At 48.7% G+C, this 71237-nt stretch overlaps 3 protein-coding genes and 1 long non-coding RNA gene across 12 annotated transcripts in view; 3 read left to right on the forward strand and 1 right to left on the reverse strand.

Annotated features, from left to right (window-relative positions):
- Positions 1 to 4065: 4065 nt before the first annotated feature.
- LOC118889066 lies at positions 4066 to 8994 on the reverse strand. Its single transcript, XR_005018410.1, has 2 exons — positions 8878 to 8994; positions 4066 to 4363 (listed from the first exon to the last, which is right to left on the reverse strand). It is a non-coding gene; the product is annotated as an uncharacterized LOC118889066 (long non-coding RNA).
- A 17226-nt stretch (positions 8995 to 26220) lies between these two features.
- On the forward strand, positions 26221 to 35623 carry GLOD5 (glyoxalase domain containing 5). The gene is given in 5 exon segments (XM_036840804.1): positions 26221 to 26283; positions 30444 to 30581; positions 33885 to 34003; positions 34005 to 34035; positions 35324 to 35623. Coding segments are annotated over 5 exon segments (480 nt in total). The 3' UTR covers positions 35453 to 35623.
- Positions 35624 to 41216: 5593 nt separating this feature from the next.
- GATA1 (GATA binding protein 1) lies at positions 41217 to 48021 on the forward strand. Its single transcript, XM_036840320.1, has 6 exons — positions 41217 to 41280; positions 45036 to 45274; positions 45784 to 46161; positions 46271 to 46416; positions 46956 to 47081; positions 47503 to 48021. The coding sequence occupies exons 2-6, from the start codon at positions 45055 to 45057 to the stop codon at positions 47872 to 47874; spliced, it is 1242 nt and encodes a 413-aa protein (XP_036696215.1). The 5' UTR covers positions 41217 to 41280; positions 45036 to 45054; the 3' UTR covers positions 47875 to 48021.
- A 7560-nt stretch (positions 48022 to 55581) lies between these two features.
- Positions 55582 to 71237, forward strand: part of HDAC6 (histone deacetylase 6) — an 18717-nt gene continuing 3061 nt past the window's right edge. For 2 of the 9 annotated variants that reach the window (XM_036840343.1, XM_036840347.1), the window contains exons 1-23: positions 55588 to 55694; positions 56734 to 56874; positions 56963 to 57091; positions 57227 to 57315; positions 59249 to 59333; positions 59422 to 59462; positions 60194 to 60290; positions 60437 to 60534; positions 61526 to 61630; positions 61755 to 61823; positions 65757 to 65883; positions 65980 to 66045; positions 66138 to 66197; positions 66276 to 66365; positions 66666 to 66772; positions 66862 to 66929; positions 67175 to 67346; positions 67440 to 67568; positions 67740 to 67908; positions 68219 to 68352; positions 68886 to 68954; positions 69064 to 69256; positions 70754 to 70903. In XM_036840343.1, coding sequence (XP_036696238.1) covers positions 56764 to 56874; positions 56963 to 57091; positions 57227 to 57315; positions 59249 to 59333; positions 59422 to 59462; positions 60194 to 60290; positions 60437 to 60534; positions 61526 to 61630; positions 61755 to 61823; positions 65757 to 65883; positions 65980 to 66045; positions 66138 to 66197; positions 66276 to 66365; positions 66666 to 66772; positions 66862 to 66929; positions 67175 to 67346; positions 67440 to 67568; positions 67740 to 67908; positions 68219 to 68352; positions 68886 to 68954; positions 69064 to 69256; positions 70754 to 70903 — 2358 coding nt within the window. In that variant the 5' untranslated portion in view covers positions 55588 to 55694; positions 56734 to 56763. The other 7 variants (XM_036840345.1, XM_036840344.1, XM_036840346.1 and 4 more) reach the window with 7 other exon arrangements.

Consider the following 71237-nt stretch of genomic DNA (forward strand, 5'->3'; position numbering starts at 1 on the left):
GAGAAAGCCCATGTGCAGCAACGAAGACCCAACGCAGCAAAAAATAAAAAAAAAAAATCACAGACCTCAAATCCTGCAACATAAGCCTACAAACAGTTCAGAGACCTCACGTGCGGGGTAGTACACCCAGAAATAGATTAGCATTCTCACACCAGCACATATACTGACAAACATGTGAGAGTCCTCAAAGCCTGGTACATACACTCATAAAGAGTTCAGATATATCACTTGCTGGAATTCACTTCTAAACAGATCAGAAACCTCACAATATATACCCACAAACCCGTCACGACCCTCCCTCCCTGGGACATACACACACAAAGAGCTCAGACACCTCACTCTGGGACATTTACCACCAAGCAGATGAGAGACTTCAAGTCCTGGAATATAAAACAAACAGATCAGAGCACCTACATCCCCGACAAAATTCGTGAGCAGACATCACATACTGAAACATAGGAATGAACAGAGAAGGGACTTCATACCATGAAACACAACCACAGAGAGGTCACAAACCTTACACTCTCTGGACGTACACACCCTAAGAGATCTAAGACTTCATATTCTATGGTATGTACCCAAAAACAAATCAGAAATCTCAAATCTTGGGAAATAATCCTCCTAGCAGATCAGAGAACTCACAGCGTGGGATGTACACCCATTAAAAAGTAGAGAAACACACAAATGATCAGAGACCTTAAATCCTGGGAATTAGGCCCACAACGAGATCTGAGACCTTACATCCTGGGATATGTACCCTAAAACAGATTAGAAATCTCACCCCTGGACAAACATACACAAACAGATCAGAGACTTCACATCCTGGGACAAATGCCTACAAACAGCTGGGGTTCTTACATCCTGGGACATAAATGCACAATCAGATCAGGCCTTACACCCTTGACAAACACACACAAACAGATCAGAGACCCCCATTCTGTGATGTACACCCACAAAGAGATTAGGAACCTCACAACCTGAGACATACATACATAATATATCAGAGAACTCAAATCCTGCAGTATCCACCAAAAACAGATTAGAGACCCCACATACTGGGAAAAACATTCAGAAAAGAAGCAGAGTCCTCTCAAATTGGAATATATCACTCAAAAGGGAGGAGAGAGCTCATATCCTGGGAGTACACCTACAAATAAATTAGGGGCCTCACATCACAGGACATACACCCTTACACAGGTGAGAGACCTTACCTCTCTCATTGGGGAAATACATTGAGGAATAGATGAGAACCTCACATCAAGGGATATACACCCCCAAAAAGATAAGAGACATCACATCATGGGACATATACTTGCGAACAAGTTGGCAATGTCAACTCTAGGAATTAAATCCATAAATCAGAAACCTTACACCCAAGGACTCACAACCACAAACAGGTCAAAGACGACATTTTTTTACACACACCCATGTAAGAGACCTCACATATAGGAACATACAATGACAAACAGTCACAGACCTCACATCCTGGAACATACAATGACAAAAAAGGTCATAACCCTCAAAAGGTCATAAACCAGTAAATAATCCCCCAAACCGATCAGAGACCTCACACCATGGGACCTATACCCAAAAAGACCTCATAAGCCTCACACACTGAGACATAACCCACAAACAGAAAGAAACCTTACAACCAGGTTCATTCAACCCACAAACATATCAGAGGACTTACATTTTTGACATACACCCATGAACGATACCTCACATACTGGTAATTACAGTGACAAGAAGATCACAGATCTCAGATCCTGGGACCAATATGCACAAACAAATCAGTGACCTCTCACTCTGGGACAGACACCCACAAACATATCAGAGCTCTCCCATTCTGGTGAATATACCCACAAATAGATCAGGACCTCACAACTGAGACCTATACACACAAAGAGATTGGAGACCTCACATCCTGGGATATTGCAGAAACAATCCAGATACCTAAAATTCCAAGACATAAAGCCACAAACACAACACAGACATCACACCTGGGAATTATAACCATAAGAGATGAAAGACTTCAAACTCTTGATACGGCTATGAAAAGATCAGAGACCTTACATACAGAGACTTATATGGACAAACAAATCAGGAACTTCTTACTGTGGGACACACACCCAGAAACAGATCAGAGTCCTCATGCTCTGGGAAATACACCCACCAACAGACCTTGACATACACAAAGGAAGACAGACCTACATACTAGTGTACAGCAACAAAACAGATCAGAGACCTTACATTCTAGGAAATATACCACCCAACAGACCAGAGACCTCACACCTTGGGATATATACCAACAAAGAGCTCAGAGACTTTTCACCATGGGATACACATGCCCAAAGAGGTCAGACACCTACATCATAGGTCATACAGCCACAAACATACTTGAGAACTCACATTATGCAAAACCCCCCAAAAAAACACAGGTCAGAGACCTCATTCCCTGGGACATATGAACACAAAAGTATCAGAGAGCTCATATCCTTGACATATACCCATGAAGAGAGACGTCACATACTGAGACATATACAGGGACAGAGAGATCTGAGACCTCATTCTGGGACACATACCCAGAAATAGATGACAGATTTCACATTGTGGGACATACACCCACAAAGAGTTCAAGGAACTTACATATGGGGAACTATACCCACAAACATTTTAGAGATCTCACACCCACACCCACAAACACAGCAGAGACCTCACACTCTGGGACATACACCCTCAGATAGAATAGTCCTCACATCCTGCAACACACACTTAACAAACAGATCAGAGTACTTATACCCCCAGAAAACCACAACCAAAAAAGCTCAGAAATATAACAACCAGGGAAATATATCCACAAAGAGCTCAGAGACCTCATATCTTGGGACATATACCACAAAGAGATCAGAGAGCTCACACACAGGCACATACACCCACAAAGAGATCAGAGCTCTAACATCCAAGGGCATAAACCCCAAAAACAGATCAGAGACTTTATACATTTGACATACACCCAAGAAGAGAGATCTCACATCCTGTGACATACAATGACAAACAGATCAGAGACCTCATACCCTGAGATATATACCCACAAGCAGATCAGAAACCTTATACCATTGGACATATACCCACAACAGAGCAAAAACCTCACGCCCTGGACATATACACCCAAATAGATCAGAGAACTCACACCCTGGAATATACACCCACAACCAAATCAGAAATCTCTCATCCTGGGAAACAAACACCCAAACAGATCAGAGAGACATCATAACCTGAGACACACACTCAAAGAGCTCAGATACCTCACACCCTGGTATATATACCCATGAACAGAGACGTCATATACTGCAACATTCAGTCACAGTCATGTCCGGGATCCCACACATTTGGGACATACATCCACAAACAGCACAGGAACCTTACAACACAGATAAATCGTTTAGAGAGCTGAAGCCCTAGGACACAGATTCCCCCTGCCCTCAAAATCAGTAATATCAATATCTGGACACAGACCCTCAAACACCACAGAAACTTCATATCCAGGAACTCAGTGGCCCAAACAGCTCTGACACCCAGTGCCCTGGAAGCAGACTCTAGTCACCTTGGTGATATCTCTTTCTAGGACATAAAAATCCATATACCTCAAAGAAGAAACAAAACCTGTACACAGTCCTTCAAAGAGTTCAAGGCTGTGAAACCTGAGACACAGACTCCCAAACACCTCAATGCCCTCATATCCAGAACAGACTGCTAGAGGGCTCAGAGACTTCAAATCCTGGACCCAAGTACAAAGTATTTTAGAGACGTCATACCCTGGGATTAAGGATCCCAAATAGTTATGATCACATTCTAGACATGAACAGAAAAACAGCCCAGAACTCCCTTAATTTTGGACCTAGATCCTCAAATAGTTCAGAGATCTAAAACACAGAGAGAGAACCCAAAGAGATCAGAGACCTAAAAATGTGAAACACTGAATGCTTAAAACATGCAGATATGGATACAGGTTACAAAAAACTCAGGAAACTGGAACCCTGAACAGAGACTCTCAAAGAGCTCGGAAACACCACAAATTACCCCAAAATTTAGCAGCTTAAAACAATGGTAAACATTAATTATCTCACACAGTTTTGGGGAGTCAGGAACTCAGAGCAGCTTAGCTGCATCATTCTGGCTTTGGTCTCTTAGGCTGCAGTCATCTGAAGGCTGGAGTGGGGACAGAGGCTCCACTTCCATTTTGGATCACTCACATGGCTGGTGGGTTAGTGCTGGCTTTTGGCTGAGGTGCCTCAGTTCTGTGGTACAGGTGTCTCCCCAAGGGGCTGCTTGAGTGTCCTCACAACATGGTGGCTGGCTTCCACTAGAGCAAGAGATCTAAGAAAGAGCAAGGCAGAAGCCAAAATGCCTTTTAAACTTCCCTCTAAGTAAACAATGCTTTGCTGCACCCACAAATTGGTAAGTTTTATTATCATTTTCATTTCATGCAAACTATTTTTAAAATTTCTCTTCAGGCTTCTTTGACTCACTGAGCCTCTGCACCCTCCCCCTCAGACCCTGCCTCTTGCATAAATGCACAAACCTGTCTCTCTTATAACCAGACTTACAGTTTTCACAAAAGGAACATTTTTTCCTCACTGTGTACCCTTGCCTCATGGTATACAGCCTATTATGTCTGTTCTCAAGAGAACAGCTGAAGTAAAATTGTGGATTTCGTAGAGATGGAGACACAATTCTGGAGAGTGTCTACTCTTTCTTGAACCCAACATATATTTTCAGTAAATGATATGTGCACGTTACTCCTACATTCCAACTGAGACAATCTCAGACCCACACTGGCCCCTGGCCAGAGATGGCACTTACCTGGATTGCATCCTTCCCCTGACCCCTGAATTCTGCTTTCAGAAGTCAGGGGATTGTAGGTGCGTGGATTGTACGTTGTCCTATTGACTCAGAGAAGTCTTGTAAAACCTCAGCAAATTAAGGTTTAGAAAGATGATCCAAAAAATTAGACTCTCCTACCATCCAACCAGGACTTGGGGGTTCCAGACTCTGAAATAGGGTCTACCAGGCTCCAAAACCCATGTGTACTGGGTGTGAACTGGTAGTACTAGGTGTGAACAAGGCCTGAGGGGAGATGGACCCCAACATCCATATGAGCAATGTCCATCCTGAGAGACAGGGGTCTCCACTCTGGAGCTGGTGTCAGGAGACACAACAAATACCTCCCTATAATACGATCTCCACAAAGCGTGTCAAAGGAGACCCTGTGACCTCCAGAACAAAGGGCAAGACAGGTTCTGAAGGAATCCGACCACCTATACTTCATGATCCAGACGAGGAAGCTGGGCTTGCTATGAATCCATGTGAAGGAGTTCACAACCAATCACGTGACCCCCACCTCTCACTGCCTTTCTGAAATGGCCAGGGATGGTGGGGGTGCCACAAACACCTCATGTCTGGATTTTGGTACATGATGAGGTCACTCATTCCTGACACAGCACCCTAGAAAGCTCAGAGCTTTCAAACATTGGGGCAGAGACCCGGAGACAGACCAGAGACTTCCCATTCTGAGACACAGATCCAAACATCTCTCAGAGAACACAAACCTCAGAAAAAGACCCCTAACTGCTCAAACACGTCACACCCTAGCCCCCAGGGAATATGTAGCAATATCTAGGGACAGTTTTGGTTGTCAAGGCTGGGAGGGCAGAGGTGCTATTGGCATCTAGTGAGTGGAGATCAGGGGTGATGCTTGTCAGTGCTCTTTAGCCAAAGACCCCCACCCCCAGGAACATACCTGTAGTTAAACAAGTTGGGCTTATTACTCATCGCAGTGAAGAAGAACGTGGGGAACCATGGGACATCTTGGTAAGAGGGTGTTCGAAAGAACGGATCACAGAATCTGGGCTTCAGTTGAGTGGTTTGGGGGAGGGTCTAAGGAAGTGGTGGCTCACTCTAGATTGGAGGCTGTCAGAAAGTGAGGGAAACTTTGATTGGGTATCTCAGTAAACCTTTAAATCTATGGGGAGGGCAGACTAGAGTAAGGATAAAGCTGAAATTGACAGGGGAGCAGCAGTCACTCATTTTAACCAAAAGAGGGGAATATTTGGTATCTTGTGGGTGGCACAGCGAACTTGTTTTTGTCTGTGCTTAGATAACATTATAAAGTGGCTTTGCTTTGTCTCATTTTAGCATGGTCTCAGAATAATCTTGTCTGAGGTTAGTATTCTGTGAGATTGTTTATGTCTAATAAGAGAATAACATAGCCTAGCTGTGAGTGCCAGGATAGCTTCTGAATGTTGGGGGCTGCTCCCTCCCTCTCTCCCTCCTTTCCTTTCTTTCTCATGCTAAACATCTGTTATGGGTTGAATTGTGTCCCCTCAAAATTCACATGTCGAAGTCCTAATCCCTAGGACCTCAGAATGTGACCTTATTTGGAAATAGGGTCATTGCAGATGTAAGACGAGGTCATACCGGAGTGGGGTGAGCCCCTAATGCAGTATGACTGGTGTCTTTATAAAAAGGGAAATTTGGGCACAGAGACACACACAGGGAGAACGTCATGTGAAGATTAAGGCAGAGATCAGGGTGATGCAGCAAAAGCCAAGGAACATCAGACTGCCAGCAAACCACCAGAAGCTAGGAGAAAGGCATGGAACAGATTCTCAGCCCTCAGAAGGAACCAACGTGACTGACACCTTGATCTCGGACTTCCAGCCTTCAGAACTGTGAGAAAATAAATTTCTGTTGTTTGAGATACCTAGTTTGCGGTACTATTTTTTACAGCAGCCCTAGCAAATGAATACAACATCCTACAATGCCCCCCGTAAAGAATTTTCCAATCCAAAATGTCAGTAGTGCGTGGTGATCATTTTGTAATGTATAGAAATATCAAATCGTTATGCTGTACACCTGGAACTAACATAGTGTTGTAGGTCAATTATACTTCAATTTAAAAATGTATTATTTATCCACTTATTCTTTTTTTTCAGTGTATTCGTCTTTTTTTTTTTAAGTTTAACGATTGTTTTAATTCTGCTATGAATAACAGAAATCTATCCACACTGGCTTAAAACACAGAGGGTTTTTCTTATTCTTTCACACATTTTATTTCGTTTTTTAATTTAATTTTTTATTTTATATTGGAGTACAGTTGATTTACAATGTTGTGTTTGTTTCAGGTGTACAGCAAAGTGATTCAGTTATACATATACATATATCCATTCTTTTTCCGATTCTTTTCCCATATAGGTTATTACAGAATACTGAGAAGAGTTCCCTGTGCTATACATATCCACTTATTCTTGATTTGGGGAAAATTCATCTAGAATACCATAATCCAAACATTCATGGTCTGAGTTTTCACTTACATAATAAATTTCAGCAATATCCAAAAAAAAACCCAAAAACTGTCAATAGTGCGGAGGTTGAGGAACCCTGCCTTAGATACAGAACCCGAAAGTACTTACTAACCTCAGAATCTCTGATAAAGACCAATAAAAAGTAACTGAGAGTACACACAGCTTTGGACATAGACCCCCAAAGTGCTCAAAGACCTCACACCCTGAATACAGAAGCCTAAACAGCTCAGAGAAGACATGCCCTCAAGAGACCCCTAACAAGTCAAAGACAACATTCTCTGGGGCAGAAACCACCAAGAAGATGAAAAACCTAGCATCTAGAAACAGACACCAAATGCTCAGAGATATCATAGCATGGGACGCAGACCCCAAGAGAGCTCTGGGTCTCAAGAGCTCAGATATTTCACACCTTGGACACACACCAAATAGGTGAACAACACCTCATGAACAATAGTATCATTAATTTCCTGCTTTTAAAATTGTATTATGGTTATGTGAGTTCTTTACATTAGGGGAAGCTGAGCAAAGGGTATACAAGAACTCTGCACTATTTTTGCAATTTTTCTCTAAGTCTAAAATGATTTTAAAATAAATTTTTAAAGGAAAAAAAGATCAAAGAACACAAATGGGAATTTATAAAACTTAAATACATCATTCCACAAGCTCAGAAAACAATATTAAGCCCTTTCAGTAGTCAGAGAAATGCCAAAAAACAAAAATGAAATTCAACTTTAAGGGAAAAAAAAAACCCCGGCATACCCAAGGACAAAGACCCTCAAAGAGCTTAGAGACTTCACACCCTGGCACAGAGATCCACAAACGTCTGGAAGACCTAAACCCCTGTGACGCAGACCCCCAAAGCAGCTGAGAGAAATTTCACAGTCTGCTCATAGATGTCATGCCCTGAACTGAGATTCCAAAAAATGAGATTTCACATTCTGGACACAGTCCTTCAAACTGCACACAGCATATAATAACCACCTTATGAGCTGACTGACTTGAGAACCACTCTCCTCCTACTCACACTCAGCCAAACACCTCCCCTGCCTGATGCTTAAAATCCCATCATTAAAAAGTTTACTCCTTTGACTTAAGACTTGCTTCCCTTCAAAATTCTCCTTTAATTGCCACACACCCCTCTATCCTAGAGCATGAAATCACGCATTGCTCTCTAGTCATTTATGGCCCAACCCCTCACCCTACTCCTACACACACACCACCACCACACACCCCCAGTCAGGCCTGGTCCAGAGTGGGCAGGAAACCTCCAAGTCATCCTCTCCGCGGGGAGGAGGGGATGGCTTGAAGGAGGATCATGAGGTCGCCTTGAACCTTCGCTGCAGGACTCAGACCTACAGAAGCAGCCTGATACAACGATGTCAGGAACCCTGGAGAAGAATTTTTCTCAGTGCTGTTGTGAATGGTGAATGGATCCTCTCATCAATATAATGGGACGTAATAAGCATTGTTTTAAAAAGAGAAAGAACAGGTAGAAAAGAATAGAAAAGATTACCCGACACATTCTGTGCCAGCCAATAATGCCAGCTTCTTTTACAGGTGCGCAAACTGAAGTTCCTAGATAGGATTCGAACCTACAGTCTCCAGTAGCCAAAGCCCTGCCTCAGCAACCCCGAACTCCAACCCGGGAACCACAGCGCCTGCGCCGAACCAGCAGCCAATGGCAGCCCGGAGCCCGAGGACCCAGCTTGCAGCCTATACGTGATTCCGGAAAACCTCGGTACCCTGGAAGAGCTTGGGTAAGCAATCTAGCGGCGGCCAGTCAGACCCTCAGAGCAGGATTTGATCCCGCCCTACTCATCCAGGAGCCAATCACCGCTCCGCGCCCTTCCACCCACTCCACACCCCCGCTGTTGATTAGAATCGGTAGAGCCAACCCAGGCGGGACCAGACGGCGGCTTCCAGATAGGTGGGGGCTCTATGCCGAGGGTGGAGTTCCCCCCACCCCAGCCCCCGGGGCCAAGGCCAGTCAGGGCATCGCCATTCTCTCCGTCTGGGGTAGGGACCGATCCACGCGTGGGATCTTTCGTGTCCCCAGACATACAGTGGTTTCTTCCAAAATACACGACCCCCCACCCCCGTGGTACCTCCCAGAGCAGACTGTTCCATCTTCGCATCGCGCAATAGTGTATCCCGGAGCTGCAAAATCTCATGCTTAACTCTTCATTCCCAACCCTCACGCTCTTCGTGTGTGCGATCTAAGAAGGGCTGTTTCATGTCAATGTCCTAAGGGTCATTCAAACTTGGGTTCACGCCAAAACAACTAGACTGTCTCTCTCTTTCATATCTTCCTCCCCCGGCCCATGTTCCATCCCCGTCTCCCTCTTACATATCCCTCGATAGACCGTTCCAGCCCCATAATCTGATGATCTTGTTGAGAGCCATGCCAAGGGATCCGACCCCTTGCTGCAGAGCAGTGGCCCGTGAAAAGGCATTCGTTCCCCTGATGCCACTGATGGAAGTGTGGATTTGTGTGCCAGTATCTATCAAAATTAAAAAATGGCACCCCCTTCCCACTAGAACGGCAGTACCTGCAGGGTGTATATGGATTTCTAGTTCCCCTGTATCTCCGCAGCACCTAAAACTGTGCCCTGTACACAGTAGGTGCTCAAAGGGGGGTTGTTGAATAAGTGACTCCTTTGACCCGGCAGTTCCACTTCTAAGTATGTGTTCTAAGGAAATACACATGCACAGGTCTGTGTGCACAAGAATGGGAGGAGCACACAACTTGCGGGGAAGGGTGATTCATCTTATACCATGGAGTACGGGCTGGCTGTGAGACAGAATAAGACCCCAACACTGGAAACATACCCCAAATCGCTCAGGGATGTCACATCATTGGACACAGAGCACAAAAGAGCTTGGAGAACTCACACGATGAGGCATAGATAACCAGTTAGTTCATAGATCTTATCCTCCAGTCACAGACTCCTACAAACATCTCAGAGACTTGACTCCCTGGGACACCAAAACACCTCAGGGACCCTCCACACTGGGACACGAACCCCAAATAGTTCACATACCTCATACCACGGACACAGACCCCAAAACAACTCAGACACCTTGCCACCTGAGATTTACATTAAAAATCTGGACAGGACTTCCCTGGTGGCACAGTGGTTTAAGAATCCATCTGCCAATGCAGGGGACACGGGTTCGATCCCTGGTCTGGGAAGATCCCACATGCCGCGGAGCAACTAAGCCCCCAAGCCACAACTACTGAGCCCACGTGCCACAACTACTGAAGCCCACGTGCCTAGAGCCCGTGCTCCACAACAATAGAAGCCACCGCAATAAGAAGCCTGCGCACCGCAACAAAGAGTAGCCCCACTCGCTGCAACTAGAGAAAGCCCACGTGCAGCAGTAAAGACCCAACACAGCCAAAAATAAATAAATAATAAATAAATAAATTTTTAAAAAAATCTGGACAAAGACCTCACGTTCTTGACATACACCACAAAACAATGCAGAGGCCTGGACACAAACAGAATGAGGGTGCCACACATGTACCTGCAGGAAGGACTGTCTAAAGGACATAATGTTAATGGGCAAGCAAGTGGGAAAGCAAGTGGGAAAAAAATGCTCAAAGACATAAGATGAGCACCGGCCCTGCAAAGTGTTCTGAGACCTCACACCCAAACAGCTCAGAGAGCTGTGACACAAACTTTGTGCCCCAAATCATAATCACTTCAGTGATCCCACTCCCTGTGATATTGACCCCAAACATCTCAGAAAGGTGACATCCTGCACATAAGTTCCTAAGCAACTCAGGAACCTCACACCCTGGGACAAGACACAGAACCAAAAATAGTACAGCGACCTGAGACTCTGGAAACAGATCTCTAAACAGCTAATGAGACTTTATACTCAGGAACACAGACATCCAAACACTCAGAGACCCCACACCCTGGAAGAAAGTTTCCAAAACAGTGCAGAGACTTAATACCTTCTAACAAAGGCCCCTAAACATCTCAGATACCCCAAAACCCTGAGACACAAAGTTCACAACAATGTAAAGACCTCATACCTTGGACGCAGACCTGGAAACATTTCAGAGACCTTACAACTTGGCACACAAGTTAGATAAATAAATAGATCAAAGATTTCAGACCCTAGAAACAAACCCCAGATAGCCTATGAGACTTTGTACTTAAGAACTCAGACACTCAAAAAACACAGACACCTCACACCTGAGAAAAGGGACATTGATACAACTCAGTGACCTCACTGCCTGGACACAGACCCTAATAGATCAGACATATCACTCTCTGCAACCGAGACCACCAAAAAGATCAGAAACCTCATGCCTGGAAACAAAACCCAAATTACTCAAAAACGCGACATCATGGAACTCAGGATGCACATGAGCTTGGACAACTTGCACACGAAGACCGAGAATCCCAAACCACTCACAGATCTCCAGACACAGGTGCCCAGAACCTGATAGACTTTATACACTAGACACAGGCCTCTAAAACATTTCCGAGCTCACACACTCTGGGAAAGAGACCCGCCGAGAGAATAGAGATGCCCTACCTCGCGTGACACATCCCCATAAATAATTTTGGAAACTGACCCCAAATAGGGCAGGGACATCACAATCAAGAAAGTAATCCCTACTCTCCTACACTGTTGGTGGGAATGTAAATTGGTGCAGCCACCATGGAAAACAGTATGGAGGTTCCTCCAAAAACTAAAAGTAGAGTTGCCATATGATCCAGCAATCCCATTCCTGGGCATATATCTGGATAAAGCTCTAATTCGAAAAGATACACGCACCCTGTGTTCATAGCAGCACTATTTACAATAGCCAAGACATAGAAACAACCTAAATGTCCACTGACACGTGAATGGATAAAGAAGATGTGGAGGGAGACGCAAGAGGGAGGAGATATGAGGATATATGTATATGTATAGCTGATTCACTTTGTTGTAAAGCAGAAACTAACACACCATTGTAAAGCAATTATACTTCAATAAAGATGCTAAAAAAAATATGTGGTATATATATATACAATGGAATATTACTCAGCCATAAAAAAGAATGAAATAATGCCATTTGCAGCAACATAGATGGACCTAGAGATTATCATACTAAGTGAAGTAAGTCAGAAAGAGAAAGACAAATACCATATGATATCACTTATATGTGGAATCTAAAACTTATCTACGAAACAGAAACATACTCACAGACACAGAGAACAGACTTGTGGTTGCCAAGGTGGAGGTGGGGGAGGGATGGATTGGGAGTTTGGGATTAGCAGATGCAAACTATTATATAGAGAATGGATAAACAACAAGGTCCTACTGTACAGCACAGGGAACTATATTCAATATCCTGTGATAAACCATAATTGAAAAGAATATGAAAAAGAATATATATATATATAAAACTGAATCACTTTGCTGTACAGCAGAAATTAACACTGTGAATAAACTATACTTTAATAAAATAAATTATTTTTTTAAAAAAAGGAAGTAATCCCTAATAGGACAGAGAAACCACGCCCCGAGACTGACATCTCTGAAAGGAAAAGAAATCTCACATCCCAAATGAGCTCAGAATCCAAAGACCTTGGACACCTCACACCCTGGAACACAAAGGCTGAAACAGCTCTGGGGACTCACACCTTGGACACAGACCTCAAACAGCTCAGAGACCTCACACGTCAGGACACAGACCCTGCAACACCTTAAAGGCATCACACCATGGCATGACACACTCAACAAAAATACCTCAGAAACCCCAGGCTCTGGAAATATACCAGAAATAAATACAAGACCTCATTCTTGTAATTGAGACCCACACAAACATCAAAGACCTCACACGTGGAAACATCTGCCAAATGGCTCAAAGATTTCACATGATGGGATTTAGATCCATAAGAGTTATGAGGTCTCATATCCTTGACAGAGACTTCCACAAAGTTCAGAAACCTTAAACTCTGAACCCACATCCCCCCAAAGCCCAAATCCTCACATGCATGGGGAAAAATACATCCCAACAGCTCATAAAACTTACACTGAGACAAAAAGAAATACAAACACCTCAGCAATCTCATTCTGTGGTACTAGACTCCCAGACCACAAAGACCTCACACACTTGGACACAGGACATAAAACAATTCCAAGTCCTTGTACGCTGATTCCCAAGAAGCTCAGATATTTCATAGGCTGGGACAATGACTCAGAGACACTGCAGGGAACTCACACCCCGAGACACAGTGTCCCAAGGAGCTCAGAGATCTCACACTCTGGGCATAGCAGAAAACAATTCTGAGGCCTTAAGCTTTGGACCTGGACCACTCTCTCCACCCCCTACTCCCACCCAACCTCACAGACCTCGCGAGTTCACAGAAAATCCAGAACAGAGATCTCACATCTTGTCACACAGAATACTAGTACCTCAGAGACCTTCAGACCTGAACACATACCCCAGAAAGGTTTGACAACTCTTACCCTAGGATACACAACCCCTCAAGGGCTCAAACAATTCACTCTGGGGCATAGATGGAAAGTACCTCAGCGATCTCATCTCCTTGAGATTCAGCTAACCAAAACAGCTCAGAGGACATGACACAAAACCCCAAACAGCTCAGAGATCTCACACTCTGGAACCCCAATCCATGAACAGACAGTGATCCCACACAGGCACACAGATGGCTAAATAGACCCCATCCCTTGGAAACAGAACAGAGGTCAGAGACATCACACCCTTGACAGTGACTGTCAATAGGAACAGACTCTTCACGCCTGGAAACATCCCAAATGGCTCAGAATTCCCATCATGTGACACAGAACCCCAAAAAACACAGAGACTTCATAGCCTGGACATAGATCCCCAAATATTAGAAAGTTCACATCCTGGGACCCAGACCCCAAACAGCTCAGAGAACTCACACCCTTGGACACAGGCCACAAAACAATTCAGAGACCTCAGGCCATGAACACAGATGCCCATGAGTTCACAGACCTCATGTGTTGGGACCAGGATCCAAAATTTCCCAGAGATTTCACACTATGGGGTACATGCCCCCTAGAGAGTCCTTGCGGCCTAGACATAGTCACCAGTCACCCAAAGTGTTCAGACATCTCACACCTTGGACACAGACCACAAAAAAACCCACAACAAACAAACAAACAAACAAACCTATTCAGAAACCTCCTACCTTGGTAACAGATTTCGAACAGGCTCCTAAATAGCTCACAAACTTCATGGAAACCAATTGGCAAAGAAAGCTCCAACTTGAGACACAAACCTGATCAAATTCTAACAGACCACTTATTAGTCAGAGGCATCACACCCTTACACAGAAACCGCCAAAACTGTGAGAGACCTCACACTTTGGAACATACCCCAAGTGACACAGGGATTTCATGGCATGGTACACAGACCCAAAGGAACTCAGACAACTCATACCCTTCAGACAGTTCAGATCCCCAAACAGCTAAAAGACCTCATTTCTTGGACCCTGACTAAAAAATAATTCATAATCATCATACCATTAACACACAACCCAGAGAAACTCAGAGACCTCATGTGTTGGGACACAGATATGGAACCACTTCCAAGACAGCACACTATGGAACACACCCAGGGACGCAGTAATTCAAACAGCTCAGAGAGCTCATGTCTTGGGACAGAGTCCGCCACCCCAATGACTCAGTGGCCTCACGCTATTGGACAAAGTCCTACACATACTGTAGTTCAAAGACCTCAAACTCTTAAGAAAAAATGCATAAAATTTCAGATATCTCATATTCTGGACACACATTCCAAAAGAGTTCAGATACAACATACCATAAGGCACAGAGTATCAGCCTTGGAATTAAGATTTTCCAAAAGGAACAGAAACATCATGCCTAAAAGCATACCCCAAATGGTTCAGGAAACTCACACTATGCAAGACAGATGCCAAAGGAGTTCTGAGAATTTACATTCTAAGATCTGGACACCAAAATAGCTCAAAGACCTCACACCCAAGTATACAAATTACAAACACCTTAGAGCTGTCATTCCTTGGGATTCTGGCTCATAAATGGCTTAGAGACTTCAGTCACTAGAAACAGTACTTTAATAACATCACACCCTGGGACTGATACCCCCAAATGGAAAAGAGACTTAACACCTGGAAATATACCCCAAACAACTTAGGGAACTCATGTCATGGGACACAGAAACCAAAGTTTCTCAGAGACCTCACCCACTGGACAGACACACACACATAGTTCAGAGTTCTCAAATTCTTTGCCACAGGTGCCCAAATAGTTGAAATAAATCCTAATTCAGATAGAAACTCCAAAAGAGCTCAGAGATCACATATTCTGGAAAATGATCTTCACACAGTATAAGGATCTTCCACCTAGAACCATGATACCCAGGACCGCAATACCCAACTATAATCTGAAGAGTGTGGGGAGGAGCGGGGGTGGGAATCTCTGGGGACTTTTTTTTCTTTTTTCTCTCCTGGCTTTCCCCCAGTGGTAGCCCCAGTCCAGAACCATATGGCAGTAGTGTAGGCAGCTAAATCTCCAAGAGAAATGACATCATTCTGGCCAGAGGACCAGGAAAACAGGCCCCTGAAAACTGGAGAATGCAGAGGGCAATTCCATAGAAGAGAGAGCTAGAGAAAGGAATCCCCTAATTCTGTGCATAAACTGACACAAGTCTCAAGCTTGCTCCTGAGCTGTACATGCATGAGTAGACCCAAACAGGATAGCAAAGCTTTGAAAATGGAACTGATATCAGAACTACTGTCCACAAAAGGCGAGACAAAACTTGTGGTTTGAACCCAAACAAGGGGATTGTCTGGTAAAAGAAATAAATCATTATTTTAAGGAACTTAAGAAGACCTAGGGACTTCTCTCGTGGTCCAGTGGTTAAGAATCCACCTTCCAATGCAGGGGACACGGGTTCGATCCCTGGTCGGGGAACTAAGATCCCACATGCGGCGGGGCAACTAAGCCCACATGCCAAAACTACTGAGCCCGCGCGCCACAACTAAGACCGAATGCAGCCAAATAAATAATTTTTTTTTTAAAGTGACTTCCCTGGTGGCACATTGGTTAAGAATTCGCCTGCCAAGGCGGGGGTCATGTGTTCGATCCCTGGTCTGGGAAGATCCCACATGCCACGGAGCAACTAAGCCCGTGCACCACAACTACTGAGTCCGCGCACCTAGAGCCCATGCTCCGCAACAAGAGAAACCACTGCAATGGGAAGATAGAAGAGTAGCCCCCACTTGCCGCAACTAGAGAAAGCCCGCGCGCAACAACGAAGACCCAATGCAGCCAAAAATAAATAATAAAATAAATTAATTTTTAAAAAAGATTATGAAAAACCTTTATCAGATAAGATGTTTTTGTCTGCAAGTAACAGAAACCAACTTGAACCAGCTTGACCAATAAGAGACTAGATCAGTTCACAAAAGAGCAAGTGGGCTTTGGGCTCACTTAATGCTGACCTAGAGGCCCCAGATTCCTCTTACCTCTCTCCCCTGAAATATCCCAAGGCTGACAGGACTTCTTGGTGTCCATAATTACTAACACTTGCAAAGTACCTACTACCTCGAGTGCAGGAAAGGGAGGAGGGGGCTCCAGAGTGGCTAAATTGCCCGAGGTCATCCTGCCAGGGGGTGGCAGAGCTGCGATCCCAGCCCAGGCCATCCAACGCTAGAAGCCAGGCTCTTAACCACTGTCAGTCCACACTGACCTGTGCTGGTGGGGCACCCCGGTCCAGAGACCTGCCTTCCTGAGTGAGTGAGTGGGGGCTGGCGGCCCAAGTTTCCCGGTCTGGTGAGGGGCTGCGTCTCTCAGGCACAAGCCAGCCCTCAGCCTGTCCATTACACACGACTGTGGAGCTGCGCTGGGATATTGTCAGGCTGCCTATTTCCTTATCTTGCTTCTGCCTGGCTGGGCTAATCTGAGCCTCTGCAACCTGCCTATTGCTCTACGGTACAGTCTGCTACCCTCAACTCCTTGGTCTTCCCACGTTAAAATTGTTCATTCTCATCTCCGAGAGCTTTACACGTGCCACTGGCACATTCTGTCTCCCGGTCTTCTGCTCCGTTAACTCCTTATCCTTCAGATTTCGACTGATATGTCACCTACCCAAGGACTCCTTCCTGGCATCCCCAACTGTGGAAGGTTAACTAATAGCCCTACAAAGTTATCCACCTCCTAATCCCTGGAACCTGTGAATGTTCACTTATACGGGGAAAAAAAAAAAAAAGACTTTGCAGATGTGATTAAGTGAAGGATCTGGACACAGGGAGATTATCTTGATTATCTGGTGGGCTCTAAATGTAACCACAAGTGTCGTTATAAGAGGGAGGCTGAGGGAGATTTGACATAGACAGAAGAGGAGAAGATGCACACACAGAGGAGGTGGCAGTGTGACCATGGAGGCAGAGATTGGAGTGATGGGGCCACAAACCAAGGAATGCCAGCAGCCACCGAAAGCTAAAAGAAGCAACAAATAGATTCTCCCCTAGAGTCTCTGGAGGGAGCGCAGCCCTGCCCATACCTTGCCTCAGGACTTCTGGCCTCCAGAGCTATGAGTGAATACGTTTTTATGTTTAAGCCACCATGTTTGTGGTACCTTGTTACAACAGCCCTAGGACACCAGTATACCCTCTTTGGCTCTGTTGGTTGCCCCCCCTTTAGAACACTCCTGATGAGGAATATTAATGCTTAGCTGCAGACTCATCCAGCAGATTCTGAGCTCCAGGAGAACAGAAGCGGGTCTGCCAAGTTCCCTGTTGTATCCCCAGCACCCGGCACCAGTGCACCCAATAAATACTGAAAAGGGAAGAAAGGAAGGAAGGGAGGGAGGGGGCAGGCCATCCACAAAAGTTCTGGTTTTACTGAGAGGGGAGCTGTGGGGACAAAGCCTCAAGATCAGAAGAACAGCTTTGACTGAGCCCTGCTCACAGGTGGCAGTGAAACAGTGGACAGAGGGAGGCTGGAAGGGCCACCAGAGAATCTGCCCTTCCCCCAAGGACTCTGAGGCAGGAGTAGGGACACTGAGTGGGCATCAGCTTCAAAGCTTCAGCTGCAATCACTGGCAGTTCCTAACTCCCCCATCCCTGCCTCCAAGGGCCTCTCAAGGTCCCAGGAATGCAGACCTCGTCTTTCTCTTCTGTCTTTCTTGAACCCACTTAGCCTCAGCAGTAAAGTCCAGCAGACTTTAGGGCTGTAAAGTCCAGCAGCGGCCATCCTGTCTAAACTCCTCACTGAACAAATGGGGAAACTGAGGGACAGAGAGGGCCAGGGACCTTTCAAGGTCACTTAGTGTGACATCAGTAACAGAACTGAAGCTGGAAGCTGAAAACTGGACCCAGATGTGAGCCCCTGCTCTTCCCCAGGAGTCCCTTGTACACACTCAGACTGACCTCTTCAAGGACAACCAAAATGACCTTGATCCCAGAAGGACGAGAGATCCTTGCCCCTGCCAGGCGGAAGGAGACACGAGCCAAGTAGCCTCTGGACCTTCCCCACTGAAGGAGTCAGTGGACCTTCGCTGTCATGTAGTGAATTCCACAGCCCAGCCCCCATGTCCAGGTCAAGTCTACAGGGCCACCAACACATGGTGTGTCCTTTGAAACTTTTGACCTCAACTCCCTCTGGTACAGAAGAGAAACCAAGGTCCATAGAGGGCAAGGGACAAAACAAGCCACACAGCAACTCCAATGCAGAACTAGGGCTAGAACTCGACTCACCTTGCCTCCCACTCTGTGGTTCTATGGTAGATGCTTCCCACTGCCTCCCCTACTGTCCTTACCCCATTCCCTCCCTCTCTACTACCTCGTTCCCACTCTTTTCAGATGGTAGATGGAGACCCCCTGTCCTTAAAGAGGATAAGTTCCTCCCCCAGACCAAGTAAATAGATTATGATTCATCTAAATCAGTCATAGTTATTTTGCCTCCTTTGGAGAGTTATAAATTGGGGGAGGGGGACATTTGATGCTGTTTTGGCCAATGAGATATGAAGGATAATCTATAGGGAGGGCTGTCCATCTCAAATAAAAAGACAACGCATCATTAAGAGAAAGCCTTTGTCCTGATCCCTTTTTCCTGCATTGGATACAGATGTCAAGGGCTGGAAGTGCAGCAGCCATCTTGGGGCCACAAGGCAATAAGCATGAAGACAAAAGTCAGCATGCTAAAAGACGGTCAAGATGAAAGAGGGAAGGAAAAATTTGACCCTGCTTACAATATCATTGAGCCTGGGACTGCCCACCTCAAATTTTCTGGTAATGGGAGGAAATAAACCCCTCTCACTTGAAGGCACTCTAATAGGGCTTTCTGTTACTTGCAGGGAGAAGAATGCTTTACTGAGAAAAACCCTTTTCACATAATCTCTTAACTACCCTTTGAGATGGCCAGGCTAGGTTCTAGCATGTCCTTTTTATGGACAAGGAAACTGAGCTACAGAGCCTATGTGGTTTAAATGTCTGGATCTGGTGGAAAGGCAGGCATTTTCTTTTCTTTTTCTTTTTTTTTTTTTTGGCCGTGCCACACTGCTTGCAGGATCTGAGTTCCCCAACCAGGGACTGAACCCGTGCCCTTGGCAGTGAAAGCACAGAGCCGTAACCACTGGACAGCCGGGGAATTCAGGCAGGAATTTTCTTTGGGGTAGAAATAACACTCTTTAAACAAGCACTGTCCCAGCACACTGTGTGGGCCTGTGTCATAGGAACATCAAATGGCCCTGAAGGTGGCATGGTTTGGGAAACCCTGGCTGCTGCCCCACTAGCCCCGGGGGCTTTGTCCCGGAAGAAGCACTGGGGCCAGCACTGGGGGGAAGGAGCATGGTAGGTCTCGGTTACAACAACAGAAAGTGCCTTCATTCTAAGGAGAAGAAGAAATCCACTGTTGGAGACATTTAGTGAAATCAAAGCTGTCTTTAATCCATCTATAGAAAGTTGTGGCTGAATTCTACCAACTCTAGATGTACCCCAAAACCCATTATTAAAGCCAAACCAAGCTTCGGAGCACCACCACTTCATTCACCTCTGGGTCTCTGAAGAACAGGGTCCCATGTCCAGGGCCCCCCCACCCCCGGCAATGGAGCCAGTGTCCAGCTTGGAGGTGCAAATGCCCTCCCAGCCCCTCACCCTGGCCAGAGCTCTGCCTGCTGTAAAGGAAGGACAAGCAGCTCCTAGAAGCCAGTAGGCCCTCCCAGAAGAAGCCTCCCCTGTCCATGGGCTCCTCAGCTTGCAGAGCCCATTTCCACAGAGGATTCGATCCACACAACACTGTGTATGTGTTCAGGAATTAATTCTCTTGCAGTAACAAACCAACACCACAATGTCAATGGTTTCACACAATAATAAACATCACAGACTACTGTGAGTGTTCCTGGTTGATAGGTGGACTTCCATGTGGTGGCTGAGAACCCCGGGGTCCTGGCACACTGTGGCTTCACTCTCTGCTGGGGCTCTAGACCTCCAAAAGATGGACAAATGCAAATGGAGAAAACACCACTGTTCGTTAAGGACACACGTCATTTTAGCTCAAGTTCCATTCAGCAGGACTGGTCATATGACCCCATCCCGGTGCAAGTGGGGGTGGGAAATGTAATTTCTGGCTGGGCAGCTGCTTTGCAACAGCTCAACATTAGGGAAGATGAAGTATGACTTTTGGAGACAGCCAACTGTCACTGTGATGCCCTGTCAGATGGGTATTACCCCCAGGAATCTCAGGCTGGTGCAAGCAAGTGACTTGTTCAAGGTCACACAGTCAGATCCATGATTACAAACTTGGTGTCCACTCTCCCAGATCCTTGCCCCATGCCACTGGGCCAGCCAGTTCACTGCTTTGAATTTTAGGAAAAGTCTTAGGCCTGGTGCTTTATTTTACAAAGTAGTTTTTTTTTTTTAATGTGGACCATTCTTAAAGTCTTTATTGAATTTGTTACAATGTTGCTTCTGTTTTATGTTTTGGGCCATGAGGCATGTGGGATCTTAGTTCCCTGACCAGGGATTGAACCCGCAACCCCCTGGATTGGAAGGCGAAGTCTTAACCACTGGACCGCCAGGGAAGTCCCTACAAAGCAGTTTTAACTTGAGAACTTCACTTCACCCTCAAAATGTCTTGGCAAAGGAGGTGGGAAATAAGTGATCCCCATTTCACAGATAAAGAAACAGTAAGATAGGGGACTTCCCTAGTGGCACAGTGGTTAAGAATCCGCCTTCCAATGCAGGGGACACAGGTTCGAGCCCTGGTCTGGGAAGATCCCACATACTGCGGAGCAACTAAGCCCATGTGCCACAACTACTGAGCCTGCACTCTAGAGCCCACGAGCCACAACTACTGAGCCCACGTGCCACAACTACTGAAGCCCACATGCTCTACAGCCCGTGCTCCGCAACAAGAGAAGCCACTGCAATGAGAAGCCCATGCACCGCAATGAAGAGTAGCCCCAGCTCGCTACAACTAGAGAAAGCCTGCGCGCAGCAACGAAGACCCAACACAGCCCCCCCCCCCAAAAAACAGTATATGTGTACATTCAAAAATCCTAAATACAGTAGATTTCAGTGTCCTTGCTCTCCTAATCTCAGTGGAGGTGTAAGACTATACAATGAAATTTAAAAAAAAAAAAAAAGAAAGAAACAGTAAGATAAACTCTGAAGATAAGTGAGAAGCCCAGGTCACAGGCACTACAGACCTTCCAAGCAATAGATTATAGATGTTTCCCTTCCTCGGGCATCCCCAATGTGGACAAAAAGAGGCAGTCTGTGGGTCTTACGTGGTGATTAAAAGTGAAGCACACATTGTAGAGCCTGTCATGCGTGTGGCTTACGTGTGTTAAAGGATAAACTGAGGCACATTTAAATTTTCAGGAGTTTATTTGAGCAAACATTGGAATTGGGCAGTGCTTGGAAGTGGTTAGGAGTGCTCCACGACAGGAGCTCCAGGCAAGGCTTTTAATAGGGCAGATGTAGAAGCAAAGCGAGATTATTTGATTGGCTAGAGCTGAAGAGGGTGTTTATTTGGGAAAACCCAGTTGGCTGTTTGTGATTGGTTTTTCTTAAATTTCGATTTCTTGGATACAAGTGCATTGACTCTGGCTCATGTTGGCTGCAAGGCATCAGAGCCGCCTCAATCTAATGGGCTCCTTGTTTAACTACTTGAACAGGTGGTATTTGAACTTTCCCTTCTTCATCAGTGGTCCCCGAATGCACACCTTCAGCATCATTCTCTCCCCAGTCTGGACCCCAGGAGAGTCCTCTCCCTATTCTGTGACACCATGAGTGTGCACACTACTGTGTGTGAGGCCAGAGGTGCCCCCACCCCAGTGTGTGACCCCAGGGGTATCCAAACGCCAATCTGTGTGACCACGGTTGTGTCCAAATATCATTATGTGTGACCCCAGGAGTGCCCACCCCCCAAGCTGTGTCACACTAGCAGTATCCACACCCCAGTCCCAGTGATCATGAGTGTTCAAACCCCCATATGAGTGACCCCAGGAGTGTTGACTCCCCAATGTGTGTAACTCCACGAATGTCCATTCCCCAATATGTGTGACCCCCATGAGAGTCCAAACACCCATGTGTGTGACCCCAGAGCCACCCACACCACAGCCTGTCACCTCAGCAGTGTCTGCTCCCCAGTCTATACCGAGGAGTGTCCATCAACTACTCTGTGTGACCGCAGCAGTGTCCACACCTCAGTCTCTAGCCCCAGGGGTGCCGACTCATCATTTCTTTGACCACAAGAATGTCCACATCCCTTTCACTGAGATTATAGTGGTGTCTACAACACAGCCTATGTGACTGTAGGACTGTCCCCAAGTCAGTCACTATGACCCCAGGAGCGTCCCGTCCTCTGTGGAACACCATGGATATTCATACCCCAGTCTGTGCAACACAAGGAGTGTCCAGTCCACAACATGTGTGATTTCAGGAGTGTCCACTTCCCAGTGTGTTTAACTTCCAGAGTGTCCCAAACTCCCTCTGTGTGACCCTGGGAATGTTTACTCTCCAGCATGTGTGACCCTTGGAGTGTTCACGCCTCTGAGTGACCTCACATCTGTCTGCACTCCAGCCTGAGTGACTCCAGGAGTGTCCAAACCCCCATCTTTGTGGCCCCACATCTGTCCACACCCACTCTATGTGACCTCACTGCTGCCCACACCTCAGGCTGTCTGACCCCAGAAAAACACATCCCAGTCTGAGTGACCCAAGAGGTTCTATTCTACAATCTGTGTCCATGCCCCAGGCTAACTGAGCCCTGGGGTGTCCACTCCCCAGTATGTGTGACCCTACGAATATCCACTAACCACTCTGGGTGACTCAGGAGTATCCACCCTCTAGTGTGTGTGAGCCCAGAAGTGTCCACATACAGATCTGTTTGACCCCAGGACCATCCACACCCTAGTTTGTTTGATTGTAACCGTGTTGACAACACTAACCAATCTGACCCCAGAAGCGTCTACACTCCACTCTGTGTGATCCCAAGAGTGTGCCGTGTCCAGTGTGTGTGACTCCAGGAGTGTCCACGCCCCAATGTGTGTGACTTCTGGAAAGCCCGACCCCCATTGTCCACTGTGTATTCTGCCTCATGTGGACGTCACACTCCTGTCTATGTGGCCCCAGGAGTGTTCACACCCCATGCTGTGTGACTCCAGGATTATCCACACCCCTGTCTCTGTGACCCCAAGGGTGTCCACAGACCAGTCTGTGTGGCCCTAGGATTGTCCACACAGCAACCACCCAATGGTATTTTCTGAGACGGTACTAGATTCCTCAGCGCTGCCATTCCTGCACACCCTCTGTGGGTGTGACCTGGGGGGTTGCTGCTCAGGCCTGATTCAGGGGATCCCTCTGTCCCTAGCTCCCTCCAACACCATAAAGTGGTCTCTTCTATCCTTATTTCCCCTCACGCTCTCCAGGGGACCATTCGGTTTCCATATCCCCCTCCCCAGCCACACGCACGCGTGCACACCCACATCCCCAAATAGACAGTCCCAGCCTCAGCCCCTGCAGGTCTTGTAGAGAGCAAAGGCCAAAGCAGCCAGCCTCCTGCTGCAGACCCTGCCCCACAGAAAGCAGTGGAGAAGAAGCCAGTAAAGGCACCACTGATGAGAGTGAAACCTTCCAGGACCTTGTGAAACATCTAAAATTGGACACCCTCCTCCCCAACTAGAATGTCAGCTCCACATGGGCAGGGACATTTGTCTGTCTTGTTCTCTGATGTCTCCCCAGCACCTAGAACAGTGCTTGGTACACAGACCTCGCTCATTAGGTGTCTATTGAACGAATGAACCCTTTGACCTAGCAACCCCACTTCTAACTCGGAAATGTACACACATGCACAGAACTGTGTGGGCAAGGCTGGTAGGAGCAAACAACTGGGAGAACCTTGTAAATGTCCATTTCTAGCCAATGACTGTTGCAGAGTGAAATGAATGGTGGGGGTTTACAATGTACCACAGAGCCCCTGCCCGATGTGATGCAGAATGAGTGGGACCTGTGTGTGCCTCTGGGGTGGGGGTGCCTTCCACAGGACATGCTGTTGACAAGGAAAAGTAGTGGGTGGGAGATGGTTATGGTGACACTGCATGCTCGTGTGTGTGTCTGTGTGTGTGTGCATGTGTGCGGGCCTGTGTTTGGAAGGAAACACCAGAAACTGACAGCAGTGGTCATTTTTGGAGAGTGGAATGGGGATCACCTGTGTAGTCCATATACTTCATGTGTTGTTGGAACCTTTTATACAAACCTATATTCACATATTATTTGTGTAACTCTTCATAAAGGAAAATCTTATGCAAAAAACAATATGCATAGCACAGAGCATTTGTGTGTCTGTCTGAGTGGGTATCTGGGGTGTGTCTAGGTACAAGAATCTGAAACTCACATGCCCCAGGGGCTGGACAGGTCATCCTCAAAAGAGAGGGCGCTCAGCTCAAGGTAAGGCGAACAGCAATGGGGTTGATGAATGTTCCCTCTCAGCAGTGAAGGGTGAGGGTGGGGTTGAGAGAGGGGTGGGGACGGGGAGGACTCCAGGGCTCACACCCCAAAAGGATTCAGAAACATTGCACCCTGGGACAGAGAACACTTAATAGCTTCGCCATCTTGGCTTGGTAACAGACCCATTATAAGTTAGAGTGGTTATACTCTAACTCGGACTGTTCCTAACTTCATACCCTGGACACAGACTCCCAAACAGATCAAAGATCTCACATTCTGGAGACACACTCTAAATAGATCAGAGGCCTCACACCCTAGCATAAAGGTCCCCCCCAAAACTTTGGGATGGGTGGTTTTTCTATATTACAAAGTAATCCCTTATTATGGACTGAATGTTTGCGTCCCCCCCCAAATCCATGCCTTGAAGCCCTAACCCCCAATGTGACGGTACTAGGGGCCTTTGGGAGGTAATTAGGGTTAGATGAGGTCATGAGGGTGAAGTCCTGGTGATGACATTAGTGCCCTTATAAGAAGACACCAGAAAGTTTGCTCTTTTTCTATGCCATGTGAGGACATGGCAAGAAGGTGGCCATCTGCAAGCCAGGAAGAGAGATGTCACCAGAACCCAACCATGCTGGCACTCCGATCTTGGACTTCTGGCCTCCAGAATGGTAAGAAAATAAATTTCTGTTGTTTTGGCCACCCTGTCTATAGCGCTATATTATGGCGGCCTGAGCTGGCTAAGACACACCTTAAGCTTTTACTTTCGAGGCCCTGAGTTTTATGTCAGAGTCCTTATACTTGCCCCGTCTACCTCGGTCACCACCAGCAGTCCCCAGCCCGTGGCCCTCCCATTCCTGCCCCTTGATCTCCAGGCACTGAGCCAGAGGGTTGTCCGGAGGCCGGGGGCAAGGAAGCCTACCATGCCGCGCCATCTGCCCTCCAGGCTGCCAGCCAGGATGTGGAGCAGGATTTCGGAGAAGCAGGTGAACAGGGTGGCCCATGGGGGTCTGGGGCACGGGTATTGGCACCGAGGCTGGGTATTCCCAGCCGGGCCTGGTAAGCTGCTTCCCTTTCACGCGGGCTATCCCGGTGTGCTTTCATCCGTTTTCCCGTCCTCTCTTCCTTCCCCTTTCAAAGACAAGCAGAGGGCAGCAGAGGGACACGGAAAGCCCCTGCTCTAACACAGTCTGCCGTCAGCACGTCCGCCAGGACTGGGCTGCTGCACCCGGCTCCCGGCTCCCTCGGGGCGGTTCCGGGCAGCCAGTTCAGCCAGGGCCATCCGGATGGGGTGGGGTGAGGCGGGGAGGGGCCGGGAAACAGCGCTGACCTTGAGGTTTGCTAGAAGAATTCCAGGGGTCCCTGGCTCCCTGAAGGAGACCTTGAAGAGGACTTTGTTGAAAGATAGAAGCCTTCCCTGTGGAGGAGGCAGGAGGGAGAGAATCATATTTTGGATACTCTAGTTTATATATATTTACATATATAATACACGTATATACATATACGGCTGTTGTGAGAAATAAAATGGATTATATTTTGTGTAGTGCTTAGAACAAGGTTTGGCACACCGTAAGCTTAAGTGATTACTATGTCTTGCTGGTGGAAAGGGAATGCTGCCTGCCATTCCAGTAAACAATGAATGTTTCCTGCCCTCAAGCCATCAGCCACGGTACCCCCAGCGGTGCGCCCTGGGGGAATTTAGGACAGAGAAAAACTGGATACTGGCCCTAGAGAGTTAACATGCATATCTGAGAAATGATTTCAATGAGCCCAGACTCTTGCATCTTCTCATACATAAAGCACTAAAATCATTAACTTGGAATGTCTGCTTTTTGTGATTAGCAGTAATCTTTTGATGTTTGACTACATGGTTGTTTTGGGGGTTTTTTTCAGCAAAAACTCTTATATATCCAGGCTCCTCCCTTACCTCTTTGGGGCAGTTCCTGAGAGCTATCTGCGAGGCTGTCTTCTGGGCTACAGTCCTCAGTCCTCAATAAGGTCCTGAGATAAAGCATAACTCTCAACTTTTAGGTTGTGCATTTTTCTTCAGTCATCTTTTTCAAAACCAGCCTCCAGAACCTCACCTTGAAAACCCTGCATGATCTGGCCCTGCCTTCCCCTCCTCCTCCTGCCTCACTCTTGGATTCTAAGCCACATGGGCCTTCTTCCAGTTCCTTAAGAGAGCCAGCTTTGCTTATCCTTGAATTTGCAAGGATGGAGCTCTGCATCTGCAAAGCAGAATCCGGGGAGTGAATGTGAGCTAGCAGGGCATTGAATAATGGGAGGAGTAGGTTGAGCTGATTTCCAAAAACTGATCAAAGTTGGGGGATGTGGCTAAAGCAGTGCTTAGGGGAAATCTGTAGCTCTAAATGCCTATAGATCAGAAAAGTTGAAAATCAAGTACCTAAGATTTCATATCAGGAATCTGGAAAAGTAACAGCAAATTGAACCTGAGAAAGTGGAAGGAAGGAAATTATAAAGATAAGAGCAGAAACTGGTAAATTGGAAAACAAACATACAACAGAGAAAATCAATAAAGTCAAAAATTGGTTCTTTGAACAGATTAATAACCTATTAGTAATTTCTGTTTTTTCCTCTTAATAAATTAAGAGAAAAAATATAGAATACCAATATCAGGACTGAAAAGGGAGTGCTATTACGAATCCTACAGACATTAAAAGGTTAATAAGACTGTTTTAAACATATGACTTTATTTTCAATGAAGCCCAAACGTCAGTCATTTTCTCATTCTACTGCTTCTGTGTTCATATGGATCCTCTATATCCATGAGGACAGCAGAACTCAGGAATTTTGCTAATGCCTCCTTCACTCATGAAAATAGAAAAGCACAGTACTTTTTTAAAGCTGGGGCTCAAGTGAAATCAATTGTTTAAAATGTAATGGTTTGAAATGGAATTGAACACAGTAGAACAGAACAGGATAAAATAGCATAGGGTGGAATGGTATAGCATGGTGGAATGGAATAGAATAGAATAGAAGTCAGATTTGTGCCAGGCACTGGGCCTAATTATTGTAGTAGATATTCATTAACTGAACAAATATGATTGAACATCTGCTAGTTGTTTGGGATTCAGTGGGGAACAAGACAGAAATCTCTACTCTTACAAAGCTGATATTCTAATCAGGGAGACAGATATTAGCATGTGCAAAAGGCTTTGAGGCTCACACTGGTCAGAATGGCCATCATCAAAAAATCCACAAACAATAAATGATGGAGAGGATGTGGAGAAAAGGGAACCCTCCTACACTGTTGGTGGGAATGTAAATTGGTACAGCTACTATGGAGAACAGTATGGAGGTTCCTTAAAAAACTAAAAATAGAGCTACCATATGACCTAGCAATCCCACTCTTGGACATATTCCTGGAGAAAACCATAATTCAAAAAGATACATGCACCCCAATGTTCACTGCAGCACTATTTACAATAGCCAGGACATGGAAGCAACCTAAACGTCCATCAACAGATGAATGGATAAAGAAGTGTGGTACACGTATACAATGGAATATTACTCAGCCATAAAATGGAACGAAATTGTGCCATTTGCAGAGACATGGATGGACCTAGAGACTGTCATACAGAGTGAAGTAAGTCACAAAGAGAAAAACAAATATCATATAATATCGTTTATATGTGGAATCTAGAAAAATGGTACAGCTGAACTTACTTGCAAAGCAGAAATAGAGACACAGATGTAGAGAACAAACGTATGGATACCAAGGGGGAAAGGGAGGGTGGAATGAACTGGGAGATTGGGATTGACATATATACACTACTATGTATAAAATAGATAACTAATGAGAACCTACTGTATAGCACAGCAAACTCTATTCAGTGCTCTGTGGTGACCTAAATGGGAAGGAAATCCAAAAAAGAAGGGATATATGTGTACATATAGCTGATTGACTTTGCTGTACAGCAGAAACTAATACAACATTGTAAAGCAACTATACTCCAATAAAAATTAATTTTAAAAAAGGGGCCTGAGGGCTAAAGGTACAAGGATGGCCCTTATGAGGAACAGGCAAAAGGACAATGTGGCTTGGAGTTCAAGAGCAATGGATGAGGCCATAGAGATTGGGGGTCGTGGTAGAGAGTCTGGAATTTTAACAAGAGGACCACGACATCATCATCATCATCATCATTGTTAACCCTTACAGCACTTGCTATGTCAGGCATTGTCCTAAGCCCCCTCCTTTTTTTTGGTCAACCCCCTCACAACCCCCCCCACCAGCCTGTGGAATCTTAGTTCCCCGACCAGGGATCGAACCTGGGTCCCTGGAAGTGAAAGCGCTGAATCCTAACCACTGGACCACCAGGGAATTTCCCCCAACTCTTTTTTTTTAATTGTTCACAACAGTCCTATAAAACACATATAAAATCATGCCCACTTTCCAGAAGGGGAAACCAAGGCACAGAGAGTAAAATGTCAGTCTGGCTCCAGAATCTTTTATTTTAACCACTATACTCTGCAATTTATGGTGCACAGGCATCTTATAATCCTGTAGCAGATGAAATGTAAATATACAAATTACTAAAGAATGCGAATCAAGAGAAAGATCTGGTGGGAGGTGTGCTGAAGGCAGGAATGAGGGGTGGGGCGGTGTGCCCTCCCACTGGGTGTCAAGGTTGATCTGTAGGCACACATGCCCAGAAACATTTATTGCATCTGAGATGTTCCCTTCTTGTCCTGTGCTCTGTTATCTTAACTGTAGAGTGAGAAAGGAGGGGACTGGGTTAAATTGGCCAATAAAGGGCTTGTACTCATGGGGTTGGGCCTCCTCTGTGTCTTATCATTTCTTACAAAAGAGATCAATTCCAGCTCAGGGAAAACAAGGGAGAGTTTGGTTTTGGTCTCCACTCCCCTATCTTCACCTCTATCCCTCTGGAAGGAGGAAAAGAACAAGAAAACAGTGGAGAGTGGTCGTGGCAGACACATGGACTCTTGTGAATCCACACATGAGCAATAAGTACTGAAGATTCCTCCCAGGACTTTCCCCTTGAAACGGGGGTAGAAGGAAGTATAGTCACCGAGGAGGTGAGAGGAGGCGGGGAGAAGGAAACACAGGAAACACGGGTGTGACCAGTGGTAGTGTGGTCTCTTCTCTTTTTTTTTCTTTTTTTAGTCATGGAGGGACAACAGTCAGGCCCCTTCCCTGTGTCTTATCCATAAACTTGACCACATTGTGATGATAGTAAAGAGCATCAAAGACACCTCTATGTTTTACTCTCAGATCCTGGGCATGGAGGTGATGACTTTCAAGGCAATCACTTCCCCAAATGCCAAATTGCAGGTGGGGTAAAACTTGATTATACTATTTTAAAAAGTAACTTAGGGCTTCCCTGGTGGCGCAGTGGTTGAGAATCTGCCTGCCAATGCAGGGGACACGGGTTCGAGCCCTGGCCTGGGAAGATCCCACATGCCGCGGAGCAACTGGGCCCGTGAGCCACAACTACTGAGCCTGCGCGTCTGGAGCCTGTGCCCCGCAACAAGAGAGGCCATGATAGTGAGAGGCCCGCGCACAGCGATGAAGAGTGTCCCCCACTCGCCGCAACTAGAGAAAGCCCTCGCACAGAAACGAAGACCCAACACAGCCAAAAATAAATAAATAAATTTATTTTTTAAAAAAAGTAACTTAAAACTCCAAAACACACACACACACACACACACACACACACACACAAGATCTGTGAGAAAAATTTAAAGGATCAATGGAGGAGATTCCAAACTCTGAATAGTAGGACTTCCGGAGAGAGAATGGAGAAAAAGGAAGGGAAGAAATTACCATAGAATAATGCAAGAGAACTTTCCAGTCTTTATATGGAAAGGGTTAACTGAGTATCCGGCACACTGACACCTAGATATGTTCCTATGAAATTACAGAACATCAAAATAAAAACAAATCTCCTAGAAGCTTTCAGAGAGGTTAAAAAGAAAAGTAGTTCAACTACAAAGGAAAAGGAAATAGGCAGATTTCAGATTTCCCAAGAGTCAGAGACCAGAAGACAATTGAAGAACAACTTCAAGATTCTGAGGGAAAACATTTCAACCTAGAATTCTGTGACCAAACTATTAATCAAGGTGAGTGTAGAAGGAAACATTCTTAGACATAAAAAGACGCAGAAACTTTGCCTACTTGCTTTGAAAATTACTTGAGAATATGCTATATCAAAATGAGTGATTAATCCAGGAATAAGAAAGATATCAAAGTCAGGACACTGTGGATCCCAAGAGGAAGATCCAGAAAGCTACCTAGAAAACAATCAGTCCAGTTTGGATCAGGAGAAGGGAAGGTCTCAAGAAAAAGAGCTTCAAGGTAAAAAGGAGGTTTCCAGAGATTGACTACAATCCTTGAGAATTTGGAACAACTTCAAAAGTGGGAGATGCACAGACACTGAATGTGTCTTAAATTGAAAGGGCCCATGGAATGGCAAACAGGGTAAAAAATGTAAAACTAACACGGAATGCTATGCATAAAAACAGAATTATGCAATATCAGACTGGATATATACATAGCAAGATGGACAGCTCTTAAAAAGATCATGCTGAATGAAAAATGAAGAAGCCAAATCAGGTCCATAGCATGGTACCATTTATAACATACACACATAAAAAAAAATACACCTTTTACAATAACTTATGAAAAACCAAAGGATGAACATCAAACACATTAAAATCATTGCCCAGGGTGGAAACAGGAATGAAGAATGGAGATAAAAAGATTAAACATACAAATAAAACTAGAGAAGGGTCTTGCGTGGCCCAATAATGATAGTGAGGCATATGAAGCCTCAACCCCCGTTATTTGGACACACTTGAGTGAAATTTCAGTACATCTAGGATCAAGAAAAGTCCTAAAAGCTGCAGTAGTGGAGGGTGGATGCATCATCTATCAAAGGAATGAAAAACAGATTAACATCAGACTTCTTATCAGCAATACCAGATTCAGGAAGACAACGAAGCCACATATTTAAAAGGCTGTGAGGGGACTTCCCTGGTGGTCCAGCAGTTAAGACTCTGTGCTCCCAATGCAGAGGGCCTGGGTTTGATCCCTGGTCAGGGAACTAGATCCCACATGCATGCCGCAACTAAGAGCCTGCATGCCACAACTGAAAAAAAAGATCCTGCACGCTGCAGCTAAGACCTGGCACAGCCAAATAAATAAATATTTTTTAAAAAAATAAAAAAACAGGGACTTCCCTAGTGGCGCAGTGGTTAAGAATCCGCCTACCAATGCAGGCAACGTGGGTTCGATCCCTGGTCCGGGAAGATCCCACGTGCCGCGGAGCAACTAAGCCCGTGCACCACAACTACTGAGCCTGCACTCTAGAGCCCGCGAGCCACAACTACTGAGCCCGAGTGCTGCAACTACAGAAGCCTGCGTGCTGCAACTACTGTGTGTGCCTAGAGCCTGCGCACCGCATAGAAGAGTAGCCCCCGCTCACCACAACTACAGAAAGCCCCAGCACAGCAATGAAGACCCAAAATAAATAAATAAAATAAATACATTTATTTAAAAAGTAAAAAATTAAAAAACTTTTAAAATAAAAAATAAAAGGCTGCAGGAAAATAACCTACAACCTCAAATTCTATACTCAGCCGAACTATCATTCAAGTGAAATAAAGTCATTTTCTGATAGAATGGATGTAGGATCCATCATGGTGAGATGAAAGGAACATAAAAATGATTTTTTTTAAAATGGCAGAAGTTGAGAGGCTCAGGAGAGGGAGGCAGGATGAAGAGGATAGTCGGGCCAATGAGATACTATGTTCATCCATCAAAACATAAAGACGAAAGTGGGTTATTTTAAAATTGTAAAGGAACCAAAAGAGGAGCTAAAACCAATGACAGAATTCTGTTGGGAGGGGCAGTAATGTGGATGAGCTAAATTCTCATTTATCTTAGTGGGAAAAGGATAGAAAATGTCTGAAGTTGCCAAATCAAGACATAGTGGCACATCAGTTAGGGACTGTTTGGAGGCACGTGGGAGAAAATTTAACTACCAGTGGGTTAAATAAAATAGAGTTTTCTTTTTCTCTCATTCAACAATCAGTCCAGAGGTAGGCAGGCAGGGCTCAGGCAGTGGCTGGAAGGAGGAAGTGAGTGGGCAAAAAGCATCAGCTTAGTGGGGTGGGGAGGTTCCCAGAAGCACTGCTCACAGCCTCTACTGACATCTCATTGTCTGGTCTTACATGGTCACCCAGCAAGGAATGCTGGGAAATGCAGGTTTTTAAAGCTGGGTGTACAATAAACCCCACTGAAACTTGGGTTGTGTTTAAAAGAGAAGGGGAGAAATGTATATTAAGTAGACAGATTGCAGTCTCTGCCATGGGTAGTATAAACATATTATTTGGAGGTATGGAAATAATTTCCAGAAGAAACACATACACACGTTGAAAGCAGTTGCCTCTAGGGAATGAGACAAGCGTGGGACAATGGGCTGCTGTTTTTCATCAAAAACCTTGTTCTACTTTTTATTTTTTAACCTTGTTGGGGTAGGTAGGGGGCTTTGCCTCACACTCATCTCGGAGGTTTAGTTCCAGGTTGTTTTCTCTCCCCAAATAGGGAGACCGGAAAGCACTGTGTTTTGGAGACCAGAAATTTAACCTCCACGAGGCGGGAAAGGAATTTGAACCCAAAGCCGCTCACCCAGTTCCTGGCTCCCTGGATATATGCTTGATCACAGCCTTTGGAGGAAATGGTCCAGCACCTTGCGGTGAGTCAGACTTCCATCCTCTTTTGAGAAAGCTGCTGCAGATGCAGTGAAAACAGAAGCATGATTCAAACTTCAGACATAACAGGTTTCATCACATCCAGATAAGATCTATGCGCAATTGTTTATTCACTATTTTTATTGACATCATTTTTCCCTGTAAACAAATGTATTTTATTTTTTTTTAATAAACTTATTTTATTTATTTAGTTTTGGCTGTGTTGGGTCTTCGTTGCAGCGCGTGGGCTTCTCATTGCGGTGGCTTCTCTTGTTGCAGAGCACGGGCTCTAGGTATGCGGGCTTCAGTAGTTGCAGCATGCGGGCTCAGTAGTTGTGGCTCGCGGACTCTAGAGCACAGGCTCAGTAGTTGTGGCACACAGGCTTAGTGGGATCTTCCCAGACCAGGGATCGAACCCATGTCCCCTGCATTGGCAGGCGGATTCTCAACCACTGCGACACCAGGGAAGCCCACAAATGTATTTTAAAAGAAAACTTTACGTCACCCTTGTGAAAAAAATTATACCTAAACTCTATTTATATAAATACATTTATGTAAAAAGACAATGTTCAACCAAGTAAATGAAAACCCATTATATCTTGGCATAAAGGGGAGGTAACTGTAAAAACAAACAGCTATAAAAGCATCACAATGTCATTAGATTATAGCCACTTCCATTGCCCCCACTCTCTGGGCCTGACAAATTTAGATTTGGCAAGTGGTTAAGGACTTCACATCCACCAGAGACTTTCTTCTTTGTATAATCAGAGGATTGAAAGAGGATTGAAGAGGGAATAATTTCTGACTCCTGTTATTTAATTTAGTGTCCTTGTAATACTTAAAATGATTTCATTTGAAGGGGTCGTTGGTTCTCCTTTTGGGGAACACAGATTGAGGTATTAAACACACTTCATGCAAATTGACCTGGACTCCTTTGGAAAATATCAGTGAAAAAGTCTGGTTTGGAAGGAAAGTGGGTAAAGCATCGGGATTAAGGGTACGGACTTTGGCCCAGACTTGCCTGGGTTTGAATTCTGACTCTGCCACTAACTAGATAACACTAGGTACATTATCATCCCCATTTGACAGATGAGGAAACTGAGGTACAGAGCAGTTAGGTACTCTGCTTGAGGTCATACAGCTAGTAAGTAGCTGGAGCAGGGTGAGGGAGGGGAGAATGGTAGGAGATGAAGTGAGAAAGGTACAGGGGTCTTCTAGGCCACTGTAAAGAATGAAATTTGGTCCCACACATGGACTGTGACGAATGACTTTTGTTCTCTCCTCCCATTTCAGGCTTGTGATGTCCCCATTGAGGAGGGCCCAGTCCCCAGAATGGGGGCAAAAGGGAGCAAAAGTATGTCCACCTACTTCCAAGACCCTGACGGAAACCTGATTGAGGTGTCCAACTACATCTCCTTGTGATGGAGGCTAGCTCTCTGCCATCTTGTCCCCTGCTATGTCGCCCTCTCCCTTCCTTCCTGCAAACCCTCGCCCAGGCCCAGAAACCTCTAAGGACTGAGGACTTAGGCACTTCACACATCCTGCTGGAGGATCTGAGGCAGGTTTGGGACCAACATGTCTGAGTGTCCTCCATCCAAGCTGCCCCAATAAATTAATAACTTTCAATTAATATGAGCTCTTCATTAATTACTGTTTCAGCTTTATGTATGGGTGTTTGTCTAGGACTTGAGGTCTCTGAGCTGTTTGGGGGTCAGTGACCAGGGTACGACATCGCTGAGGACCAAATTTAGGGTCATCGCCTTCGGATTCAAGGCCCCTGACAGATTTCTCCTTGTCAGTGAGCCCATCCTTTTTCATCCTTTTTGATTCACCTCACTCCTTCCAAGTGCTGCCTGCTGTTTCCTCCACCACACTGGCTTGACTGAACCCCAAGATCTCTGTGATTACCATGGGGCCTTCACAGCCCAGATGATACTACCTTGTCCTGGAGCGCCTTACCTGGTCTCATCCCCAGGGAATGTGGCACTTTCTACCTTTGGATCTGGTACGTTCAGACTCATCTCAACTGAGGCTCAGCTCCTGACAGAGTAGACAGATGGGACAAGAACAAATTTCCTCTGTTTCTGTCCCCTTCCCCCACCATTCACTCAGTCAGTCAACCAATAAACATACATTGAGCACCTACTGCATGCTTGGCCCTGTTCCAGGCATTGGAGACACAGTGTTGAACAGAAGAGATAAGCACATCTATGTTCGTGGAGCTGCCATTCTAGTGGGAGAGACAGAAAAGAAATAATATTAAGTAAGGAAAATGTCAAGTGTGTTAGAGGATAAGTGCTTTGGAGAAAAAGAAAATATGGAAAAGTGGTGACACAGATAAAAATCACTGGGGCAGTTTCCAATGTGTAATGGGATGGTCAGGGGAAACCTCACTAAGGAGACATTTGAGCACAGACCTGAAGAGATGAGGGAGGGAGCCGCGCCAATAGCTGGAGGAAGAGCCTACCAGGCAGAGAGTACGGCCAGTACAAAGGCCCTGAGGCATGAAGGGGCCTGGCGTGTGTGTGAGGAACAGCGAGGAGGAGGAGGCCGTGCAGTGGAGCAGAGTGAGTGAGGGGGAATCGCAGGAGGTGAGGTGGGAGAGGTGGAGGCACAGATCGTGTGAAGCCTCATGGGCCATGCAGAGGACTCTGGCTTTTACCACGAATGACAGGGGAGCCGCAGGAGGGTCTTGAGCAGAGGAGGGCCATGATCTGACTTAGGATTTAACAGGCTTCCTCTGGCTGCTGCAAGGAAAATAGACTGCAGGGTTGAGGGTGGAAGCCCGGGGACCCTGAGGAGGAGGCCACTGCAGTGGTCTAGGTGAGCGATGCTGGTGCTGGCAGGGGAGGTGATAAAAAAAAAATGGTTAGATTCTGGAGATACTCTGAAGACGGAGACTGGATGAGTTCACCAAGAGAGAAAATGTCAACTAGAGAAGAGGCCCAGGGACATTTAGAGTTCGGAATCAAGAGGAGGAACCAGCAAATGAGGTAGGAAAAGAGGAAAGGGGAGAGTACGGTCCCCGAGCAAGTAAGAGATGGATGAAGGAGTACATATGAGGATCTCCCGGAGGTGAGGGAGCCCCTAGTCCTGTGGGCTCTGGTCTCTAAAGAGTCTCCAGGTGGTAGTTCAGCCATGCCCTATGAGTAAACTCCCAGGGAGCCCCCAAAATGTTGGGAATAGAGGATGGTTAAGGATATGAGTTTCAGCACACGAAAGGCTTTGCCAAAAGCTGTAGCAGGTTTCTTGCCTATTTTTACAAAACAGCTTGCCTTGGACCCAGATGTTATATGCCTAGAGATAGATGATTTATGGAAGGAAGGAAGGAAAGAATGGAAGGGAGGAAAGAAGGAAGGAAGGGCAGCAAATGGGTGGATAAATGAATAGGTAGGTGGATGGATGGATGGATGGATAGATGGTTGGGTAGGTGGATGGATGGATAGACCGGTATCCCGTGCCCCAGGAAAAAAGTCTTCCACGTGTGTGTGAACAGAGAGAGGCATATGAGTTTGTAAGTTACAGGTTTGCTGTAATAAGAAAAAGACTGAAAACAACCCAGATGTCCATCAGCAGATGAATGGTTAACCAAACTATAGTATATCGATTCCATGGACTATTACTTGGCAATAAAAGGGAAGGAACTTATGAGGCCATCATTACTTCATACCAAAACCAAAGACATAATTAGAAAAGACAATTATAGACCAATATCTCTTTTGAATATAGATGCAAAAATCTTCAACAAAATATTAGTAAATAGAATTCAGTAACATATAAAAGGATTATACACCATGACCAAGTAGGATTTAGACAAGAATAGTCCAAATGCCATGGGCTTGGACCAAGCTCTGGAGCCCCAGAAGATGCCAGGAGGGAGGGAACCAGTCAGGGAAGGCTTCCGGGAAGAGAGAGGAAGAAAGGCCGTTGGGGCTGAGTCTCAAATGGAGGCCTGATGGAAAGGATGCTTGGCCCAAACACCCACCCCCACCCCTGCCCCCGCCCTCGTCGGTGTCCCCCAAAGCCTGGCCTGGCCCTGCCGATTCCCTTATCTGCCCACTCCCAGCTGCCTCCCTGCTGGCTGAACTGCCGCCACAGGCTTCTGGGCCTATGCCCCCTCCACAGGGATGGGGGAGGGAATGGGGTGAGGCCTGGCCTCAGAGCCACAGGGCTTTGGCCCTTGATGGAGGCAGAGCCCTGAGGCCCCCACTCCCCACCCTTTACTTCCCTTCCTGAGCCCTTTCTCTGCTCCAGTTATGAAGAAATGGACTGTAGGTCCAGCAGCCAAACCCTTGTCTGAGACATGCCTCCAGCCTGCCCTTCCCAAGGGGGGGCAGCTTTCCCTACCTCATCCCAACATTGCAACTGCTATTTCTAGTAATAGTAACAATGAGGAGAGTTACCACTACAGAGCTCACCATTTATGGCGTGCGGGCAGGCCCTGTGTTGAGTGGCCTTTCAACAACATTTGAGGTGGATTCTATGATTATACCCATTTTCCAGGCAAAGAAACTAAGGCTCAGAGGGTGGCCTCCCCAGGAATCATGCAGCAAATCAGTCAGAGCTGAGACAAGAACCCAGGGCCTTAGACAAACATTATTTCTCTGCACCTACTCCCAGTCTAGAAGATGGGGGCAATTATATGCACTTATACCACAAGGACCTGGTGAGAATAGGATAAAATTATGCATGGAGACCATTTAGCACAGTGCCTGAGGTGGCAGGGCAAAATAATGCTGCTGTTGTTATTATATTAATGCTAGGAAAAGTACTAGTATCAGAATTATTATTATTATTACCATTAGAGTTGTCGATAGAATTAAAATGAATAATAATTATTAGTTCTAGAATTAGTATTAATATTCATAAAGTACTCGTGTTAGATTACAGTTAGTATTATTATTACTGTCACTATTAAAATTAGCATTAGTGCTCATATCAATATTAGAACATTAGTAATTAGAATTAGTACTGGTATTGGTGTCAGCATATTATTAGCATTAGTACTACAATTAGTAGTAGTGCTGATAAAAAAGGGCCAAATACTATCCTTCGTATACAGTAGGTACCCAATGAATAAATAAGAATACTTAATATTTATTGAGATTTCAGAATCAAATGAGTTAAAATCACTTAATGGATTAAATCTCATTTAGTCACCCTAATCACCCTATGGAGTAGCCGCTATTATTACCCCATCTCTTCAGATGAGGAACTGAGGTCCAGAGAGGACGGTAACTCACCCAAGGCCACACGCCAGTCGGTGATAAGGGCAGCCTATAAATGAGGGTGGGCTGGCTCCAGAGTGGATGTCCTGAAACCATCGCCACTTGAGTCAGAGGAGTCTTTGTCCTTGTTCTTACTGACGAGGGCTTGGCACAGAGTGGGGCACAGAGCAGGAGCTCGATAAATGGCCTTGCTCTCTTTCCTCCTCAAATCTCCCATTTTGCATATGAGGACACTGCGGCCCAGAGAGGTGAGATGAGGATGGTAAACTCCCTCTGGGGTGGGCCAGTGAGTGAGCAGACCCTACTGACCCAGGGCTCCATCCTTGCCCTCTGCCCTTGGTGGGTCTCAGTCTCCTCATCTACAGAACGGGTGGTCAGGGGAGCTCCCTGTCCCATGGAGTCCCAGGGCCATTGACTGGTTAGTCTTACCCACTGTCCTACAGGGACCCAAGTTGGACACCTACTGCATACATGTGTGTTCAATGATTTTACATGGGGAAAGTGCCCAGAACAGGCCAGGCACAGGTCTGTGCCAGCAACGAGACACTGGTCCTTGTCACCGTTGTTACTATTTGGGGGAGGTAGGACAGGGCAAGAAGGTGGGGACTGAGGCGCAGGGCCCAGTGACTCTCTGGAGGTCCCTCTCAGCAAGTTGAGGGCAGAGCCACAGGCCACATGGGTCCACATCAATCCACACCCCCTCCCACCCCACCCTGGCACCACCTGCCCAGGGCATACCCCAGGCTGCTGCCTGGAGTCTCATGGACTTCCTCTCAGACTCTCTGTTTCTGAATCTCTGTCTCTGTCCCCCTCTCTACATCATCTTTTTCTCCCTTCTCAGATTCTCCACCTGTATCCTTGGCCTCTGTCACTTTCAGGCTTTATCTTTCCCCTTCTGTCCATCTCTACCTGTCTCCCACTCTCTTTGCCCCTCTTTCTATCTGTCCTTAACTGTCTCCGGCTCTCTCTGTGCATCTCTCACCCCTCTCTGTCTCTCATTCCTTTCTGTGCCCTCTGTCTCCTCCCAGCTCTAGATCTCTTTCTCTCTGTTTATCTGCATCTCCCCATTCCCACCTCTCTGGCTCTCTGCCTCTCTCCCTTCTCTATCCCTTCAATCCTCCTTCCCTTCCCCCACCCTATCCTACTCAAGGGCCCACAGAGGAACCAGCCCCAAGTCCCACCTGTTTCCCGCCTCCAAAGCCGCATGGCGGGCAAGAAGTTGAGGGCAAGGAGTTGAGGCCGCTGTCCCTGGGTGTCCCCCACCGAGCCCCGCCCCCCATCCCAAGACAGCCTGTTACCACCGCGGAGCCAACAGCCACACTGGCCTCCATCTGATAAGACTTATCTGCTGCCCCAGGGCAGGCCGGAGCTGGCGTAAGCCCCAAGTGGGGCGCTGAGTGAATGTGCCTCTGCCTCCCTCCAGTCCTGGCCTGGTCCCCAGGGTGGGCCTGGGTCCTGAAGATGTCCCACGGACATCTTGATTCAAATTCCCACCAAACCTCTTTGAGCCTCATTCTTGTCACCTGCAAAATGGGTACAGTCACATACCTCCTCTCCCTTTGGCCAGGAGGACACATACATAAGGGCCCAGCCCACACCTGGCTAAGCACACAGTAGGGGCTTTACAAACACTCACTGAAAAGCCCAGAGGGGTCATGAAACCACATCTGCTATTTTCATTTTATCTTGGCTTCAGCCCATTTTGTTTGGCTGGACACTGAAATCCACAGAAGCCCAAGTCAAACAGGGTCCAAGAATCCATGGGGTGGGCAGGTGGGGTGGAGGAAGGCCCCCACTGCCCAAGAGGTGCCCCACAGGAGGGGGGCCCGCCCCCTCCCCTGGCCCGCCCCACCCACTGGGGCACCAGCCACTCCCTGGGGAGGAGGGAGGAGGGAGAGGGGAGGGAGGGAGGGAAGGAGGAAGGGAGCCTCAAAGGCCAAGGCCAGCCAGGACACCCCCTGGGATCACACTGAGCTCGCCACATCCCCAAAGCAGCTGAACCCTCCGCACCAACCAGCCCAGGTCAGTCTCAGCCCTTCAAGAGCCCCCAGCAAGGCAAAGCCCGGGCCTGCTGCCCCTTACTTCAAGGCTATTCCCCCAGCTTGCTCTAGGCTCCCCAACCCACCACTGGTCCCCAAAGTGTCTACCACCCCTGAATCCCCTGACAGCTCCTCCAGACCACCTCTGTCTTTCCAACCCCCATCTCTACCCCAAATCTACTCCCCAAACCCCACCTCTCTCTGCCCTGACTCCCATCCACTCCTTCCAAGATATCTATGCTCCCCTGATCCCTTAACTCTGCCCACCATACCCCACCTCTGCCCCCTGAAACATGCTTTCATCCTGCCAAATCCTACCTCTGCCCCAAATCTGACTTTCACTCGCCCAAACTTGTCTCTGTCTCTGAATTCTCCACAAAGGCTCACTCTTGTCCCCCCATACCTATTTCTGCTCCCCAAGCCCTTGTCTACTCCACAACATCCTTGTCTCTGCCCCCAATCCTCTCTCTGACCCCCCAAACCTGTCTCTGGCCTGCCAAACCCTAGCTCCATGCTCTTACCACCATCTCCACCTCTCAAACCCCATATTTGTTCCCTGTGACTTCTCTCTGATGCCCTAAAACCATCTCTGCCCCAACCCTTTGTCACTCCAAACACCAAGTCTACCCCCCCAAAATCTGTTCTGTCACATGAATCCTCATGTCTGCCTTCCCTAAACCCCATCTTAGCCCCCAAATATTTTTGTGTCTCCCCAGGTGTCCTCTCTGGCCCCAAATCTTTCTGTTCTCCAATTCTATCTCTGTTCTCAAACTCCTCCTGTGCTTCCATAAGCCATCTCTAATCATCAGACACATTTCTGCCTGCCTGTCCAAACTCCACCTCTGCTCCAGCAAAACGCCTGGACCCTCAGACTTTTCCATGACTCTTGGAATCCACCCCGACCCCTAAACTACATCTCCAACTTCTCAACTTTCTCTCTCAAACTTTGCCTCTGATCCCCAACCCTGTCTCTGCTTTCCCAACTTATTTCTGATCCCAAAATGGGACCTTTCAAGCAGACCTTTCTCTGCTCCACAAACCCGTATCTGCTTACCCCAAACTCCATAGCTGTTCTCCGAATGTCTGACTCCTCAACCCCGTACCTAATCCTCAAACTCCACCTCAAACTCTCCCAAGAGTCATCTGCCCCCATATCCCAGCTCTGCTCCCTTCAGTCCCGAGGGACCCTCCCTTGAGGGCTGGGATAGGGACGTTACCTGGGGTGAGGGGCTGGGCGGAGGGAGAGTTGAGGGTGCCGGCCTGCTGCCTGCTGCCCGTTGGGGCAGCACTTACTCTAGTGGGGCAGCTGATAAGGAGCTTTCATATCCCCCAGCCTCGAGATAAACTTTATCTCTGTCCGGAGAGTGATAACTAGGGGTGGGGGGGGGCTGGGCCCCTGCCATGGGAGGGGTGGGCAGTCCTGGACCTGTCAAGGTACAAGGTGCAGGGACGGGGGGCAGTGGGGCTGGAGGGAGATTGGGGGTGGTGGTGAGGTGAGAATGAGGGGATAAAGGAAGAGTGGTGATAGAGACAAAAAGAGCAAGAGACAAACAGAGACAGAGAGAAGGGAGGAAAAAACAAAGAGAGATGGAGAGAGAGAGAAAAGAAGCAAAAGACAGAGACATGAAGAGAAAGAAGAAAAACAGAGACTCAAAGAAAGAGTAAGAGAGACAGAGAGACAAGAAAGAGGGGGAGACCCAGGAACAGAAAAGGAGAGCGAGACAGGAACTCAGAGAGAGATACAGATAGAATCATGGTGAGACAGAGAGGAAAGAGATGGATGAGGAGATGAGGAGGCAAGACACTCTCCCTAGGGAGAAACAGCAGGTGCCCTGGGCCCTAGAGGAGGTTGGTGGTGGGCACACTGACAGGCCCATCTCTAGCCCAGCACGACCCCTAACCCCGGGCCCAACTCTTAGCCTGTCTATACAATGGGTCACATAAGCGGGGGAAGATGGTCTTCTCTATATTTGTCACTCCACCCTACAGACAGGGAGACCAAGGCCTTCAGATTCACTGGGCAAGTCAGGGGCGGGGGTAGGTTTCTTGGCTCTTCATCTGGGGCTGTGTGCAGGAGGGTGTGTTCATGGGTACGGGAATAGTCAGACAGACATGGAAATAAGGCCAGAGGACCCAGAGACAGAAACTAAGGAATTGACAAACAAGCAGAAAGAAACAGAGTGGGAGAGATGTACAGACATTCAGAGAGATGAATGGAGAGGGAAAAAGAGAAACAGAAAAAGATTCAGAGAGCAAAGAAAGAGAGAGAGAAACAAAGAGATAAAAAGAGAGATAAAGAAGGAGAGAGACAATCAGACAGAGACATGGGAGGACAGAGAAAGGGAGGGGGAAAACATTAGACATTTATAAAAGCACAAAAAGAGAGAGCAAGATGTATCATGGGAGCATAGAAAAATGGGAGGGAAATACAGAGAGCCAGACTTGAGAAGAAACAGGGTCAGGGAAAAAGAGACACAGGGAGACAGAGATACACACAGGGAAGGACAGAGGCAAAGGGGCAGAGAGACCAAGCTGCCTTCTCCTAAGTCCTAGCTCGAGCCCTGTCACCACCTCCTAACCGGCAGATAGGGAAACTGAGGCCTGAGGATGGTGGGGACTGAAGGAACTTGAAAGCAGAACTATGGCAGACCTCCCCAGGGGACAGGGTATGGGTAGAGGGAACACCTCCCACCTGTCCCCCTCCTCAGAGGAAGCCAGTGGCCTTGGGGTGATTTCAAAAGTTGGGCGGGGATGGCAGAGATAAGCAGTGGGGGTACTGACCCCCCCATGGAGCAGGGAGGAACTGAGGGGCCCTCCGTCTGCAGACCCAACGGAGGTGGGGGAGGGGAGAGTCAAGCCGGAAACCATGGGGTTTCTGAGAAAGTCAGAAGGCAAGATGCAACAGATAGGGATGAAGTTGGGGAGCACAGGAGGGTGAACCCCAAGGTCCAGGGGGGTGACCAAGGAGTTCAAGGGACTCTGGTTCCACACCCCAGCCCACCCCACCTTGATTCTTTTAGAGGCGGAGGGGAGAAAGTGTGGGGGCAGAGGGAGAAGAGGAAGTGGAGGAGGAGGAGGAGAGGAGAAAATGAGGAGAGGGAGAAAGAGATGAGCAGAAGGGGAGGGAGAGGAGAAGGATGAAGACAAAAGATGGGAGGGGAGGGAAAGGGAGGAGAAGGAGGAGTGGAGCCGATATAGAAAGGGGAAGGGGGAGATGGCTGAGCAAAGGGGAGGTGGAGAAGGAGGAGGAGGAGGAAGAGATGAAGGGAGAGAAGGGGACCAGGGAGAAGAGGAGGAGGGGGAGAGGAAGAGGGGAAGAAGAGAGAAGAGGGAGGGAGGCAGGAGTAGAAAGAGAAGGAAGAAGGGGAAGAGGAGGAGAAAGAAGGGCAGCTGAGAGGAGGGAGGAGGAAGAGACAGGGGAGGGAGGAGGGCGAGGAGAAGAAAGGGAAGGGGAGGAAGAGGAGGGTGTGGAAGAAGGAGAGGAGAGGAAAGATAAATGAGGAAGAAGGGGAAAGGAGCAGGATGGGGAGTGAGGATGGAGTGGAAGATAAGGGAGAGATGAGGGAGGGGAGGGAGGAAGAGGAGGGGGAGAGGAGGCAAGAGGAGGGTACTAGGGAGATGGAAAGGGGGGATAAGAGGATTGAGGGGATGGAGTGGGAAGAGGGAGAAAGGAGGGAAGAAGGGGTGGAGAGGGGAGAGGAGGGCTTCTGTGTCTGAAGACCCCTCCTGTGCTCACAGGTCAAACCCCAGAGGCCCCATGGAGTTCCCTGGCCTCGGGGCCCTGGGGACCTCCGAGCCCCTGTCCCAGTTTATGGATCCTGCCTTGGTGTCCTCACCACCAGAATCGGGGGTCTTCTTCCCCTCTGGGCCTGAGGGCTTGGATACAGCAGCCTCCTCCACCGCCCCCAGCACCGCCACGGCTGCAGCTGCTGCACTGGCCTACTACAGGGATGCTGAGGCCTACAGACACTCCCCAGGTACCTAACTTCTTTGGGTAGCTGTCTTGGCACTGGTTCCGTGATATTGGGGTTGCCATGGAGACCCTTAGCTAAGGCAGAATCCTACTAAGAAGTCATCCTGAAAATGGCCGGAAGCCTTCACGTGGCTGTGCTGACCCCTAGTTAAGTCCAGACCTGGGAATGCCAATGCTCCCCAGCCTGCCATCTTGGGATAGCCATACTGGGAAGCAATGTTGGAAGTAGGTGGTGGCCCGAGTTGCCAACTGATCTATGGGCTCCAAATCCCAACAAGTCATCCTCAAAGCCCACCTGGAAATGGCTGGAGGTTATTTCAGTTGCCAGAGTGACCAGTGGGGCTCAGGACCCAGGAGTCACCCAATGGCCAGTAGCTATTCTGGTCACCTGTAGAAAGGTTGGAAACTTGGCCACCATGTTGGGGCTCTTGGGCATCATTAGACCCTGAAAGCAAGATGACTTTAGACTGATTGCTCCTCTTCTTTCCTCCTCCTTTTCCATACCCCCAATAGTCTTTCAGGTGTACCCACTGCTCAACTGCATGGAAGGCATCCCAGGGAACTCACCATATGCTGGCTGGGCCTATGGCAAGACCGGGCTCTACCCTGCCTCGACTGCGTGCCCCACCCGCGAGGACTCCCCTCCCCAGGCCCCAGAAGATCTGGATGGGAAAGGCGGCGGCAGCTTCCTGGAGACCTTAAAGACAGAGCGGCTGAGTCCAGACCTCTTGACACTGGGGCCTGCACTGCCTTCATCAATTCCAGTCCCCAGCAGTGCCTATGGGGGCCCTGACTTTTCCAGTACCTTCTTTTCTCCCACTGGGAGCCCCCTCAATCCAGCAGCCTATTCCTCCCCCAAGCTTCGTGGAACTCTGCCCCTAACCCCCTGTGGTGAGGTTCTCAAAAAGGGACTGGGAGGTGGGGGTTGGGGGGGGCGGGGGTGTCCAGGGCGAAGCTGGACTGAGCCTGGCTCCCTCTTCCCCTCCGTCTACCCCACCAGAGGCCAGAGAGTGTGTGAACTGCGGAGCAACGGCCACCCCGCTGTGGCGGCGGGACAGGACGGGCCACTACCTGTGCAACGCCTGTGGCCTCTATCACAAGATGAATGGGCAGAACAGGCCCCTCATCCGGCCCAAGAAGCGCCTGGTAAGACCCAGGCCTGCCTCCACCGCTGTGCTCACCCTGTGCAGGGATCCCAGTCCGCATGCTCTACAAGAACCCACATCCCCCACCCCTTCCCCATCCACACAGGAAGCCAGCTTTTGTACGGGGCCGGGGCCGCCTATCCTCAACCTATCCTCACGGTCTGCAAGCAGGAACCCCATCCTCTCCCTGCACTGCAGTTTTCATCCTCGGCTTCACACTGGGATCACCTTGGGGCACTTCGAAACCACTAGGGCCTGGGGCCCTCCCCACATGTGCTGGTTTAATTGGTCTGGGATGCCGCCTGGGCATCAGGACCGTTTCTAACCCCCAAGTGATTCCAGTGGATGGCCAAAGTTGGGTACTACTGGTGTATTCCCCCATATAGTACCCAAAACCCCTACCCCGGCCAGGAAGTCCTGTCCTCACCCACACAGAACCCCCAGCCCTCGCCCTGTCGGAAACCCTGCCTTAACCTGACCCTCACCTCTTTCAGTCCTCCACCCACCAGTGTGCTCATCCTCACATTCTCTCTCCCCCAGATTGTCAGCAAACGGGCAGGTACCCAGTGCACCAACTGCCAGACAACCACCACCACACTGTGGCGGAGAAATGCCAGTGGCGACCCTGTGTGCAATGCCTGCGGCCTCTACTACAAGCTACACCAGGTGCCCCGGGGCCCCTCGGAGCCTCCCTCCTCTCCTCCCGCTTCCCTTCCTTCTCCGTTTGTTATTCTCCTCTCTCTTCCTCCATCCCCCCTCCACCTTCCCCACCCCTCCCTCCTCCACTCCTTCATCGCCTTTCTTCCTCCTGCTCCCTCCTCCTTCCTCCTCCCTTGGCCATCAGCTAACTTCCACTCCCCCGTCCTAGACCAGGGGCAGCTCCGATTAGCCTGAAAGGCTTTCCCAAGCTCAGGGCCTCACAACCTCGGGATTCTTGAGAACGATACCTGTGCCACACCAGGGGCGCACTCCCTAGTCCTTGAACCAATTCCCTATTCTTAAGAAGTGGGGTGGAGAGAGCATCCCTGGAGGAGACATAGAGGCAAGATGTGGAGTTGGGAAACACCCATGGCCTCCCTCTTGGCAGGTGAACCGACCACTGACCATGCGGAAGGATGGTATCCAGACTCGAAACCGCAAGGCATCTGGAAAAGGAAAAAAGAAACGGGGATCGAGTCTAGGAGGTACAGGAGCAGCTGAAGGGCCAGCTGGCAGCTTCATGGTGGTGGCTGGGGGCAGCAGTAGTGGGAATTGTGGGGAGGTGGCCTCAGGCTTGACATTGGGCCCGCCTGGTACTGCCCACCTCTACCAAGGCCTGGGCCCCGTGGTGCTGTCAGGGCCTGTTAGCCACCTCATGCCTTTCCCAGGGCCCCTGTTGGGCTCACCCACAGGCTCCTTCCCCACAGGTCCCATGCCTCCCACCACCACCACCACTGTGGTGGCCCCACTCAGCTCATGAGGGCACAGAGCATGGCCTCAGGGCAGGTGTTGGTGTCCCTCCCCTCTTGTAGCCAGATGTCTGTCCAACCCAACCCTCTGGGCCCCAGACAAGCCTTGGCGTGGACATTCAAAGCTTTTGTAAAATAAAACCACCAGAGTCCTGAAATTGAATGTGTGAGTCTGTGTGGGACTAAATAAAGAACAGTGGTGGGGGGTTGTGTATCAGTGTGCATGATTCTTTGGTGACAGTGTGTGGCTGCCGTGTGTGACCATGTGAGATGGCACGCGACGCTTCACGATTGTAACAGAATATGTGACACCGCGTGTGACAGCGTCCAGGTTGTATGAGACAGCACGTGCAGCCACACGTCATGTTGAGAGCCGGTGTGCAGCGGGCAGTGGGGATGAGGCTGTATGAGACGATGTGCGTGACTCCAGACGCCTGCAAGAGGCCGGGCACGGGTGACTGTGTGAGCGGACGTGGAGGTGTGCCCGCGACAGCGTGTGCTGAGGAAACACGTGGGGTTGTGCACCACTCGGGGTGACCTTTGAGACAGCATGACAGCATATGCACTGGGCACAGAAGTGGATCCATACACATTTTGGAACGTTGAACAAGAACTACTGTGTGACAGTGTGTGAGGCATAACAGTGTGACCATGAGGGTCTGCGTGTCAGGATGTCTCTGTGGGTCTGGTGATGACAGTATTTCTGTGCAAGTCTGTGTGTGTGTGAGCATATTGTGTGGCGTGGGCCATGTCAGTGTCTCTAAGTGGCTGACAATGGGAGCAGCCCTGCATACACTTATTTATGGAAGTGTCAACATGTATAGTTTCAGTCGGTGTAAGCTAGGGACCCTCTTCCAAGGGACATTAGACATGCTGAGGACAGAAAAGGGAGGAAGGGGTGGGGCAGGAATGGTAGCTGTCAAGAAGGTCAGAAGGCCAGTATGGGACCATGAGGTTGTCCATAGGCCTTCCTGTCACTCATCTCTTATCTCTTTCAGCCCAGCTCAGCCTGCAGCCCTGTGGGAAATGGTAGAGAACGAGAGGGGTAGATTAGGAGGACAAAATAGCCTCTGGGGGTGATATTTAGACCCTGGAGGTCGGGGAGCTCCCCACAGTACCATCTCCCTCCCCAACGCACCTACTCACCTGGGTGAACTGCTCCCCCCAGGGTGGAATCTGTACTTCCATTTAACAAACCCTTACACAGAAACAGTCACCCAGTCAGGTGACATCCTAAGCCAGACAGGTTAAGTGGCTCGCCCGAGGCCACACAGCTGATGGCACAGGGTTAGCCGGGCTCCGTGGCTCAGGTTTCCCAACGGCTCCTAACAGCAAGCAGCGCCTTTAATTGAGTGCTCACTGTGAGTCGGCAATGGCTGAGAGGCTTCAGTTGCTTTAGTTCATGAATACCTGAAAAAAAAAAAGACTGAGGGAAGTACACTCATGCTCCTTTTACTAATGAAAAACTGAGGCTCAGAACTTGCCCTGATCACGCTGAGTTTAAGGAGTGGACTTCAGATGGGCGACCCTCCCCCACCAAAGTGAGCCTTGCTCACACTTAACTGGGCTGCTTCTCTTTGCAGCTTCTCCCCCCTGAAGCCCCAGAGGTGGGGACTGTGGGCCCGCACATCCTGAACACAGTATGGGTGAGAAGCTGTCCTCAACAGAACAGCACCCTTTCAGCAAGTCACCACACTAGCCCACTCGAGAATCACAGTAGTCCACGCTCCTTACAGGAGCGTGCCCTGGCCCTGTAAAAGCCTCCTGCCTGGCTGCCCCACGGAACCCCAGCCCTCTTACCCTGGAGGAGCCCCTGTCTTCGTCTTGAACAGAAACCCCTCTCACGGCACTTCCCTGGTGGTCCAGTGGCTAAGACTTCACGCTATCAGTGCAGGGGGCCCGGGTTCGATCTCTGGTCAGGGAACTAGATCCCACATGCATGCTGCAACTAAGAGTTCGCATGCCACAACTAAAGAGCCTGCCTGCCGCAACTAAGGAGCCCACCTGCCGCAACTAAGACCCGGCGCAACCAAATAAAATAAATACATAAATAAATATTAAACAAAAAGAAACCCCTCTCAGAACCTGTGTGGAAATGTGCCTGGCCCCGCCTTGTTCAGGAACCCCAGTCCTCACTCCCTATAAGAACGGCTGCCCTAGCCTGGTACAGGAATCTGGTTCTGGAACTCTAAGGGAACCCTTTCTCTAATTATCAACAGGAAACCCATCCTGAGTCCGGACAGGAACACCAGCCCTCACCTTGCACAGGAGTAACCCCAGTCCTCCCATATGGCACAGGAACCTCTGCCTTACTCTGGTTAGGAATCTCTGAGCTCACACTGTAAGGAAGTCCCTGTACCACCCCTAACAGAAATGCCTGTCCTGACCCTTTCCCCAAGCCTCAATCTCTTTATAGGAATCCTGTCTTGACCTTGGACAGGACACCTCTGTCCTCACACTGTACTGGAGCCGTGCCCTCCAGGTAGCATTTTTAAAATACTTCGCTCACAAGAAAATCTAGTGAGTATAGAAAATCTAGACTGAGTGTAGAAGCCCTTGCCTCCACGGTTGACAACGACTCCCTCCCGACGTCACTCTGCACAACAATCCTGATCTCGTGACCCACCCCGTAGAGTACGCAGGAACCCATGGTCTAACTCTCAACATGAACCTCAGTCTTGAACTTACACAGAAAACCCTTTCCTGACCCTGTGTCAGGGACGCCTGTCCTGACCCTCTACTTTAAGCCCATATCTCATCCGATACAGGCACCTATGGCCTCACCTGGCACAGGACTCCCTTCCCAGACACTGTACAGGGCTTCTCATCCTCATCCTGTGTTAGCTCCATGGCCCTGACCCTCTACAGGAAGCCTTGAATACAACTGTACTGGAACTTCTGACCAGACTCTCTGCAGAAAACCTTTTCTTGACTCTCAACAGAAATCCTTAACTTGACTCATTTATAGGAAACTCTGACCTGATCCTTTATAGCAACTCCTAACCTTCCCCTCTGGAAATACTCTCCTGACCCTGCACAGGAAGCCCTGTGACTCTCTATGACAGCCCCTGCCCTGGGCTTGTTCCAGAAGCCCCACACTCGCCCTGCATAGGAGCTACCGTCCTGAGCCAACAGTAGAAACACTAATCTGAATCTCTGAAGGTGTCAGTGTCCTACCTCTGCACAGGACCTCTGTCCTGACCCTGCGTGGGACCACCCTCTGAGTCCCATCAGGAACCTGTGTCCTGAGCTGGTACAGAAAACCCCACTCTCACCCTCAACAGGAACCTCTGACTTGAGAGACATCCAAGAAATGAACCAGCATAAAAACACCTGTACTGCATAGAAACCTCTGCTCTGAACTTGTTAAACAATCCAGAATCTGAATCACCATGATCACCTGTCCCGAGCCTGTACAAGAACCCCAGGCCTCTCTCTTGCACTGTTGGTGGGAATGTAAATTGATACAGCCACTATGGAGAACAGTATGGAGGTTCCTTAAAAAACTACAAATAGAACTACCATACGATCCAGCAATCCCACTACTGGGCATATACCCTGAGAAAACCATAGTTCAAAAAGAGTCATGTACCAAAATGTTCATTGCAGCTCTATTTACAATAGCCAGGACATGGAAGCAACCTAAATGTCCATCGACAGATGAATGGATAAAGAAGATGTGGCACATATATACAATGGAATATTACTCAGCCATAAAAAGAAATGAAATGGAGGTATTTGTAATGAGGTGGATGGAGTTAGAGTCTGTCATACAGAGTGAAGTAAGTCAGAAAGAGAAAAACAAATACAGTATGCTAACACATATATACGGAATCTAAGGGGAAAAAAAAAGCCATGAAGAACCTAGTGGCAAGACGGGAATAAAGACACAGACCTACTAGAGAATGGACTTGAGGATATGGGGAGGGGGTGGGGTGAGATGTGACAGGGTGAGAGAGTGTCATGGACATATATACACTACCAAATGTAAAATAGATAGCTAGTGGGAAGCAGCCGCATAGCACAGGGAGATCAGCTTGGTGCTTTGTGACCACCTAGAGGGGTGGGATGGGGAGGGTGGGAGGGAGGGAGATGCAAGAGGGAAGAGATATGGGAACATATTGTATATGTGTAGCTGATTCACTTTGTTATAAAGCAGAAGCTAACACACCATTGTAAGGCAATTATACTTCAATAAAGATGTTTAAAAAAAAAAAAAAAAAAAAAAAAGAACCCCAGGCCTAACCCCTAATAGGATCACCTGATCTGCGTCTCTGGGAACCTAGCTCTGATCCCATGCAGAAATACCTGGCCTGAGTATGTTGTGATCCTCTGGCCTGACCCTCTACAGAAAACCACCCTTCTGGCCTCTAAAGGAACAGCTAATCTTAATCTGCACGAGAAAAAAATGCCTTCACATTCTTCCCTCTTACTCTACAATGTCTCCAACCTTCATATTTTTCTACAAACCTGCCTTACCAGATAATAGAATCATTCTCCTGACCCCAGACAAGAGACACTAACTTGACCCTATAGAGAAACCCCTACACCTACACAAGAACCCCTGTGCTGATACTTTAAAGAGAATTCTCTATAGCAGTGCTGTCCTAAAGAAATACAATTTGAGTCACATGTGTAATTTAAAATTTTCATGTAGCTGCATTAAAAAGCAAAAAAACCCCACAAAAAACAGGTGAAGTTAATTTTAATGATATATTTTACTTTACCCAATATAGTTAAATACAGTTGACCTTTTAACAACGAGAGGGTGGTTATGGGTGCTGACACCCCTAGGCAGTAGAAAAATCCGTGTATAACTTTATAGTCATCCCTCCATATCCTCGGTTCCTCCATATCTGCAGTTTCACATCTGTGGATTCAACCAACCTCAGGTCATGTAGTACTGTAGTATTTATTGAAAAAAAGCTGCATATAAGTGGACCCACTCAATTCAAACCCGTGTTGTTCAAGGATCAATGGTATTTCATTTCAATATGCAATCAATATAAAAGTTATTGACATATTTAATTTTTTATACTAATTTTTTTGGAAATCCAGTGTGTATTCTACACTTACAGCACACCTCAAGTTGGACTAGTCACATTTCAAGAGCTCAGCAGCCCCACGTGGCTAGTGGCTACCACATTGGACAGCATAGCTCTGTGAAGTCTATAGAATCCTGTAGCAGGCACTGCTATAGGCTCTTCAAACCTGTCCCTTTTCTTCCTAAGCTCACACACTTTTCCAACTTCCCTTACAGTTAGATGTGGACATGTGACAGAGCTCTGACCCATGGAGTGTGGGCATGACATATCACATTTCCAGGCCTGGCCCATAAAAGTCTCTCACACAATCCCCCACTTTCTCTTTCCCCATCTACCAGCTGAATAGTGAGAACTCCAAGGGCTCAGAGGAGAGCAGAACTGCAAAATGGAAGTTGCCTGGGTCCATGAATGACCAGTAATAAATATTCACAGTGGATTTTGTATGAGTAAGAAACATGTATTGGGGCTTCCCTGGTGGCGCAGTGGTTAAGAATCCGCCTGCCAATGCAGGGGACATGGGTTCGAGCCCTGGTCCGGGAAGATCCCACATGCCGCGAAGCAACTAAGCCCATGTGCCACAACTACTGAGCCTGCGCTCTAGAGCCTGTGAGCCACAACTACTGAGCCTGAGTGCCACAACTACTGAAGCCCGCGCGCCTAGAGCCCGTGCTCCACAACAAGAGAAACCACTGCAATGAGAAGCCCGCGCACCACAACGAAGAGTAGCCCCTGCTTGACACAACTAGAGAAAGCCTGTGCGCAGCAATGAAGACCCAATGCAGCCAAAAATAAAATAAATAAATTTATAAAAAAAAAAAAAAAGAAACGTATTTGTGAAGCCCGAGATTCTGGGTTTTACAGCAGCTAACATAATTTACCCCAATTAATAACAATCTCTTGACTGAATCTGGACATGAACACCTAATCCTAATATCTATATGAACACAGCTCTGAACCTGTACAGAAACACCTGTGCTGACCCTGAATTGGGCTGCCTAATCTCTTCATAGGAACCTGTCATGATGCAGTCTAAGGAGCCCCATCCTGAATTTGTATGGGAACCCCTAGTCTGGAGCTCCCTAGAAACAACTGGGCTGCCCTGTATAGAAACCCCTGCTTAGTTCAGTAGAGGAACAACACTATAGAAACTATAGGAATCCCTATCCTCACTCTGTCCAGGAACATTTGCTTGACCCAGTACAAGAACACCAGAAATGACCTGACCCTGTCCATGAATCCCTGTCCTCACACCTCACACAAAAGGAATACTTCTCCTCAGGAAACATGTAACCTCTGCACTCAACCTGTAAAAGAATCCCAGCCAGATAAAGGAAACCAAAGACTGACACCCTACAGCAGGGATCAGCAAACTATGGCCTTCAGGCCAAAGCTAGACTGCAGCCTGTTTTTACATTTTTTAAGGGAAAGAAAGAAAATAAAGGAGACAAAGGGGAAGGAAAGGGAGGGGAGGGAAGGGGAGGGAGAGAAGAAGGAAAAGAAAGAAAGGAAAACAAAGAAAGAGAGGGAGGGAGGAGGGGAGGGGAGGGGAGGAAGAAAGAAAATGTCACAGCAGCAGTACGTGGTTTGCAAAGCCTAAAATATTCATTATCTGGCCCTTTATAGAAAAAGTTTGCCAACCTCAGCTCTACAGGAACCTCTCTTCTGACTATACAGAAAAAATAGGCCTTGGCCTTTACAAGACTTCCTACTCTTTTACTTTGCAGGCATCACAACCTCAGAACGTTCCTCAGTGTGTATCATTGTATATATGTTTTCTTTGGTGTATTTGGAGGTTTAAAAGTCTTAGGGCTGTGACCCTCTTCCACTGGGACAAAAAGACACGTTCAGGTAGAAAAAGAGTGGAAGGGAAGAGAAGGCTGGAACTGGGGTTTGCAAGAGGGTAAGAGGGCCCGGCTACTGGGCGGCGGGGCTGTCAATCTGTTAGTTAGTCAGCGATGCTGAACCCCAGACCGCTTATCTCTCCCGCCCCAGCCTACAGCCCGGTAGGAAATGGTGAAGAATGAGAGAGGGAGATTAGGAGGACAAACCGGCCTCCTACGGGGCTGACATTTAGGCATTTAGACACGGTGTGGGGGGAGTTGGGGGGTGGTGCACAGTGGCAACTCCCCCTACCCCCTAGGCACACACTTTCTATTACAGCTTGGGAGCAGAGGTGACCCAGTGGAGGGGGCCGACAGGGAGAGCCGCCATCCAAAGAAAAACTCCCCTCCTGAGGTCCATTCTGGCTCCGGCACTATAATTACCACAATTTTCCAGATGAAGAAACTGAAGCCCAGAGATGCTCAGTAACTTGCTCAAGGTCACATGGCTAAGTCGCATAACCTCAGTTTCCTTATCTTCAAAGCAGCCTTAAGGAACTACCTCATAGAACTGTGGCCTGCGACAATGCCTGTCACATAATACTTGCTATCATCACAGTTATTTGCCTCTACTAAGACTCCTTCCGCTCCACCATTCATTTTCGCGGCAGAATATTACTAGCCAACATTTGGTGAGTGCTTCCTATGTACCACCTTAGTGAATATGAACTCAGAAAATCCTCACATTTATTAACATCACCACTCCCATTTTGGCCGCCACCAGCCTTGTCCAGTTTCCACCGTGCTCCAGGCCCACCAGCCCGCCCTCACTACGTCATCACGGCGCGCAACGCGGGAAGCCACTGGGACGAGAGAAGACGCCCCTTCCTAACGGCCTTGCTTGCTTGCTTGCACTCTTGAGTTAATCGCACGGTACAGTTGGCGCCGGTCCGGAGGGCTCCTAAGGTAACTGGACAGGGACGGAGGGACGGCGGCCAAGGCCGCCAGGACGACAGCGGCGGTGGTTGGGGGAGGGGCGAGTTTGACCCCGAGTGCATCGTCCAGCCGCTGGCGCGCGCTTCATACGGGCGCAGCACGGCCCGTGTCGCCAGTTCTCGCGCAGACCCGCAGTTTGTGAGTTCGCGGGAGGTGTGGCCCGCACGAGGGGCGCGGCCTTGCGGCAAGATCCCCAATGTGGGAGGGATTGGGGCGGGCTGTAGAGAGCCCCTGCCCAACGGAAAAGAGGGGGCTCAGGGAATTTTGAGGCGTAAGCCAGGGGCGGAGTTTGAGAAAGGGGCTGCGCCCGCGTCGACAGCGGGGGCGAGAAGGGGGAGGGGCTAGCGGGAGGTGGCTCGGAACTGGCTGAAGGGGCTTGGTGAAGCGTTAGGGATTGGGCCTGGGTAGGGGGTGGGGCCTGGTGGAAGGAAAGGGGCAGTCCCCTGAGGAGCTGGGCTTGTTGAAACGTTAGGGGCGGGATCTAGCCAAGTGGAAGGTGCCGGTCGGGCCAATAAGGGGTGGAGTTAAGTGGATCGTTAAGGGTGGAGTCGGGGCCCTGGCTGGGTCTGGCTGAGTGAAAGAGTGGGTGATTATCCCGGGAGATTGGCTGGAATGGGCAGGTTTGCGAAGGGGTGGGGTCTGGGCGAGGCTTTGAGGAATGAAAGGGTCTGGGAATGGGGCTTATAGGGCGGAAGGGGCGGTGATTAGCTGGAAAGGGCAGGCTCTAGAACGGACTGAGCCAGGGGGTTAATTGCTCTGTGAAAGGGCAAGACTTTGAAAGGAGAATGAATAGTGTCAAAGGGGTGGAGCCTAGTGGAATGGGCGGGACCAGGTAGAATGGACACCCTGCTGGAGGGAGAGAGCCTTAAGAGGCAGAGTTTAGAAGGTGGTGGGGAATAGATAGCAAAGGGATAGAGACTAGCGTAGGGGGCGGGGCCTGGGAAGGGCTGGGATGTAAGGTTTTCATGGCGTTGGGCCCCTTCGGAGTCACCTCCACCCCACCCCCCAGAAACGCGTCAGGGGTGAAGTCTCCCCAGCCATGACCTCCACCGGCCAGGATTCCACCACAACCAGACAGCGAAGGAGTAGGCACAATCCCCATTCCCCCCCCCACGACTCCAGCGTCACCTCGGTGAGGCCCCAGACCTCGGTGAGGCCCCAGACCTGCCCTAATGAGGGGGAGGGGGAGCAGCGGGCCGTGCGTGCGTTGGACTCTGACCCTTCTCTCTGTTTGGCAGAAGCGAGGTGTTAAAAAGGGTGCCGTACTCCGCTCCAGCCCCAATCTAGCGGAGGTAAAGAAGAAAGGCAGAATGAAGAAGCTTAGTCAAGCAGCCGAGCAAGACCTAGTCGTGGGGCTGCAAGGGCTGGTGAGAGGGGCCTGGCCGCAATTTAACCTCCTGTGACAATCAAAACCCTGAGCTTCTCCATCCTGGACAGTGTGGGATGTTCCCTCTGACTCAGGCCCTCAATGCATCAGTCTCTCCCATTTTTTTTCCTTGCAGGATCTGAACCGGGAGGCCAGGACACCGTCTGGCACTGGCTTGGTGTTCGATGAGCAGCTAAATGAATTCCACTGCCTCTGGGATGACAGGTGAGGCTGGCTCCTCCAGGCCATACCCAAGCCATACAAAGACATACACTTAGAGCCCATTAGAAGAACGAATCCTGTCTTACTCTAGCCTAGAGACTGGAAGCAGATGATTTAGGGAGATGGGGCTCAGGCTTGAATGGGTTGTTTTCATTTAGCCAACAAACATTTATTGAGTGCCTTCTGTGTGCCGGAGATGGTGATACAAATGTGTCAGACAAGACAGACAGGGAGCTGACAGGGGAGTAGGAGAGCAGGTCACTAAACCGCCATCAGCAGTGTGAGGTGTTTAATGAAGGAGGACCTAAGACCAGAGCTTTCAAGAGTGTTTAATAGAGAACGCTAGACTAGCATCCAGGGTTCCCAGAAGGATTCCTTGAAGAAGGGATGTTTGTGCTGAAATGGAAGAATTACACTTCCCATTCAGTCACACATTACAATCCATCAGCAAATTCTTTTGGCTCTATGTTCAAAATGTATTCAGTATCTGACCTCTCCTCACCGCCTCCACTGCCACCACCATCATCACTCACCTAGACTTGCAGAGGCCTCCCTGTTTCCACCCTCACCCCTGCTGCCTGTTCTTTACACAACAGCCTAAAAAAATATGTACGAGATGATGTTCTCTCTCTTAAAGTCCTTCAAGGGCAGGATGTTGCCCTGAAGGTAAAGTTCAAATTCTTCATCCTGGCCTCTAAGGTTCCATGTGATCTGGCTCCATATCACCATGATGACCTCGTCAGCCAATCCTCCCCCTCATTCGCTTCGCTTCACTTCACACACACTGATCCCCTTGCTGTTCTTCCAACATACCAGGCACTCTCTCATCTCACGCCTTTACCCTGGCCAATCCCTTTTCCAGAGACTCATTTCCACCTTCTCGTCTCCTGGTTAATATTCACATCTCAAGGAGACCCTCGGAGAGGGCTTTGCCTAGCCACTCCCCTTCCCCCACACCTGAGCGTCAAGATATTCCTAGCCCATGCCATTGTTTGTCCATTATTATACTTATGTGTTTACTAGTTTAGTATCTATCTCCCCTATCCCAGTGGAAGACTCAGGATGGCAAAAGACTTCATTATTGAATACATATCTACCGTCTCCTGAGGCGCTAGGGACAGGCAGTACACAAAACAAACAAAACTCCTGCCTTCGTGGAGATTACATTTTAGAGGAGGGAGACAGATAGTAAACAAGCAAAAATCGAGTGATAAAGTGTATTAGAAAGAGAAGTGCTGTGGAGAAGCGGGAGGGAGAGTAGCAGAAAGTGCAGTGGAGGGGACTCTTCAGTTTTAAATACGATGGTCAAGGAAGGCCTTACTACCTGAGCAGGGATCTGAAGGAGGTGAGGGAGTGAGCTATGGAGACATCTGGGAGAAGATTGTCCTGGGCAGGAAGAAGAGCTAGCGGAAACGTACTTGGTTTGATTGAGGAACAGGGAGGAGCCTAGCGTAGGAGAAGCAGAGTGAGTGAGGGGGAGAGCAGTAGGAGATAGGGGTCAAAGAGGGGATGGGGCAGGTCGTGAAGGGCCTTCTGGGGCATGGGGAGGACTTTGGCTTTTACCCTGAGTGAGCTGGGAGCCAGGAGAATTTTTTGAGTAGAGGAGGGACATGACCTGATTTGAGTTTTAACCAGTGTCTGGGCTGCTGTGCAGAGAAAGGACTGTTGGGGGAGCAAGGGCAGAAGCTGGGAGGCCAGCTGAGTGCAATAGCCCAGGCGAGAGGTAATGGTAGCAGCAGTGGGGGTGATAGGAGAGGGCCAGGCTCTGCACATATCATGAGAACGGAAACCAGCAGGCGCCAGGGATGACTCCAAAGTTTCATGCGTCAGCAGCTGTGGAAGGGCAGATGGGGAAGATGTGCAGAAGCAGATGTGGTGCTCACCAGTGTCATATGTATCTGTACCTATATCTGTATTTGTATCTCTGTCAACCCAGCTTCCCTGAAGGCCCTGAGCGGCTCCATGCCATCAAGGAGCAGCTGATCCAGGAGGGCCTCCTGGATCGCTGTGTGTCCTTTCAGGTGAGTCCCCCAGCCGACATCCTGGGCAGAGGGCAGCAGCTGGTGGGACAGCCAGAGCCTTAGCCCTTTATTCCTCATGTCTCCCCAGGCTCGATTCGCCGAAAAGGAGGAGCTGATGTTGGTTCACAGGTGAAGGCTTGGGAGCCTGGTAGGGATGGGGAGGAGGCTGCCCTGGGCCAACCAGGGCAGGCCAGATGCTTTGGGAAGGAATGTCATGGGCTCTGTGGTCTTGGGCAAGTCACTGAGCCTCTCTGAATCTCAGTGTCATCGCCTGTAACTTGGGGGCTAGTAAACATGAGCTCCTCAGGAGGGCTTGATATGTGTCGGGTGCTTAGAATGGTGCCTGACATATCATGAGTCCCTGATGAGCTCTTTTTGTTATTATAATCTGATGTGTAAACAGATGATGGATATGTGGACAGAGTGATCAGGGGGTTCCCCCAGGGGGCTGAAGGAACCCAGAGTAAGAGGCCTGATGTGGTATGGTTCAAGGAAAGTTAGTGTGGCAGAGGGGGTATCTGAGCTGAGCTTTAAGAGGAGAAAAAGAATGAGTCCCATGAAGCAGAAGGCTGAGGAAAGGGAGATGCAGACAGCTGGAACTGTCTGGCCAAAGACCTGGAGGTAGGATTTGATGTGGCCAGAGCAGAGGGCAAGGGTTGTTACTGGAAATGAGGCAGGCTGGGGAAGAAGCAGGGAAGGTATCCTACATCCCAGCTATTCCCCAGATTGACAATTGAGGAGGCCTGACTTGTCCAGGGGTTTGGTGCATGGAGGACTCAGCTGGGAAGGGGATAGGGCCCTGGTTCAGGGCCAGGGAGGGAGGCGGGCCCCTGAATCCCATCCCCCATCTATATACCCAGTCTAGAATACATTGATCTGATGGAGACGACCCAGTACATGAATGAGGGGGAACTGCGTGTCCTAGCAGATACCTATGACTCAGTTTATCTGCATCCGGTATGGATGAGAACTGTGAGGGCAGAGGGTGGTGGCAATCCCGGGGTCCCCCATCCCCACATCCACCCCACCTTGGAGGGGGGCAGCTGAGTGGACAGGGCTGCTGTCTCCCTCACTCCCTCTCTGGCTCCCCACTGTCTCTCCAGAACTCATACACCTGTGCCTGCCTGGCCTCAGGCTCCGTCCTCAGGCTGGTGGATGCAGTCCTGGGGGCTGAGATCCGGAATGGTATGGCGATAATCAGGTAGGACCCACTAGCATAAGGCTTTTTTACATTACAAAAAAATTCCTTTCTCAAATGTAAAAGGTAATGGTGTGGGAAGTATATTCACATGGTTCAAGAATCAAATGTTAAAAAAGGTTAGGGGTCAGGTACAAGTAAAAGTCCTCCCCACCCCCGTCTCCAGACACCTGCTTCCTCTCCTGGAGGCAGTCGCTGTCACCAACGACTCTTGTGTCCTCCCAGAAATAGTCTGTGCCATTCATGGAATAAATACCATACTTTGTTGATTCTAAGATGTATATTTTTTTCATATTTGAAACATCTTGAAATCTGGATGCATCTTATAAACAATGGTGACTCAGAATTCCTTTGGCAGCATTTTCTGCTTTGTTATTGGCATGTAAAATCACAGTACATCTTCTCATCATTGGCATCCCAGAAGTGATGAAATGCAGAAGATGTAGCTTTTCTCCTACCTCCCCTTTTTTAGCCACAAATTATGGTAGCACTCGACACACTCCCTGTATCATGCATTTTTCACTTATATATCTTGGAAAGCTTTTCTCTTAACAGTGTATAGCCTAGACCCATGTAGAACGCCATTATACAAATGCACAGTAAGTTAACCTGCCTGCTACCATTGGGCATTTTGGTTCTCTCCAATCATTTGCTGTTTCCAAAAAATGCTGCAGCAAATATCATCCATTTATAAACATGTTATTTCACCCTTTTTGTTATATAGGTTGTGGCCTAAGTCCCCAGGAGCAGAAGGACTTGGTATGAGGGTGTATGCATTGATAATTTTAATGAGCATTATCAAATTTCCTTCAGAGAGAGAAGAGTAGACTGGGGGTGAGGGTCTGAGGGACCCAATTACTCAGTTCCTGGCAGATGTGCAGGCATCAGCACTGGGGGAGTTGGTGGTCCAGGATTAGAGAGCAGGGAAGTGTCCATCTCTGAAGAGGAGGACCCCTCACCACCATTAATCTGTGGCCTTCCCTGCCCTTCCCAGGCCTCCTGGACACCACGCCCAGCACAGTCTTATGGATGGGTATTGCATGTTCAACCACGTGGCTGTGGCTGCCCGCTATGCTCAACAGAAGCATGACATTCAGAGGTCAGCAGCAAGCAGCAGGGTGGGTGTAATGAGGGTGGCGCAGGGTTGGGTATCTTGGTCTAGGCACTTCCCCCAGATGCTCCTTGATCTGCTTACATAGTGCCCCCCTCTCTCCCACTCACAGGGTCCTTATCGTGGATTGGGATGTGCACCATGGTCAAGGAACACAGTTCACCTTTGACCAAGACCCCAGGTATGCCCGGAGTACCACCCTAGATGCTAGACTCCCAGCCACCCGCCATCTTTACAGGCCCAGCCAGAAGGGGCCCAGGAGGGAAGGGGAAGCATTCACATTTGTTGGGCCTGCCCTGGCAACAGGTTCGGTACTGCCCTCTGCGTGTCTGCTGTCTCTTAATTTCATTCTGAGGCAGGGACTGTTGGGTTCCCCATTTTACAGATCAGGGAACTGAGGCTTACAGGTTAAGAGGTCATAGAGAGAAGAAGTTGAAGAGATGAGATTTGAGCCCACAAATGTTTGGAGATCTCGTTCACCAATTTATCCTGGAGCTGGAGTGAACCTCAAATTACTACTTTATGTTTTCTGATTATGACAATACTGCAAATTTTATTTCTTTAAAGAATTAAAGGGAGTTAGTTCCCTGGTGTCCTAGTGGTTAGGATTCTGGGCTTTAACTATCTCTGCCGGGGTTCAATCCCTGGTCAGGGAACTGCGATCCCGTAAGCCACATGGCATGGCCAAAAAACAAACAAAAAAATTAAATATCGAAATGTCTAAAGCAGTGAGTCTCCTGTAATTCCTATCACCTCAAAAGTAACTGTTGATAGTTACAGAATTTTTCCTGTAGATGTATGAATATTCATCATTATCATTATTATTATTAACATACTACCACTACATTTTCTTCAACAACTTGCTTTTTGCATTTAACAGCATGGTGTGGACACCTCCATGTTAGTGCCTCTGAAAAGCATCTCGTTCTTTGTAAGAGCTGTACAGTGTTCCATTGTATGGCTATACCTTTGGTCATTTAACCCCAGGATGTTTATAGGTCTTCCCAGTCTTTGCTATACAGATAATTCTACAGTGAATAGTCTGGTAAATATATAATTTTATACTCCTCTGAGTATATCTGTAGGATGAATTTCCAGTTCGTCAGAGGGTCACTGTGCTTGAAAGTCTAGAATCTAGTGCCAGACTTCCCTCCAGAAAGAGAACCACCTTACCCTTCCTGCAGAAAGTGATTGAGCCCATCCTTGTCAGTAGGGGACACTACTAAATAGTTGTTGTTTTTATTGAAACAGCCTTTTATTGAATTGACTGCATAAGTTCCACTTTTTCCCATGGTTCCTGAGCTCCTGTGGCCCATTACCTAGTCTAGGTTGGTTGTTCTCCAGACATTGCTTTATTATTTTCCACCATTCAGTGTTGCTGACAGATGTCTAGATGTCAGTCTGATTTTCATTCCTTTCCAATATATTTTCCTCTCTGGAAGGTTTTAGGTTCTTCTCATTATCCCTGGCGTTCTGAATTTTCACCCTGCCCCTCATTCTGCTTACCAGTGGTAGATATTTTACATCTGAAGACTCATGCCTTTCTTAAATCCTCAGAAGTTTTCTTCTATTAGATTGTTGATGATTTCTTCTACTGTGTCCTCTCTGGTCTCTCTGTTAGTCAGATGTTAGACTTCCGGGGTTGATCCTCTGTGTCTCTTATTTTTTATCTCATGTCTTCTGTCTCTTTTTTCCTTTTGCTCAGTGTCCTGGGAGATTTCCTCAACTTTACCTTGCATTCCTTCTTTTAAGCTTCAAGAGCACTGTCTTCCTCTCTGTGTTTATGCTCTACTAAGCTTTAGTTTAGTTGTTTTCCTTGTCTTCATAATAGTATTTTAAGGGCTATCCAATTTGTCTCCAGCCAGGACCCTCCTGATGGAGTTAAGAGATTGAGAGGGCTTCCCTGGTGGCGCAGTGGTTGAGAATCTGCCTGCCAGTGCAGGGGACACGGGTTCGGGCCCTGGTCTGGGAAGATCCCACATGCCGCGGAGCAACTAGGCCCGTGAGCCACAATTACTGAGCCTGCGCATCTGGAGCCTGTGCTCCGCAACAAGAGAGGCCGCGATAGTAAGAGGCCCGCGCACCGCGATGAAGAGTGGCCCCCGCTTGCCACAACTAGAGAAAGCCCTCGCACAGAAACGAAGACCCAACACAGCCATAAATAAACAAATAAATAAATAAATAAATAAATAAAGAGATTGAGAGATGGGGAGCTGGGAGACTGAAGGTCATGGATAGATTTTTTTTTTCATTTATACATTCTTATTCATAAAGAAGAATGCATTGAATATATTCACAATTCTTCATATCTATGCATATAGTCATATATCCACAAAATAACACAGCTATTGCCTCCAATGCACTTTTAAAACAAAAAGAGTGATTAATGATATTAAGGAATTCTTGTTATTATGCCTAAGAAAATTAACAAGAATTCATTTAGTAAACTAAAGCTTAGTAGTTAAAAGGAACAAGTAAATTTAGTGAGTTGGTTATTCAGTGAATTGGCTATTCAGAATTGATTTTGTGAGCATTGACCTGGATCTGTGCTTGACTTCTCCAGAAGGGAAACCTCAGATTGTCTTGGGTGACTTCCCAACCTGTTCAGCATGGGAGAGGGCCTGCTGGGGCCCCTGGAGCCTCAGACTACTTTCCAGAGATTTGTTGAAGTCTCTAATTGTCTGACATCCTTTCTCCCACTCTCTGTCTTCCTGGGTTGATACTTGTTTAAAATTCCTTTACTATCTTTTGACTAGGATTGTAGGAGAATGAGGAGGTAAACCTGTGCTATCAGTCCACCATTCTTTTACTGGAAGTCAGTTGAACTTATTTTTAAATTTCCTTCTATTTGCTTTATAAACTTAATTTCCTTGGGTGTTAGTTCTTCTGTTTGTTGACTTTGGTGGCTCTCTTGTGGGGTGGACTTTCTTCAAATCTTTTCTTTATTCCTATCTTTCCCGATGATAATATTTATGTTCTACTGTACGTTTATCTGTTAGAGTCAAAAGTAAAACAGTCATCCCCCATCTACTCAAGACCAGAGCTTTCACATGGTCTTTATCCCCCCAATTCCAAAAATCCTTGTATACCAATTGCATTTAATTTCACAACTATATTATCAACATTTATTAAAATGTGACTGTTAAGTTTGTCTAGATTTATTGCTTACCACTGTTTCTTGCATTTCCCTAAAAAAGGAAAAAAGTGCTGCCTTAAGTCCTTTCTGGAACAAGGCAGGGGATGGATGAACAGATGGATGGAAGGATGGATGAGAGATGTTCATTTTGATCACCTCAGTCAGAATCAAGCCCTCCTACTTGGCTTACTATCAGAACATATACCACTGTGTCTTTTCAGTATCTGTTCTGTGTCAGCCCCCCTCACTGCTCTGAGTGCTCAGTTTCTCACCTAGAAAATAGAAGAAATAGTAGAGGTAGCCTGTAAGGTATTGGAGACAAGGAATTGCCCCCTCACTGGCCTCATGGAGCCCCAGCCAGCATCCCCACTCCAGCTCCACATACAGAACCAAGTCCCACCCCTCCTAACCCCTAGGCCCTGAGTCTCCCCACTTCCTTCAGGGAAAATACTAAGCTCCCTAGCTTCGCCTGGTGTTCTTTTCAGCCTTAGCTGGCTCCCGCCAACTAAGGCCAACTAAGAGCCTCATGCCTCTGTGGGCCTCCAGTGTCACAGGGTTTGTCCTGCTGTCACTATCTTGGTCACAGGGGCTGGTGGGTGGGCAGGCATGATCTAGAGTACCCCATGGGGTCAGGAGCCCTAGGAGGTGGGATAGACTTGATAGCTCTCAGGGTCTCAGAGCTAGAACTGGGTGGGCACTGAGAGGGGCAGCAGTGTTTGCTGAGGGAGCAATTTCAGTAAGAGAGCAAATGAATGAGTGAGTGAGGTAATGGATAAATAAATGGAAGAATTAATGGATGAGAGGATGAATAAGCTGGCAACTGAATGGAAGAATGAATGAATGTATGAATTAAAGAATTCATGGGGAAATTACTGAGAGAATGAGTGAATGGTTGAGTCAACTGTGGTAGCTGTGGGTTGGGGGTTTCTGGGGGGACCGACTCCTCAACCCTCACCTCTTTTTTTTCTCTGTCTCTAGCGTCCTCTATTTCTCCATCCACCGCTACGAGCAGGGTCGGTTCTGGCCCCACCTTACAGCCTCCAACTGGTCCACCACAGGTTTTGGCCAAGGCCAGGGATACACCATCAATGTGCCTTGGAACCAGGTCAGTATCTGCCCACCCTTTGCCCCCAAAATGAGGCCCACCCCTGCCCTTCAGGGCAGATGGCAGGACGTCCCCATCATGCCTCCCTGTCTGCAGGTGGGGATGCGAGATGCCGACTACATCGCCGCTTTCCTGCACGTCCTGCTGCCAGTTTCCCTTGAGGTCCTGTGGGTCTGGGGTGTGTTGGGGCAGAGGCGATGTTGAGGGAAGGGCCGTGAGGGCAGGTGGCCTCATGTAGTTCCTACCCCCTTCAGTTCCAGCCCCAGCTGGTCCTGGTAGCTGCTGGATTTGATGCCCTCCAAGGGGACCCCAAGGTAAGGCAGGTGCACTGGGATGGCAGGAGGGCAGAAGGGGGCCGCACGGAGCAGGGCTGACCCTCCACGTCCCTCCAGGGCGAGATGGCCGCCACTCCGGCAGGGTTCGCCCAGCTAACCCACCTGCTCATGGGTCTGGCAGGAGGCAAGCTGATCCTCTCACTGGAGGTGAGTGACTCACTTCGTCTCTCAGCCCATGGATCCTGGAAGACGTAAGAACAACTTTCAGTCCTGTCCCAGCATTTCCACTTACTAGCTGGACAGCCTCTCCTAAGTCACTCAGCTTCCCTGTGCCTCTGCTTTCCTTATGTAAAATGAGCATTATAATAGTAGTAATCACCCCATGATACTGTCCAGCACATGAAATGAAGTCAGCCTTCAAATGCCCTGTTGCTTGACAACACCCTACTCTTCTCTGGTAACATCTGGTTCTTTCCTGCCCTCCCTCATGTGAACTCCTTCTCCCAGGGTGGCTACAACCTCCGCTCCCTGGCTGAGGGCGTCAGCGCCTCTCTCCACACCCTTCTGGGAGACCCTTGCCCCATGCTGGAGTTCCCTGGCACCCCTTGCCCGAGGTGAGCCCAGGTGGAGGAGGGGAGAAGTAGGCCCCTCATTGCCCACTCAGGGGCCAGTTGGTCACATTTTCCCCTCCCTTGCCCTCCAGTGCCCAGGCGTCGATCTCCTGTGTTCTAGAAGCCCTTGAGCCCTTCTGGAAGGTCTTTGTGAGATCAGGTAGTTGGCAGGGAGTGCGCTGGGTGGGGGGTTGGGCAGGGAATGAGCTGTGGGAGGAGACTCTTCCAGACCCCACTCTGACTTTCCTCGCTGCCTTGGTGGGGGAGGGTCAGGCTCTCTCTCTCACTGGGCCCTGGTTTCAGGCCTCCCACCCCTTTTTAGGTTTGGGTAAACTGAGTGCCAGAGTATTAAGGGGATCCAGGGTGGGGGAGTAGGACTAGGGTGAATGTGGCCTCCCCATGCAGCTGAGACCCTGGAGGAGGAGGACACTGTGGAGGGGGACAATGTGGAGGAGAAGGAGGAGGAGGGACCGTGGCAGCCCCCTGAGCTCCCAATCCTGACGTGGCCGGTGCTGCAGGCTCGCACAGGGCTGGTCTATGACCAACAGATGATGGATCACTACAACTTGTGGGACAAGTATGCAGTCAGAGAGATGGGCTAAGTGGGAGGAGGGGAGGGACCCCCCACTTCAAGTACACTAAGCCCTGCCTCCGATTCCCCCACACCTAGCCACCACCCCGAGACGCCTCAGCGCATCCAGCGTATCATGCACCGCCTGGAGGAGCTGGGTCTTGCCGGGCGCTGTCTCGCCCTGCCCGCACGTCCAGCCACGGACGCTGAGCTGCTCGCCTGCCACAGGTCAGACCCCTGTGGCTGGGGTGGGATGGGGCCTCAGAGCACGCAAGCCACCCTGGGGGCTGGAGCCTGGGCTTGCCTCTGTTACGTGGAGCTGCTGCGAGACACAGGAGAGGACGTGGAGGGGACAGAGTTACCTGGCTGTCCCCTTGAGTGCCCCCTCTGTGCCTCCAGTGCTGAGCACGTGGATCGTCTGCGGGCCACGGAGAAGATGAAAATCCGGGAGCTGCACCGCGAGGGCGCCAACTATGACTCCATCTACATCTGCCCCAGCACCTTCACCTGTGCACAGCTGGCTGCTGGCGCCGCCTGCCGCCTGGTGGAGGCTGTGCTGGCGGGAGAGGTGCCTGCACTTTGGGGAGGGGACCTTGGGCTCCAGGAGAGGAAGTCCTGGGGGTGGGGCGTGGGGAAAGAGGCGGCTCTGAGAGGTGGGCCAGGCCTGAGGAAAGGGGGCATGCAATGGGAGGAGATCCTAGCTCACTAGAGGCCTGGCTTCTGGGGAAGTGCACCCAGCAGGATGGGGGCTACAGGGTTGGGGGCCCCTAGCAGCTGGTGGAATAGTAGAGGGACAGGAGAGATGGAAGAGGAGAGGAAAGGGAAGGGAAGGCGGGGAGGGTGGGTGGTCTAATCTTTGTTCCCTGCCCCTCCGCCAGGTTTTGAATGGCATTGCTGTGGTGCGTCCCCCCGGCCACCATGCAGAGCGGGATGCCGCTTGCGGTTTCTGCTTTTTCAACTCTGTGGCTGTGGCTGCTCGCCATGCCCAGGCCGTCAGTGGGCGTGCGCTGCGGTGAGGGCTCCCTGCCCCCACCGCCTGGTGCTTATGCAGCAGGCCCCGTAGTGCAGCCCCCATAGTTACCCCGAACCACCCAAGGGTCCAATTGCCCAGCACTTCCAGGAAAGGACCAAGGATCTAGCCTCTCAGTGCTTACCCAGATAGGATCCCCAGATTGCGGCACCCAGGTGCTTATAAAACAGAATCCAGGGTCCCCTTCCCCAGAATTTCTGGCCCCTGATGACTATCCCAACAGAACCCAGGGTCTGGCCTCTGGTGCTTCCTTCAAAAGACCCACGATCTAGCCCCTGGCACTTACCCACACAAGGCCCGGGATCTGGCCCTGAGCACTCGCTCGGGCCCACAGTGAAGCCCTTAGGACTCTGATAGGACCCACAAGCCTGCCACCCAGTGCTTTCCCCAGGGACCCAGGGTCCGCCCATCCGCAATAAATGCCCCTGCATACAGACTCCAGGGGTCTAGTCCCTGCCCTCCCCCAGGGGGCAAGTGTCCCGGGGTAACTGAGAAGCTGTCCCCTCCCTCCTCAGGATCCTGATCGTGGACTGGGACGTCCATCATGGTAATGGAACTCAGCACATATTTGAGGAGGACCCCAGGTGAGGGGCTGGGGCAGGGGGTGGGGTGTGGTCAGGGAGGTGGGCGGGCCATGCCTCATGGGTGCCTCGCTAACCAGGCACATCCCTCCTTCCCACCGTGTTCCTGCAGCGTGCTGTACATTTCTCTGCACCGCTATGATCATGGCACCTTCTTTCCTATGGGGGACGAGGGTGCCAGCAGCCAGATAGGTCAGGCTGCAGGCACGGGCTTCACCGTCAATGTGGCCTGGAATGGGCCCCGCTTGGGTGACGCCGACTACCTGGTTGCCTGGCATCGTCTGGTGCTTCCCATTGCCTATGAGGTACGATTTAGGATGCACGTGACAAGACTGTGTGGGTGGCAGCAGGCGTGCATGTGTCCGACATCTCAGTGACTGATCCTGTGAGAGGACCTGCGGGTGGCTGCTGTGATGGCTTTGGGGGAGGGGATGTGACTCTGTGATGGCCTTTGGGTATGTTTGTGCAGTGGCTGCATGTGACTGCCTTCTGTGTGTAACTGTGAGGACTTGGGAGTGTGCGGGGATGGTCTTGCCTGGGGGTGTGCCTGGCTGTGTACCTGTCCTGTGTGTACACCATCACTAGTGCCTATCTGTGTGTGATGGTAGCCCCATGTGACTGCCATCTCTGTGGAACTGCACGTGCCAGGTGGGGAGGGGTTCGAGCACGTGTGAAACTCTGCGCAGGGAGCTATTGGTCACTACCGCTGCTCTGTGTGATGTGTGTGATATTGTGAGTCACTGCACATTGCTCTCTCTGTGACAGCCAGTGTGTGACTTTCTGCATGTGGAAGGCTGTGTGTGACAGTCATCTCTCTCTCCTATGGCCTATATACATTTCCCTGACTCTGTGTGAGTGGCTGTAGGTAACTGCTTCCTCCGTGTGTAAACTGTGTGTATGTGTGGCAAATCATGTGTACATGACTAACTCTGAGGGTGGATGAACGTGAGCGCCATCTCTGTGACCTCTGTGCAGACATGCGTGTTCAGATGTGTATGTGTGTCTGTGCACAGTTGGCTGTGACTATCTCTGTGTGTGTGCAACTCTGTGAAATAGTGTGTGTGACCATGTGCAAGCGACCACCTCCTGTGGGTGCAACAGCACATGTGACTATTGTGACTGTGGTGGTGGCATGTGTATGATTGTGTTTGTGCAGGGGTAGCTGTGGATTACTGTTCCCTCTGAGAAACTGTGTGTGCGTGCGTGACTAGTACCATGTATAGTCTGGTCTGTGTGAGACTGTCTGATTGTGTGTGGGTGTATGTGACTGTATGTGACCATCTTCTGTGTGTGGCACTTGTGTTGTCATCTTCTGTGATGGAAACGTGTGCACCTCTCTTTGGCACCGTGTGTATAAAACCCTGTGTTGTGCCCATGTGTCCCATGTTTGACACAGGGAGGGAAGTGTGTGCCTCTTGGTCTCACCCTTGGGTGTGTATGTGAGGACATATCTCTCCGTCTCATGTCACCATCTCTTGACATGAGTCTCCACACCTCACAACTCTGCTTCATGACCCTGTCCGTCTGTTTCTCACATCTCCATATCTCTGTATCTCGGGTCTCTAAATCTGTGTCTGATGTGTCCACATCTCTGAATCTCTCTTGTGTCTCCATGTCCTCCCCTCCCTATTTTCAGGGCTCTGGTCTTGTGTCTCCCGGGCTCCAGGTCCCATGTCTCCATCTCTCTGACTTGCATTGCCATGTCTTCATTTGTCCTTGTCTGTGTCTCTGGGTCTCCCTGAACTGCTGCCTCCCCACGCCCCCACCCTCATGCTCACGTGTCTCTTCTCTGCCTGCCTCAGTTTAACCCGGAACTGGTGCTGGTCTCAGCTGGCTTCGATGCTGCCCGGGGGGACCCACTGGGCAGCTGCCAGGTGTCGCCTGAGGGCTATGCCCACCTCACCCACCTGCTGATGGGCCTGGCCAATGGCCGCATTATCCTTATCCTAGAGGTAGCTGTCTCGGTCCCTCTTCCTGCGGTGGGAGGGTGGTCGGGAAGACTTGGGTGTCCCCACCTGGGGTTGTGGGCACACACTGGGCATTAGTAATAACACCAGCATTAGCAACTTTAATTGAGCACTCACTATGTGCAAGACACTCTTCTTGGCACTTTACGTGCATTATTAATGCATTTACTTAACAAAGCAGCCTTGTGAGGTAAGGTCTACTGACCTCATCATTTTCCTCTCTCAAGATCAGGGAAACTGAGGTACAGAGAGCTGTGGTGACTAGCCGGAGGTCACACATTTAATAATGGCAGAGCCAGGCCTTGAACCCAGGCAGCCT

The sequence above is a fragment of the Balaenoptera musculus genome, chromosome X (assembly GCF_009873245.2).
Source record: "Balaenoptera musculus isolate JJ_BM4_2016_0621 chromosome X, mBalMus1.pri.v3, whole genome shotgun sequence".
Taxonomy (NCBI): Eukaryota; Metazoa; Chordata; class Mammalia; order Artiodactyla; family Balaenopteridae; genus Balaenoptera; species Balaenoptera musculus.

Excerpts from the sequence above, each read along its gene's own strand:
- GATA1 (XM_036840320.1), top strand. The coding sequence starts at position 45,055 with ATGGAGTTCCCTGGCCTCGGGGCCCTGGGGACCTCCGAGCCCCTGTCC. Across the intron at positions 45,275-45,783 it reads GGCCTACAGACACTCCCCAG|TCTTTCAGGTGTACCCACTG; the intron begins GTACCTAACTTC and ends TACCCCCAATAG. Across the intron at positions 46,417-46,955 it reads TCCGGCCCAAGAAGCGCCTG|ATTGTCAGCAAACGGGCAGG; the intron begins GTAAGACCCAGG and ends TCTCTCCCCCAG.